Raw genomic sequence first — 72,089 nt, forward strand, 5'->3', positions numbered from 1 at the left:
TTGTTTTTGTAACTTCACTTTGGGAACAGCTGTAAAAATGGTTCATGGACTCATTTTTATAGCAAATTAAAATCCAACATAGTGGTCAAGTTGAATTTTATATTTTTATTTTGAAAATGGCACTTTTATAAATGGGCCTTTCTGCCAGTGTCTAGTGTCCCCTGACTGCTGATGCCTTCTCAATGGTGAGATGTTGATTTCTCCCAGACAGTGGACAAAGGGTTTGGGTAGGGGGAGGTGTTTCTTTCCTTCAACAGGATGCCCTGGGGCTGTGCTCAGCTCCTTTCTGAGCATCAAAAGATGAGTACCCTGTCACTGGCAGATGTAGCTTACAACTAGGCCTGCCTCTTTTTTGTCTTGCTAATCAGCTTGGCTCTAAACCCAGCGGTAGGGGGAAGGCGTCCCAGAACTGGTTTGGAATGACAGCAATGGTGTGCCTATCATTTTAGTCACACCTCAGTGTGGACAGAGAGCTCTGACAAGGATAACAAAGGTTCTGCCATGTTGGATTTTGTACAGAGGGGCACTGTGGGATAGTTTAAAGTTAAGCACATCGGAAGCACTGCAACAGTGGGTTGGGTAACCTCGGGGAACTTGTAAACTATTTGTTATGGACTGGCCAGGAGATTCCCCCTCCTAGCTGGCACTGGACATAGATTTGATAGCCACATTACCCTCCTCAGAACACTTCTGGACCTGTGGGGAATCAGAAGGATGGTCCTGCTGTCTGGAGGAGCTAAAGGAAGAATAAACATTCTTGCCTTGAACCCAGGACCCGAGAAGTGTCCCAAGGGTCAGTTGGCTGACCTCCTGTATGAGCTATAGGGACACAACATTCTACTAGAGGCCTCTTTCTCGCAACTGTCCAGCTGACTGGTGCCAACTGGACCTGTCCCGAAACCTGATGCTGGCATTGGAGCAGGTCATAACTCCCAGGTCCCCACCTCCACATTCCGGACCCTTGGCTGGTGTGAGAGTGTACTTTACCTGACCCTAAACTGCAAGATCTGAGATATTTTTGCCCAGAGAACTGATAGAGACCAGGATCGCCACCAAAGCAACAGCAGTTGAATTGCAGGTTGGTTGGCCTCAGCTTGCTGATGTGCCCAGCTAAAGGATATCTGACTTCCAGAACAATGTCTAAGTTTGAACGTAGAGGGCTTCATTGGGACCGATGCACATCAGCATCCGATCGATATCGAAGCCTTCTTGGAAACCGGCTTCAAACTTTGCCTGCTCAGAGCTTTCTGTTTTGTCAATTAGTGCACTGGGGCCCCACTTGTCAGCAACCTGCCATTGCCAGGCCCCACTTTAGATCCAGCCTGCAGCTTGCCATGCAAACGACTCATCGACCACCACTTTTCCTCAATAAACTTCAATAAGTCAGAAGGTAAACTTATCCCTGGGATGAAACTGGTTCCTTTATCCAACCCTCAATCCATTGCAGTTGGCCTTGATGTTTGAATTTGACCTGGTTTAGGGAGACCAGATAACCTTGGTTAGCGCTTTGTGCTTTTTTGCTTTTTGCTTTATTTTTAATTCACACTCTAAAGTCATATCGAGGGTTCTACTTATTAAATTTATATTTTTTTGGTTTCATTTTATTGATTAACATTCACTCCATTTTCCTGAATTGGGTTAAAGATATTTCTTGTGTTGTGTTTTCAATTCATTATTGTTTGAGTACTAAATAAACACATTACACATTGCCTTTAAGTTAAGCCTGACTGCTTTGTGCCAAGCTACCAGAGAGTTAAGCACACGTTTATTTAGTGACTTTGGTGGTTCACCCAAACAAGGATTGTGATTACTATTTCAGATGGGCTTTGACCACCTTCAGCTAATACTCAAATTTCTCACTCATGCCTAATCTTAGAAATTCTAATATGTAGTAAAAACAACACTCTCTATCACATCCTCTGTTGTCAAGGCCTGAAACTATGGAAACACTTACCTGAAAACATCCAACAGAGGGTCATTCTTTTTCTATTAGATTTACACAAAGATTTAAAGACACAGGACTTTAGTTTCCGTTTGATTGACAAGATGCTGCTTTAAAATGTGATGGATATACTGTCCTCTGTCATACTTGTGAAAGGACTTTTATGCTAATTTCTGATTCGCAAATAGGAGAGAAGGAGAAAGACACATCCTGTCCTATTTTCTATTAGGAAAGGAGTGTATCAGTAGTTTACAACGATAATTGCAATGACAAACCATATATGAGTTACCATCTCCCTAGCTAATTCAGTAGTTTGTGAACCAGCCTTCTAGTATGTTAGTACATTTTGAAGCAAGGACAATTATTTTTAGCTTTTGATAGATTTTTTAAAGGTATGGTAAATATAACTTCCCATTCGAAATCTGATATTACAATTTGGCTCAACGTTCTCTACCTAGCAAAAATAAGCCTGGCATTGGGACAAATATCTAGCTTAAATTATTGTGTAAATTTATGAAATACAGTCTGTAGAAGGAATGAGATTTACTTAAGTATGCACCATTACTTTTGATTTAATAGAATAACATGATGCAGAGGCTATGTTAAGGCAAGAATTATTTTTTAAAAAAATTGCAATGAAACAAAACCTTTGAATTGGCCAGTTTAACACAAAAGACCAAATTCTCGTACGTTATGGGGCTCATTACGATGTTGGACGGTAAGCCTCCTCCTGACAGTCGGAATCTCCTCAACCTTGTCAGAGCCCTTCCGGACGACTCGGTCAGTTTACATTCTGACCGTCCGATTACGATGTTCGCGGTTGGAATGTAAACCGCGTGGTCATTCCTAATCTGTTCCGAGCGACTTGCGGGGTATCCCTGTTGGTCAGAACCGCATTGTACACCCCTATGGACAGTGTTTCCGCCCTCTGGATTACGATGTCGATTTCCAACAGCCTTTCCATATTTGCCTGTCCGACACGAGAAGGCTGTTGGAAAGTGATTTTTTGGGGGCCCCTTTCAAGGCCCCCTAGGCCCTGCGGCCTATGGTTGATGTCCGAATGGGTACCTAATTTACACCCCTGTAAAACCCTGCACTGTCTGGCAGGCACCGCCGGGTGCCTGCGACAGGGTGTAGGGTTTTCCTCCAACACCCCACTTCCCCATAGGAGCCTGTGTTACGGCCAGTTGTCGGACAGTACACAAGCTTCCATAGAGAACAGTGCTCGACCGCATCGTAATCCGGCAGTCGGAACTACCGACTGCAAGTCGGTCGGTCCCAATTCCAAGTCAGTGTCGGGCAGAGGTTTTCCGACTGACATCGGAATGAGCCCCTAAGTATTTTACATGTACCATTTACCATTTTAGTTATGTCTTAGTTCTTTATTGTTTTTTCTAGATTGGGGTCAGATCGTGCCAGTGAAGGATTTTACTAAGACAAGATAGTGAAGCCCATAACTCATGGAGGTTCAAAGGAAGTTTTAATTTTTTTTTACTCCCAGTGGACATCCTGTTCCTCAGCCTCTTGGCCAACGTCTCCTTCCCTTTCTTTGGGGTTGCTTACATAAGAAAGTCCTCATTGGTTCTTGAGATCTGCAGGAAGCTGAAGAATTGCTCTTCGACGAAGCTCACCTTGGGTTCTTCTCACTGGCTACCTACCTGTGCAGTGCTAGGGGACTCTCATGGGAGATTAGTACATTATACAAATAGGCATGACATCCATTTAAAAGTACTTTGCAGATGTTGTTGATAGATCACTGTCTCAAATGTGATGGCAATGTTGCTTGTCACCTTGCAAGTGCATGTTGTTTTATGATTGTTGCATTATGTCAAATATATTTGTCATTGTGTTTTCGAGGGAGTGTTCTGTCCTCGGCAAATGCAATTCTTGTTTCTAAATATAATTTTCAATACCTAAAAAGAAATCCAAAGTTAGGCCCTCAAATCCCAGAGAGCAGGGAGCATGTGACATCGAATGAAGGACATCTTTATTTACTGAATAAACATGGTTAGAACACACTTGAAATATTAACCGCAATCATTGTCGGAGTGAACCACAAATGTCTAAAAATAAACTTGTGCTTTACCCTCTAGTAAGTTGGCAACAAGCAGCCAGAATAAACTTAGAGGCATTGTGTAAAGTGTTTTTGCAACACCCAAATAGTAATAGAATGAAAACATAACATTAGTAAAATCCAAAAAGATTTTTGAAAATTATTGAATATTTTTTTCAAACCAAATGACACCAAAACATTAAAAATCCAATTAGTTGAACTCAAAATATGATTTTTAAAAGTTTAACCCCTTTGCTGCTAGGCCTCCCCCCATGCAATATACCGTTATATCCGCTGGACCCTTTTGGTTGTGGAGATATATAAGACTTGTAGGTTCACCAAGAACCCGAGGAAACCAGAGCCAATAACTGAGCAGCGTTTTGCAATGGTTTTTTATTGAGAACCAGGTATATAGCAATTCGTTTGGGAAAATATAAATAGTGAAAAATTGGTATGAAAGACATCTGTATTTATGAAATGGGAACCAAATATAGAGTTTAGAAACAGTAGCTATTTGCACTTCTCTGAAATTGTGGGTACCCATACTAGCATGTGAATTATAGGACATTTTTCAAAGTGACTTCTTTTTTACACATTGTCTTACATTTGGAAGGCAGAAATGCATCGAAAGTCAATAGGTAATAACAGTCGCTCTACAATTCTGTTTTCCCCTAAGTCTCCCGATACAAATGGTACCTCACATGTGTGGGTAGGTCTACTGCCCGCGAAAGGAAACAGCCCAAAACGCCACGTGTTTTAGGAAAGCAATGGTCCTGCTGCTTTGGAGGCACTCAGCGCGTACACCGAAGCAACAGGACACACTCTGCTCTTCGTGTCCAGGTTTTCATTTATTTCCCTGTGATCAGACCATTAAGTAATCGGCTCAGCGTGACACGAAAGGAAGAGACTCTGCTGTTCAGCCCTTCAAATATTAGGCAACTAATTCCTGTAACTCTATTAACCTCACACCCGGCTCTACATGCCACCGGGAGAACACCCTTAGCTGTCCACTGTCTCGGCTCTCAGTTAACGCATTTCAATTACTAACAACCTCTGGCAGAACTAAGATGCATTAATCTCACCACTGCTCCTTAATTTGAATATTGCCTCTCGTGGTGGTTCTTCATTCCTCAGACACTGCGCCGGCCCTGTCCGGACCGAATTCAGTTTGGTCACCAATTGTATGTCCTGAAGATGATCTCGAGCAGTTGAGATCGAAACGCCGTTGACCCCCTACAACAGGAACTCCTTACACTCTGTGAACTCTTGAGGAGTTCCCATTATTGTTGTCAATGCAATGCTTTTTGTTTTAAGTCACCCTCACTTTTCACATCACGCTTGTTGTCACTTACCTGTGAGAGTATCTGAATACTATTATTATTTTAAAATAAAATAACAGTCATAAATTGACCTACATGTCCCTCTGTATGTTACTTATCGCTCCCTATAATATTAATTATCGTTACCAATTCTAACATAGTATCCCCCACGGGGTTACTTATTATTGGACATTTTTGCCACAGCAGAACCATTATTTTCCTAAAACATTATACCACCCCAGGTTCACATATTTGGGAACCCTTGTCTTTCCTTACTACAAAACCCAACGTGGACATACCACATTTTTACAGTGAAAACTGACCCTTTTTTTGCAAAGGGCCTAGCTGTAGATTTTGAACCCTAGCTTTGCCGGCACCTAAAGAAACCTAGCAAACCTATACCTTTTTTTAAAGTAGACACCCAGGGGAATCTAGGATGGGGTGTCTTGTCTGGCTCTCACCAAGTTCTGTTACCAAGAATCCCTTGCAAACCTCAAAGTATGTAAAACAAGTCACATTTTCCTCACATTTCTATGATGGAAAGTTCCGGAATCTGAGTGAATCCACAAAATTCCACACACCCCGCAATCTCCAACTTCTTCCAATAAAAATGGTACCTCACTTGTGTGGGTAGGCCAGAACCCACAACAGGAAAAGGCGCAAAACGCAACATGGAGACACCATATTTTTACTGTGAAAACTGCCTCTTTTTTAGCAAAGTGCCTAGCTGTAGATTTTGAACCCAAGCTCTGCCGGCTGCTAGGAAACCTAGCAAACCTAGCAAACCTATACATTTTTTAAAACTAGACACCCAAGGAAATCCAGGATGGGGTGACTTGTGCGCTCTCACCGGGTTCTCTTAACCAGAATCCCTTGCAAACCTCAAGCTTTGTATAAAAAACACATTTTCCTCACTTTTCTGTGATAGAAAGTTCTGGAATCTGCGTGGATCCACAAAATTCAACACACCCCGCATTTCCCAAAGTCTTCTGATAAAAATGATACCTCACTCCAGTGGGTGGGTCAAGTACCTGCGACTTTCAAGGGCCCAAAACATATTGTGGAGACATCAAAGTGACCAATCACAAAACAACCTGCTTTTGCAAGGGGGGGGGAACCTGGGTTTTTGGCACCGGGCTCAGCGGCCATCTAGGGAAACCTACCAACCCCACACATTACTGAAAACTAGACACTCTGGGGTGTCCAGGAAGGTATGGCTTGCATGGATCCCCCAATGGTTCCCTACCCAGAATCCCCTGCAAACCTCAAATTGTGCTTAAAGAAATCCAATTTTCCTCACTTTTCTGTGTGGGTCACTGGGCTGAGACAAATTTCCTACCTCCTACCATTCCCCCACATCTTCCTATAGAAATTGTACCTCACTTGTGTGGGTAGGCATAGTAGCTGCAACAGGAACTGGCCCAAATTGTACTGTGGTGACTTCAAAATTACCCATCATAAAACTACCTGGTTTTGCAGGGGGAGGGCACATTGTTTTTTGGCCCCGGGCTCGCGGCCATCTAAGTAAACCATCTCGGTAAACCTACCAAACCAACACATTTCCAAAAACTAGCCACTAGTCCAGTGAGGTATGGCTTGCGTGGATCTACCCAGAATCCCCTGCAAACCACAAATGTAGCTACATAATTGCTGCAAGAATCCAACCATTGGTGGATTAAAATTGATGTATTTTATCATCATCCTTGACAAGGTAACCACCTAGCCGTTCTGTCTGGCTATGAGAAATTCATTCCGCAGCGCCCATTCTTATTGTTGGCCTCCGATTATTCCCACAGGATCACAAATTGAAGTACTCTACTGGCTTTTGGTTGCAAGACAAACTGGTAGGTCCCACTGACCATCGGTATCCTTTTACATCATTTAACACACCGTATTCATGGTTCATTTTTTACCTCACAGGCTGTCCCCCCGTGTCCTGAAGAAGACCCGCTGTGACTCCTTCTTGAATCAGGTACTTCTCTGGGTCGAAACGTCAACGTGCCTGCACAATCTATTACCTACCATCTCCACTCCACGTGAAAAGCAGAGCAAACTATATATGGACTGAAGACTCATGTGTTTAGGGACTGATGTCTACAGAATGAACATGTTAGATACATCTTGTGCAGGACTGTAGATAGTTTATTCACCTAAAGCACTTTGTCACTTTTTTTGTTGACAGCCTGACTGTTACAACCAGATAAAATTGTAAAAAGAAAAAATGGATTAAGTTGCTAATACAATTCCTTTTAATTACATCAATCTAGGTGTGTTCTTCTTTCTTCATGCATAAAAGTTCCTGATAGATTAAAGTAATTTTTCTTCACCCGACAGAACCTACATTAGCATATATTTTATGCTATATATAGGCGACCCATTCTGTGGCTGCATGCATTAAGCACTCACTTTAGAACCACTGCAGGTCTGATTGGACTTCCAGGTTGTACGAGTATTTAAACATGCATCCACTGACCCGATGCTGCTTTGTCATTCAACTTGATTCCAGGGAGCCATAACACTGCCCTTCAGCAAAAACAGAAGGGTTTTCCTGTCCAGCACCGTTGTGTACAGCACCTGCTCTTCTTGTTGATGTCTCTTTTCGGCAACATTCACAAGCCACATTCTAATTGCCTCCCTCCTACCTTGGCAAACATGCTTGGAACACGTACCAGCAAAAAACCTTTGTCTCACAGTGAGTACATGCGAACAGAGCACTTGCATCAACATTTATAACACATGCTTAGGGCGCTTAACCGGGCATATGCACACACGTGCATGGAGCGCATATAAACTCCCTTATTTTTTTACATAAACAGCTCAGAAAGCACTGGTCTGTTCCATACCACGCTTGAAGCACATTACTTTTTGATTTACAAACACACACGAAGTGCACGACAGAAGGAGGACAGCATTCAGTGAAGCCTAAACTGAGTCATACCTTTTGGGTTTCTGGACTATGCAATGCCATATCATACCAAGGTTAATATTCTTATATTTCTATCTTACTGTGTGAACATGTGTGTGCATGGGCACAGTAAATAAACATATTTCCTTATAACAGAATCCTTCATCCTGGGTGCTTTCAAGACCCATTGCTTTCATTGCTTCAGCCTGCACCCTACTTCCCATTAGATGCACATAAACATGTCCCTCTTTTTAAGAAGCAATGAGGGACTAGGTGTGGGTGGGATTACACAAGATGACTATATGCTTCCAAAGTTTCTGACCCTGTTCTTCTATATTTAAGGTGCAGTCACATACTTCTTGAAGGATTCCCACTTATGAAATCTCCATGACCTTCCTCATGCCTCAGCCTTTTCCTTGTCCAGTTGATACACATATGCAAGTAAGTGGAAAGGGACAGTGGAGTTGGGTCCTATCATCTCTGCGAGACCACACCATGGGCTCAAGGGTCACAGTGGTCTGACAGTGGCCCAGCTCCAATTCACGCTGGCTAGTACGATCTACAGAACAGTGATGATGAAAACTATTATAGGGGGCTGATGTTACAGAGTCCCTTATAAATCAGCTCTATGCTGAGGGTTCACTATGCTAGAAGGACCGTAGATGGTCCAGATCAATTTACAAGGCTGGCAGATATGTCTGGCTAGGTGGCCCTCTCCTACACAAGAGAAATACCCATATGGGAAATTCCTATGTTTTGGGACAGAGACACTATAAGGGGCATGGCCAGAAGGAAAGTGGGAGTTTGTAAGATGGATGAGGCACAGGTATATCCATGCAACAGGCAGTGGAGAAATCCAACCTGGGATAAGGGCAGTACTTGCATCAATACGCCCTGTGTAACACAGCTCTGAGGGAATGGGAAAGGATCACCAGCACTCCACACTCATCAGACACACTAGATTTACTACTTCAGTGGCAGAGGGGTCATCACTCTAATAAATGTAGCCCTAAAAGCAGGTGTCAGGAAGACCCCTCTTGAGGCATGAACAAACTGGGAGGCTGATTGTGCACAGGAGTTTACAGACAAACAGAGGCAGGGCTTTAAGTGGGCTGGGTCCTGCTGGGGCTTAGCACTGGCAGTTTTTAAAAGGGGGAATCCAATACGGGACTCTATTGGGCTATGCATTTATGCCCTGGCACAGGCGGTCCAGGTTTAGGTCTTGCCTAGGCAGCGCATGCATGCTGTCTCTTTGAGACATGCTGTTTCTACGATATGGGCTTCAAGCACCAACCATCTTTTTCATTGGTTCCTCTTACTGTCCTTTATAAGTGCTGGCTATTGTTTGGTGAATACACTTAGTAGTCCCTCCTTTTGAAATGTTGTATCCCCATGAGAACTGCCCCTGTTACATGTGCTCTTACTCTTCAGGTTAGTTAAGACACTTTGAGAGCACTCTTTCTTTTGTTGGCCTGCCTCTGCTCATGTTAAGTATTCATGTTCTGTTCACTTTGTACGCCGGCCTGATGAAAAGTTTGCGGCCGCTTCATTTGACGTGCTTGTTTTTTTAGGCATGGGGATATGAAGTAATGTGTCCACAATCACAGGCTGTGAGTCGACGCCGGGACTCAAACTAGGTAATGCCAGACATTATTATCCATATTCATTGTTAATGTGTCATGCAAAATGGTTTACAGATTTCAGAATTAGCTGGCCACTATCTACGGTTTACTTTCCGCGAATATGCGATAGGGCAGTGTCTGTGCCGCTTCAGGCTGCCCTTTGTGTGAGCAGAGTTCAGGCTCACCTCTGCTGCTTCTGCTGGTTTTTGTTAGACATGGGTAGATGAAGTCATGTACCCACAATCACAGGCTAGTGTGCCAATGCCAGGACTCAAACTTGTTTCCCGATATATTTTTTTAGGCACGGGCAGATGAAGTCATGTGCCCACAATCCAAGGCTCATGAGTGGACGCCGGGATTTGAACTTGGGTCCCCAGTTACAAATTAGGCAGCCTTGGCCATAAGGATGAGTGTGGTAATGCCAGACATTATTATCCATATTCATTGTTCAAGTGATAAGTTAGAGTAATTGACTTGCCGCCATCTAAGGTTTACATTCAGTGAACGTGCAGCACGGCATTGCTTGCGCCACTGCAGACTGCCCGTTGTGTGCACAGAGCTCGGATTGAGATCTGCTGCTTTTGGTGCTCTCAAAACTGGTCCTAGAATGCTTGTTTCCAGTCCAGGGAGGACCTGGCCTGGCAGTTCTGGCTTGACTGTTCCCATAAGGCACAGGGTCAAGACTGATTTACATATGTCTGGGTTCAAACTGGAATGGCATCGTGAGTGTTGGACTTGGCCCTTTTTGCAGGGTCATCCCTGAACTTTTTGCCTTCCTCCTATATTTTTTCTGACCTGTTGTTGGCTGTTTTATGACTCTGGGCACTTTACCACTGCTGATCAGTGCTAAAGTGCATATGCTCTCCCTATTGTAAATTATTGTACGCATTAGTGATTCCATGATTGGTTTGTTTGGTTTACCTGTCAGACCCTAGTACAGTGCACCAGGAGTGCCCAGGGCTTGTAAATCCAAATACTGCTGGTGGGCTTGCAGCACTGGTTGTGCCACCCACAGAAGCAGCCTGTAAACATGTGTCTAAGGCCTGCCATTGCAGAGCCTGTGTGCAGTCTGGTACTGTCATGCTGACAGGGCAAGTGCACCCACTTGCCAGTCCCTAAACCTTCCCTATTCTTCATATCAGACACCCCTATGGTAGGCCCAAGGGCAGGGTGCATTGTAAGGATAAGGTAGGACATGCCCTGGTGTGTGTGGCATGTTCTAGTAGTGAATTACAGCCATTTTCGTTTTTCACTATTGCAAGGCTACCTGTTCTCCATAGGCCAGAATGGGCAGTTTGGTTATTACATTTTATAATCCTAACTGACTCAGAGAACATGGTAGAAATTTGAATTTAGTATGCCTGAACTCAGGATGATAAAATACATCTTTTAGTAAAGTTGGTTTTAACATTCTGTGTTTGAAAATGCCACTTTTAGAAAGTAGGCATTTTCTTGTCTAACCATTCAAACCTACCTCTGCTAGGTTGTGTATTCCTTGTCTGGAGTTTGAGTGACAGGGCTTGGGGATTCCAGGAGACAGGGTGAGTCCGCCCAGTGGTGAATAGAGAGATCTGCATCTAGATGGAAGGGAGGAGTTGCACCTGGGACCTGAATAGGACAGTGCCTGCCCCCAGAGTGCTGGCTCCACCCCCTGTGAAGCGGATGATATCTCTGCCCTGCACAGTGAATGAAGAGAAGGAATCCTGTCAACAAAGTGCTCCAGGGCTGTACTTGCCTTCCACAATGCTGGCTCCACCTCCTGTGGGGCGTCTAATATTTCTGCCCTGCACTGTGAAAGGAAAGGAGAAGTCTGGTAAACAGAGTGCTCAGGAACTGGTTTGGACTGGGCAAAGGCCCCTCTGCCTTCAGAGGACAAAGGATTTCTGGGTATACATATTTGGACCCTGATCCCAAGAATTTAGATCACTTTGGGAAAACAAGAAGAACCTCTGCTGAGGGAGGAACCAGAAGAAGCTGAGGAGGAAACTATCCCTGAACATGGGGGATTGGCCAGCAGTGGTTGCCTTACTGCCAAAGAGAGGAGAAAGGAACTTTGTGTGTACTTTTTCTCAACTTGTGAAGGATCTCCAAGGGCTTGGAATAGAGCTTGCCTCCTGCTGAAGTCTCAGGAACAACAGACTTCACCCCCCAGCTCCCCAGAGTTCTTTGGAAGTGCCTGCTGTTGTTGTTGGACCTTCTGAGGGACTGCGTGTCGCAAGGAGCTGGAAGCGTGACTCAAGAAGGAGAAGCGTGCCCCCATCAGAGCTGTTGTCGTCGCATCTCGTAAAGTGTGTCGCCGCTGCAGCATCGCATCGAGCAGAAGCGTCTCGCATCATCCAGGAAGTGTCTCGCAACGCCGAAGAACTGTGTCGCCATCGCAGCCATCGTAGCTGACGCATTACACCACATCAAGAGAAGAGTCTCGCATCGAGGAAGAAGCGTGTCGCCATCGTAGCCATCGCAGTTGTCGCATTGCACTGCATCAAGAAAAGCACCTCGCATCCACGGGGAAGCGTGCCGCCGTCGGAGCTGCTGTCGGAGCATCGCATAAAGGGGTGTCGCTGCTGCAACATCGCATTGAGCGGAAGCGTCTCGCAAACGTCGGAGAAGAGTGTCGCTGCCAAGGCCGCTGTCTTCGCATCGCGTAAAGGGTGACGCCGCTGCAGCTGAAGCATCGAGTCGAGTCTTCTCGCACCATCGGAGAAGCGTAACGCATCTGGAAGATCTTCACGTCTTTATTTCTTTGCCCCAAAAAACTTAATTGCATCAACATCGTTGCAACACTTTCATTGCCCTGCGTGTCGCATCTAAAAGGTACATTGACTTAAAGGTGCCGATCACGATCCGGTAAAAATTTTCCCCGTACGACTCGTATCCGGTCTTTTTACCGTACGAATCGTACAAGTGCCGTACAAACTGCCAATCACGATTCGCATGGTAAAAAGTCCATACGACCCGCATTGGGAATGATTCCCCACACGTCCTCGTGTCGGAAAATGTGTCCGACACGTCCTCGGACGATTTACCGTACAAATGTGAAAAGTGAAGTCCGACTGAGGAATCACGATCCATCCCGTGCGTCCGATGTTACAACCGTATGGAAAAAACACCGTCCGCACCGAACTCCCATACCAACCATGGAGACATGTGCCCGCATACGCGCCCAACACTCCCCCCAGCCCCCGTACGTCCAAGACGTACCCTCCGTGTATGTACACCCCCACCCGTGTATGTACACCCCTGTACGTTCGAGTCGTACCCCCACCCATGTACGTGTCGTACCACCGTGTATGTACACCCCTGTACGTTCGAGTCGTACCCCCACCCATGTACGTGTCGTACCACCGTGTATGTACACCCCTGTACGTTCGAGTCATACCCCCACCTGTGTACGTGTCGTACCACCGTGTATGTACACCCCTGTACGTTCGAGTCGTACCCCCACCCCTGTACGTGTCGTACCACCGTGTATGTACACCCCTGTACGTTCGAGTCGTACCCCCACCCCTGTACGTGTCGTACCACCGTGTATGTACACCCCTGTACGTTCGAGTCGTACCCCCACCCGTGTACATGTCGTACCACCGTGTATGTACACCCCTGTAAGTTCGAGTCATACCCCCACCCCTGTACATGTCGTACCACCGTGTATGTACACCCCTGTACGTTCGAGTCGTACCCCCACCCGTGTACGTGTCGTACCACCGTGTATGTACACCCCTGTACGTTCGAGTTGTACCCCCACCCGTGTACGTGACGTACCACCGTGTATGTACACCCCTGTACGTTCGAGTCGTACCCCCACCCCTGTACGTGTCGTACCACCGTGTATGTACACCCCTGTACGTTCGAGTCGTACCCCCACCCGTGTACGTGTCGTACCACCGTGTATGTACACCCCTGTACGTTTGAGTCGTACCCCCACCCCTGTACGTGTCGTACCCCCGTGTATGTACACCCGTGTACGTGTCATACCCCCCCGTGTATGTACACCCGTGTACGTCAGAGTCGCACCCCCACCACAACCTCCTAAGTACGGAGCGCACCCCAGGCCCCAACATCACAACCGCATGTACGAGTCGTACCAAGCCACACACAAGGACAGCACTGTACAACCAAATGGCCCATGTACACACCGTACACACACTAAAAACGCACGTACACAACCAGGACAAAACAAAACAACACAAGAATACACCATTCGAATGGCACAAAGCCACTAAACATGTCCAACAACCACTAAAACAACACATTCACTGACCTGCAACTGCCAAAAATAAACAGAGGCCCAAAACACCACCACTCCTTATAACACACCCACCCAAACTTCAAACACAGCCACACCCACCAATGGACCAATAAAAAGGGCCCACACACACAAACCATGAGCCTTTGCAACAGACTCACTGCTGCCAGACCCCACAGACAACCTACAGCACCATACTACAAGCTTCACCACACCTTACACTTGCACACCTTCACACAACCACCTTCACAAACACCCCCTCATCACATTCACACACACACACACCTGCACAACCACACCCACACACCCACAACCATCCACACACACCCCCCACCATCCACACCCACACCCCTCACCATGCCCACTAACAAGAATCCAAAGTTCAGTAACCGAGAGTTGGAGGTCCTTGTCGATGAAATCCTCAGAGTCGAGCCACACCTCTTTGGAACATTGGTCAGACAGACCAGCATTTCAGAAAAAACAGCCATGTGGCAGACCATCGTCGATGCTGTGAATGCTGTTGCGGACACCAGAAGGAACAAGCAGGAATGCCAAGCCAGGTGGTACGATCTGCAGAGGAGGGTCCGAGCCAAGATGACGGACGAACACAACCAGGCCAACGTCACTGGAGGAGGGCTGTCCCGCAGACCCCTACACTACCATCCCTGGGAGGAGAGGGTGATGGCCATACTGCCGGTGGAGGCAGTCGAAGGATTAGGAGGACTCCGAGACCCGGGTGAGTACACAAACAACGCACCTCACATGGGGGGAACGTCATCCACAACCAAACCCACAAACAGGCACGCAACCACCCCAAGCTATCGCATGACTCAACCACACTCCATGAACACGCACATGCCACTGGCGCCACCATTCCCCATGCACCCAGCTGGACAATGTCAAGTCACAGGCCACAGAAGACACCAACACATGACACGATAAGCCGGATGGCGGGAGGGTGGGCCCCAAAAATCACATAGTGCAACTCAGAAGCAGACAACAATGCCCTCTGCCCATATGGCCTAGGTCACAGCCAGACTAACACTGTGTCCCCACACAGGAAAGACTCGCCAGCAAATGGCGGACGCCTTGCATTAACACATGGGGGTGAAGGCACGTTTTTGCACATGACAGCAGCTAATGAACAGCCAACACTGTGAAAGAGTGGCAGCACACACCACCACAGCAGCAGCGCAGACACACACACTACACCCAATGGGTGCCTGGAGATCAGAAACAAACTCACAGCAACAAGCCAAGGGCCATTCAAAGATCTGCTAACAGTGTGTGCCCAGGAAGCTGGCCTTAGGTGACAGAGGGTGACACACAGAGGGAGGGACAGGGGGACACAGAGGGAGGGAGACACAGGGAGACGGACAGAGGGAGGAGGCTGACACACAGAGGGAGGGACAGGGGGACAGAGAGGGAGGGAGACACGGGGAGACGGACAGAGGGAGGAGGCTGACACACAGAGGGAGGGACAGGGGGACACAGAGGGAGGGAGACACAGGGAGACGGACAGAGGGAGGAGGCTGACACACAGAGGGAGGGACAGGGGGACACAGAGGGAGGGAGACACGGGAAGACGGACAGAGGGAGGAGGCTGACACACAGAGGGAGGGAAAGGGGGACAGAGAGGGAGGGAGAGGGGGACAGAGAGGGAGGGAGACACAGGGAGAGCAAATCAGCCTTGTGGTGTGTGGGAATGTCTGCTCGTCAGCAGGTGGACTGCGTGCATGTAGACAAGGGTGGCCAGTGCCAGAACCCCCCCTCTTCTCCATGGCAAAACACAGGGCCATGTCACAACCTGTGCACGAGCACAACGACAGCTACCTGCATTATATAAGTGTGTGGATCCACTCCATGTGCACATGTACAGTGCTACACGGAAGGCGCCAATGCATGGCTCGCCACACCTGCCCACTCCACTGCTGACTGCAGTCACACTTGACGCAGCAAGTAAGACTGTGCCACACATAGTTAAAGGCGCCAATGTGGTGCCCAAGGGACACACCCATGCACAAGTGCACTGTGAGTGGAATGCAAGACAGATCCTAATTCCAAGAGGAAATGTGCCAACTTTGAAACTGATGAAACATGGATGTTGCATGGACCAAAATTAACATTGTCTCTCTCACACACAGGTCAACCTCGTGGTTCACCCCCCAACACTGGGGGGGAAGACTCACAGGACCCGGCTCTGCGGGAGGCCGATCCCACCGGCAGCGACGACTCTCACCACTCTGTGGACGACCCCGACCAACCTGGCCCCTCTGGTGTCCAACGACCTGCAGCACCTGCGTCAGGTACAACGGGGCCAACCACCACACGGTGTCCCGGGCACCCAGGAGGAGGCAGGCGACAACGCCAATGCCACCCCTCAGGGGTCCCGGAGACCCGATGTGCCCACAAGGGCAGGCCAGGTGCAAGTGGGCAGGGGTGGTGGGAGTGGAGGACGGCGGAGGCGCCAGCCTGACCAGTTGGCTGGGGAACCGGTATATTCCCATGTCCGTAACATCCTGGACACATACCGGCAGGACACCAAGGGCATGGCCCAGGTTGTGTCCACCCTCAATGAGATGAAGGGGACCCTCGATGAGATAAAGACCCAGCAGGCCCAGCAACATGCCTGTCTACTGCAACACCAACGGAGGATGGAGGACAGACAGGCTGAGCTCGTGACGGTGTTCCAGGGGATTCACAATACACTCCGTCGGATGGCCGACAACATGGGCAACCCTCCCTGTGCCAGAAGGCGTAGAACATCACCACCCACAGGGAGGGATCAGGAGGAGGAGGAAACATCCGATGGAGCATCCTAAACATCGTCACGGCCTGCTTCTGAGGGCCCCCGCAGGAGGCCGGGTCGTCCACGGAAAGGACCGTGAGGGTCGGCGCTACATCACCATCTCCCAGGACACCTGGCCTGGCACCTGGCCCACTGGAGCAACAGCATCACAGCATCAAGAGACATTCTCTGCCACATGGCCTTGCTGGTCACTGTCTGACCAATGTTGACAGAGACTGTGGCATGGACTCTGAGGATTTCCAATGGCAAGGACACCAACTCCCCTACTGAACTTTGGATTCCAAACTCCCGGAAAGCCCCTCACGTCATACCCCCCCCCCCCCCACCCCCCCACAAAAATAAAAATTCACACCATGAAGAGAAGATGCCTGCTGGTTGCATTATTACCTTACATGTGTCTTGTAAAGTCTAAACATGCCTGAGTTCTCTTTTGACTTCAACCATCCACACCCTGGGGCCTGAGTCTGGCACAGGACACACGGGTCACAGTGTATTAGGCAAGACAGACATGGAGCACCATACACACCCGTGATGGGCCCAACCAGCTAAGGGGGTGGCCGCACAACCGTGCTGACAGACACATTGAGTACAGCAACAGTCATGAGCAGAGGTCAGGGATCCAGTCCAGTGTCCTGGGGGGCACCCAGGTATGTGTAGACAGGTGGCAGAACCATGTCCTGCAAGCTTGAGTCCGGTGGATGCAGAGAATGGGGGCATGGCCAACGTTGGATGCATGGGGATGGCACATGTCACAATACCCACACAGTCATGGACATCATGCACAATACACAGTCTCATCCCACACACACAGCTTGCATCTTGCTACTTGACACATAGACACATAGCCACTATCAGGGAAAACCATGCCAGACATGCTGGATGCACCGTGGCAACATACCAGCATTGACTGAGAAGAGGCACCTTGGAGGCATAGGGACACCTTTATTAGTCATGTTTTCGGGATTGCAGAGGCAACTTGAAGTACACATGAACACTTCATGTGGAGTAACATGTGGGTCCAACACTGGCACCCCCCTTCTGCAGCACAAATGCGTGATAGCCATGGAACGGGCACACAATTGTCGGCTAACAGCTAAACACCCACAGCTGCTCACGGAGAGACTGCCATACACCATTGATCCGCTGATGTAGAAGTCCCACACCATGTCAAGCCAATGCAAACCGTATGTGTCCAAGGGCAGTGTTACACACATTGATGCCATCATCACAATCCACTATTCCATCACTGATGACTGTCAACAAGTCAGACCATCTATTCAGGTGTACACAGCTGCATGTCGTGTCCCATGGTGATGCTACATGGCTGCAGAGGAACCAAACATCGACAGGGGCAGTGTGCATACATCGTGAACAACTGCCACACCCAATACACCCCTGATGCATCCCTTACCCTAAGGAGACTTCCAAACTTGTCCGTGTGTGTAACGCTGAGTCAGCACACGATGACGTGTCCATGAGGAATAGCAGTGCCACAACAATGCAAGCAGCAGACGGCATGCGCAAGTACCTGGGGAAGAGAGACACATAAGAAGTCAGCCACAAAAAGCACAGCCACTTGCATGTGCATGTACTCGACACATGTATGGATGACAACATGCTAGGTCACAATTATGACTGGGGAAATACAACCATCACTGCCACCATCACTCCAGTGACACACCCACACACACCTCTGACTCACGTGCCATACATGCAGGTGGAGACACATCACAACACATGCTACACGGGGAGCAATGTGTGCACACTCAGACACTGGTACTCACCACTAAGCAAAGAAGTCGCGTATGAGCCGAGTCCGGATGTCCTCTTGCGGCTCCACATCCTCCACTTCACTAGCCCCATTGCCAAGCCCTTCGACCTCCACGGGTGGATGGTCCTGTCCATCTTGATCCAGGATGAGTGGCACAGCTTTCTCAACTGCCATGTTGTGCAGCATGCAGCAGACCATGAAGATTTTGTAGACCTTCGCAGGGGCATATGGGAGCATGCCGCCGGTCTTGTGTAGGCACCTGAATCGGCTCTTCAGCAGGCCAAACGTCCTCTCTATCACTCGCCTTGTCCGGCCATGGGCGGTGTTGTAGCGGAGCTGGGCCGGCGTGATGGGGTTGCGGAGAGGTGTGATCAGCCATGGCATGTTGGGATAGCCAGCGTCCCCTACATGGGAAGCACATGGACATCGTTAGAACTGGAGAAGCGGTCATGCCGGTAGTCTACGCTAAATACAGGACAGACAGACTGTACCCACCAACAACACATGCTCGTTCGTTGCGCAGCTGCGTCATCATTTCAGGCACCCTGCTACGCCTCATGATGTAGTCATCGTGTGCTGATCCTGGAAAACGAGCACAGACATGTGAAATCACCATGTTGGACAGACACACCACAAGGGCATTGATGGAGTGGTAGTGCTTCCAATTGCGGTACGCTACCTCCTGTGCGTGTGGTGGTACCAAAGCAACATGTGTCCCATCTATGGACCCAATGACATGGGGCATCCCTCCCAGGGCATAGAATCCACGCTTGACCCCAGTCAACATTTCAGGGGTTGGGAACTTGATGAAGTCATCCAGGTGAATCAACATGGCCTCTAAGAAATCATGTAGCACACGGCAGAACATGCTCTGGGACATGCCACCAACATGAGCTATGGTATTTTGAAAGGTACCCGTGGCTAGAAAATGTAGGGCTGCCATTACCTTCAGCTTGGGTGTCAGTGCCGTAGGATACCTGTGCAGCGGTTGCAGGTGTGGTGCCAGTCTCGCCGTCAACTCCAGAATCAACCGTTGGGGGAAGCGGTAGCACCGGATACGCTCATTCTCCCGCATGGCAGCCAAGTCCGGAATTGCTCGGGGAAGAGGCGGCGCTCTGCAGTAATTTGGAAGTGACAAGGAAGAGTGAGTGCACCACAACAACAAAGAATTTGTACTGAGCACATGTTAATCTGTCTATACACATATGCTACATACGGAGTCAGGTATGTGCCACATGCCCTGGACACGTATGGCTGCCAGGTGACACTCCTACCAAGACCCAGCTACACACGGAGATTGAGAACCTCGACATGCCATGCCATGGGATTAGCTGTGTCCCAGTGCAAGTGAACAGCCAGACGCAACACAGGAGTGACATACACCCACACATCAGCAGAAGTAGGATGCCGATTGCAGAGACTGGTAGCGGAACACTAGAGCCACAGGTCACATGACATTACACTAGGACAGCCCACACACCTTGCCATGAAGGTGCACATGTCATGACTCACCACACATTCATTGAGAGGATGCAGACATGTCCTTGTTACGCTACTCCGTGTCACATGCATACATACACACCACACATCCGATACCACATGTGGCATGGTGTGCGGAACAGTGTGCAATGTCAATCTACACACAGACACATGTTGGTTGCTGCAACATCAACCTAATGGGAACCCCCCACACATACATGACATAGTCACATCATGCACCGTGGGTAGTGACAAGTCAGGTGTGGTAACCCCTGTACCGGGCATCAGGGGACACTTCCGTGTGTTGGTGTCCGTGCCATGCCAGTGTCGGTCATCCCAAGTGTGCAGTACGACATGCACACATGTCCAAGGAGTCAAGGGCATGCCTGGCACACATTGCACCGTCACACATTACATCTGTACACATCTCATCATACATCTGGTGCCTTCTCGACTCAGGAGTAATGTTCCACATCACAGCCTGTCAAACCTGTGCCCCACACATGTAGTACTGCACAGACAATGCATTGATGTCCATCCATGGACAAGTATGTCCGCCCTATTCCTTCCTGTGTGCTGCCTGTCACCACTGTGATGTGTGAAAACCGCTGTACTACTGCTAAGAGGGCCTGTGTACGTTCCCATATCACTATGGGAGTGCTGCCGTATGTGCACCCATAGTGATGGTGAGCGTACAGGCGTGTGTACGCTCACTATCACTATGGGTACGCATACGCGAGCACACCCATAGTGATACGGACCGTACACACGCCTGTACGTTCACTATCACTATGGGTGTCCTCGGGTATGCGTACTCGTACTGGTACGGCCCGTACACACGCCTGTACGTTCACTATCACTATGGGTGTCCTGGCGTATGCGTACTCGTAGTGATAGTGAGCGTACAGGCGCGTGTACGGGCCGTACCAGTACGAGTACGCATACGCGAGCACACCCATAGTCGTATGGGCCGTACACACGCCTGTACGCTCACTATCACTACGAGTACGCATACGCGAGGACACCCATAGTGATAGTGAACGTACGCACGCGTGTACGGGCTGTTGCTATGCATTTGGGGTGCCCTAGGGGCCCGGAACGCACCGTACCTATGGGTGAAGCTCAATTTTACATAGGGGACACATAAGGGACAAGTATTGAGGCCTACATGCATGCTGGTTGTCATGGAGCCCAAATTTCAAGTTTGAATTTGTTCTGGAAGGTGCACAGCAGAAGTCAGTTGGAATGAATCTACTTTGTTGCAATGTGTTTGTGGGGTTGACATCATGCTGAAGAAAAAAACACAATGAGAACCCACTGACTGTGCTAGGTTTGAAGGGATTGGAGGAAACATAGGATGCAAATGTGAGTGACCAATCACTCTGTACTCCTGTGCATGAAACAGGCCAGCAAGGCAGATATAAGGCAGCCAGGTCCCATGAGGGAGCACTTGCCTGCACATATTTCCTATCTAACACACTGCTGCTGCTCGTGATTCCCTGGAACCATGTCAAGGTCTGTGGAGAGGTCACAGCCATTCACCCTGGAGGAGAACCTGGCATTGCTGGATGTGATCCTCCCACAGTACCCCCTGCTGTATGGGCGACCAGGGTATCAGGTGAGTGCAGAGCTACTAGCACAGGCTGTGTCCCTTCTTTTGTGACAGTGACTTCTGCCATTGTGTCCAGGTGTGACACACATGCTATGTACTGTAGTGGGGATCCCAGGGGGGGGATGCCTGATGTCCCCCAGCAGTGCCCAGAGACAGGAGGGGTGGGTGCAGAGTCCTCCCAGCAGTGCCCAGCGACAGGAGGGGTGGGTGCCTATCACTCCCAGCAGTGCCCAGAGTCAGGAGGGGTGTGTGTAGAGTCCTCCCAGCAGTGCAGAGACATAGGAGGGGTGTGTGCAGAGTCCTCCCAGCAGTGCCCAGAGACAGGAGGGGTGTGTGTAGAGTCCTCCCAGCAGTGCCCAGCGACAGGAGGGGTGTGTGTAGAGTCCTCCCAGCAGTGCTCAGAGTCCGGAGGGGTGTGTGTAGAGTCCTCCCAGCAGTGCCCAGCGACAGGAGGGGTGTGTGTAGAGTCCTCCCAGCAGTGCCCAGACATAGGAGGGGTGTGTGCAGAGTCCTCCCAGCAGTGCCCAGAGACAGGAGGGGTGTGTGTAGAGTCCTCCCAGCAGTGCCCAGAGTCAGGAGGGGTGTGTGTAGAGTCCTCCCAGCAGTGCCCAGCGACAGGAGGGGTGGGTGCCTATCACTCCCAGCAGTGCCCAGAGACAGGAGGGGTGTGTGCAGAGTCCTCCCAGCAGTGCCCAGAGACAGGAGGGTTCTGTGTGTAGAGTCCTCCCAGCAGTGCCCAGAGTCAGGAGGGGTGTGTGTAGAGTCCTCCCAGCAGTGCCCAGACATAGGAGGGGTGTGTGCAGAGTCCTCCCAGCAGTGCCCAGAGACAGGAGGGGTGTGTGTAGAGTCCTCCCAGCAGTGCCCAGAGTCAGGAGGGGTGTGTGTAGAGTCCTCCCAGCAGTGCCCAGCGACAGGAGGGGTGTGTGTAGAGTCCTCCCAGCAGTGCCCAGAGTCAGGAGGGGTGTGTGTAGAGTCCTCCCAGCAGTGCCCAGCGACAGGAGGGGTGTGTGTAGAGTCCTCCCAGCAGTGCCCAGACATAGGAGGGGTGTGTGCAGAGTCCTCCCAGCAGTGCCCAGAGACAGGAGGGGTGGGTGCCTATCACTCCCAGCAGTGCCCAGAGACAGGAGGGGTGGGTGTTATGTTATGTTATGTTATAACATAACATAACATAACATTGTTGTAAACAGCAAATATGTTCTAATCTGTGTCTCTGTGACATGTGCCAGGTGTATTGATGTAGTGTCACTTGTTCATCCTCACAGGTAGACACCTCTGCCAAGGAGCAGATATGGCTGGACGCCGTCAGCGCCGTGAGGAGTGCGGATGGTCGGAGGCGGCACCTGTCCCAGGTGAGGAAACGCTGGCAGGATATCCGGTGCTGGACGCGAAGGATCGCACGGGTCCTGCTGGGGGACTCACCTGAGAGCCATAAGAACCGCGGGCGCCGCCGTCTCTCCCACATCCACAAGCGTGTGCTGGCGGTGGTCTTTCCAGACTTGGACAGGCGCCTACAGGAGATGCAGCAGCAGGAAGGGGGTAGGTACATGTGTGTTTGTTGTGTTTCACCAGCATTTCTACGTGCACTGTTCCATGGATACACTGCCAGGGTTTTATGGTGCTGTGCAGATCCTGTTACCCACAGTATTGCAGTGCTCTCCTGCCTCCCTTCCCCTCCTTGCAATGTGTTCCCTGGTCTGTGTGTAGTCACTCCGTCACAAGGTTATGTAGCCTGGCACCTTCTCCAAGTGTACTATGCCTGCAGCATCATGTGTGGAGGTGGTGTGTAACAGGTTTTGGGACCTTGCCTGTGCCCTGTCCAGTTCTGGTCTTGTGGGTTCCATGTCAGTTGGCACTAATGCTGAGTCCAGACATGGGAGTTAGTCTCTCAAGTGTGAGGCCTTACAGCACGCATGTCCTATGTGGTGGCCTGTGACATGATGTGCATGAGTGTGCGGTACGCATAGTGCGGGGATGGTAGCGTGTGTTGCAGTCATTCCCATTCAGGAGCATGGAGTTGTGTGGCCACCACTGTCCCCAGGGGCATGTTTTCCTAGGTATCATGTGTGTAATCCGAATATGTTGACAATCTCTGTGTCTACAGCATAGGTTGTGCTCTGTGCCATTGTCCCCTGGCCAAATGTATATTGAAGTGAAATGTAGTACAAGTGTCCACTGTACAGACTGACCTGATTTTCCTTGTTCATACTCACGGTGGACATTGCCTGTGTGTCTTGTTACAATCATCTGATGATGCCCATTTGTACATGATTATTTGGACAGGCGCACCTTGGGTATTTTGTGTGCAACCTTGATTTGTTGCATCCCATGTGTATTTCACCCAGACTAAGGGATGTAAGTGCTTCCTGTGTCTCAAAATAATAGTCTCATGTAGGGGGTGGGTGGTGCGGGCATGGCCTTCATGTCACAACCTGATATCTCCTTGCTAGGACTGGCCAGTGTGTGATGTTGGTCTGGACATGCACTCAAGGTGCAGTGGGCCAGTCATGGTGGGCAAGTTTTCAGTTTAACCTATGCTGCATGTGCCTCTTGTTCCTGGATATGGTCCCTGCTCATCCCTATTTCCTGCCACGCTGTGTGGTGCAGATGCAGTGCTGGATAGTCCCCAGGGCCGTGCTCCTCAGTCAAAATTCCATTCCATCTCATTTGCTATTGTGTCATGCTCTCCATAGTTTTTCGATGGCATGGTGGGTCAAAAAACTGTGTCTTGCATGCCCTACATATGTACCTTGTTTTGTAGATGTAACTCTTCTTTTGTTTCAGGCTATGCACTGTGACCTATGTAGATTGGACTCATGTGACATATGTATACAGGTGTATGATTAATTTCTGTTTCTTCACCCTGCCCACATCATCATCGGGGGACACGGAGGGAGACATGGGCACAGACGGAGCAGAGGGACCGAGCACCAGTGCCAGCGGTGACATCGGGGCTGGCACATCAAGTGGGACAGAGGCGGAGGAGAGTGAACCCGGGGACCTGTCGACTGGCACAACAGAGTATGAAGCTGACGGGTCCGAGGATGATCTCTCCGAGTGGGCGGCGGCTGCACCAGCAGCTGACAGCGGCACTACATCTCGCCCCGCCCCCTCCATTGCCATCAGCCGCCTCCCACTTGCTCGTGTCCCTTCCCAGCGTGCCCGGTCACCACATGTCTCCTTCCTGCCAGGCACCGCACCCCCTGCCCCTGTCTCCACTGCTGCCGCCAATGCCGAGTCTGTGGACATCCAGCGGCAGTTGCAGGTTGGTCAGGCTGCGATCCTTAATGTCCTCCATGGCCACAGCCAAGTGCTGCACAACATGGAGGCATACTTGGAGGGCATTCATTCATCGCAGGCTGACCAACGCAGCTTGCTGAGGTCGATAGACTCGACACTGACTGCAGCAGTGGGTCTCCTGCAGTGCTACGTCCCACCCCCTACCCCTGCCCTATCCACACTTCCCACTCCCATGCCTGTCCCACGTACACCCAGACGTCAGCATGCACCCACCACAACACACACAGGCACCACACCAGCAGGGAAGGTCCACCGCACACCTCCTGACACGCACACACAGGGTGAAGTAGGCACACCCACTGGGTCGGGGGGCAAACGTGTGAAACGCAGCCAGAGTGGGAGTCCGCATTCCACCCAATCCACTCCCTCCAAATCCCCTCCCCTCAGCTCTCCTGGCCACATCTCCCCCAAAGACTCCTTCATGGCCACTCTGTCCCTGAGCCCCACAGTGACACCACCACGCAAGCGGTCAAGGAAGTCCTCGGTCAGGGTGGTTGATTCCCCCCTGTCTACACCCTCCCCCAGTGGCGCTGTGACCCATCCCTCTGACCCCCCCCCCTCCTTGGGGCCTGTGGTTCCTTCGGGTGCAGGGGATTCCCTGGCGGACCTTGCTAAGGTGTGCAGCGAGATCCTGGCCTCCTCCTTTGGCCCTGCCCCACCCCCTGTGGTGGAGTCCTCCATCCCTGCACCCACCACGCCTACCCTTCACCCTCTTGTCCCTGCGGTGCCTGTTTCTTCCCCCCCACATGATGCCCTCACCCCTGTGGAAGACGATGGAATGTAACTGTGCAGGCAAGCTAGGGGACACGCATCCCACTGTGTCCCCCGTTCCAGCTGTGACTTCTGGACTGCCCAATGGGCTTTGTAAATATTGAACTTTCTACGAACATACAATTTTTGATATTGCTGATTAAAGCCATTTTTGTTTCCTTTGAACACTACTGCTTTTCTGATATTGCTGTTGGTGGGGCTGCTATATGATTTTGGGTGGTGATCATGTGTTGGTTGTGTGGGAAATGTAGTAGTGTGCTGGTCATAGGGGGGACCCTGGGATCTGTGTGCCATCACACGGTGTTAGCTAAGTTTCTGTGTTCATGTAAGCAGTTGCTGCATGGTGAAATTGTCCAAAGGTGTATTCCTTCCTCTGTGTACCCTGACATCTTCCCTGCAGGGTGTTCCCAATATTTAGCGCTGAGCTGTGTGTACATTAGCTGGGTGTGTGACGGACTCCTTCTACTTTGCACATGCATGCTGAGCGATGTCTCCACCTGCATCATTCGTGGCATTCTTGGTAGTCATTGTACTTGTGTATGTGGACTATTGACATGACTTCATGTGTACATGTTTTCTTTTCTGCGCTATGCATGCGTATACTTCCAGCCTCGCACACATGTGGTACATGTACTGCAGGGTCTTTGTGCACCTGACGGAAATTTGTGGGCATGGTATCTGTGGCTACTCCACCCTTTGCGTTCCATGGGCACTGCTGTGCGTGATAGGCACCCACCCCTCCTGTCTCTGGGCACTGCTGGGAGTGATAGGCACCCACCCCTCCTGTCTCTGGGCACTGCTGGGAGGACTCTGCACACACCCCTCCTGTCTCTGGGCACTGCTGGGAGGACTCTGCACCCACCCCTCCTGTCTCTGGGCACTGCTGGGAGTGATAGGCACCCACCCCTCCTGTGTCTGGGCACTGCTGGGAGGACTCTACACACACCCCTCCTGACTCTGGGCACTGCTGGGTGTGATAGGCACCCACCCCTCCTGCGTCTGGGCACTGCTGGGAGTGATAGGCACCCACCCCTCCTGTCTCTGGGCACTGCTGGGAGTGATAGGTACCCACCCCTCCTGTCTCTGGGCACTGCTGGGAGGACTCTGCACACACCCCTCCTGTCTCTGGGCACTGCTGGGAGGACTCTGCACCCACCCCTCCTGACTCTGGGCACTGCTGGGAGTGATAGGCACCCACCCCTCCTGACTCTGGGCACTGCTGGGAGTGATAGGCACCCACCCCTCCAGTCTCTGGGCACTGCTGGGAGTGATAGGCACCCACCCCTCCTGCGTCTGGGCACTGCTGGGAGTGATAGGCACCCACCCCTCCTGCGTCTGGGCACTGCTGGGAGTGATAGGCACCCACCCCTCCTGACTCTGGGCACTGCTGGGAGTGATAGGCACCCACCCCTCCTGTCTCTGGGCACTGCTGGGAGGACTCTGCACACACCCCTCCTGTCTCTGGGCACTGCTGGGAGGACTCTACACACACCCCTCCTGACTCTGGGCACTGCTGGGAGTGATAGGCACCCACCCCTCCTGTCTCTGGGCACTGCTGGGAGTGATAGGCACCCACCCCTCCTGCGTTTGGGCACTGCTGGGAGTGATAGGCACCCACCCCTCCTGTCTCTGGGCACTGCTGGGAGGACTCTGCACACACCCCTCCTGTCTCTGGGCACTGCTGGGAGGACTCTGCACCCACCCCTCCTGTCTCTGGGCACTGCTGGGAGTGATAGGCACCCACCCCTCCTGTGTCTGGGCACTGCTGGGAGGACTCTGCACACACCCCTCCTGACTCTGGGCACTGCTGGGAGTGATAGGCACCCACCCCTCCTGACTCTGGGCACTGCTGGGAGTGATAGGCACCCACCCCTCCTGTCTCTGGGCACTGCTGGGAGTGATAGGCACCCACCCCTCCTGCGTCTGGGCACTGCTGGGAGTGATAGGCACCCACCCCTCCTGCGTCTGGGCACTGCTGGGAGTAATAGGCACCCACCCCTCCTGACTCTGGGCACTGCTGGGAGTGATAGGCACCCACCCCTCCTGTCTCTGGGCACTGCTGGGAGTGATAGGCACCCACCCCTCCTGTCTCTGGGCACTGCTGGGAGGACTCTGCACACACCCCTCCTGTCTCTGGGCACTGCTGGGAGGACTCTGCACACACCCCTCCTGACTCTGGGCACTGCTGGGAGTGATAGGCACCCACCCCTCCTGTCTCTGGGCACTGCTGGGAGTGATAGGCACCCACCCCTCCTGTCTCTGGGCACTGCTGGGAGGACTCTGCACACACCCCTCCTATTTAACAATATGTACGCTTTGTCCATACACGTGTGTGGGTTCGCTCCATGGGGGTACGGGTCGTACTTACACTGTTGGGGTAGGGGTACGCTCCAGACGTCCGCGGCTGAGGGTACGGGTCGTACTTACACTGTTGGGGTGGGGGGGTACGCTCCATGCATACGCGGGTGAGGGTACGGGTCGTAATTACACTGTTGCCATGGGGGTATGCTCCTTGCATATGCGGGTGAGGGTACGGGTCGTACATACACTGTTGGGGTGGGGGGTATGCTCCTTGCATACGCGGGTGGGGGTACGTGTCGTACTTACACTGTTGGCATGGGGGTACGCTCCTTGCATACGCGGGTGGGGGTACGGGTCGTACTTACACTGTTGGGGTGGGGGGTACACTCCATGCATACGCGGGTGAGGGTACGGGTCGTACATACACGGTTGGGGTGGGGGGTACGCTCCTTGCATACGCGGGTGGGGGTACGTGTCGTACTTACACTGTTGGCATGGGGGGTACGCTCCTTGCATACGCGGGTGAGGGTACGGGTCGTACACACACGGTTGGGGTGGGGGGTACGCTCCTTGCATATGCGGGTGGGGGTACGTGTCGTACTTACACTGTTGGCATGGGGGGTACGCTCCTTGCCTACGCGGGTGAGGGTACGGGTCGTACATACACGGTTGGGGTGGGGGGTACGCTCCTTGCATACACGGGTGGGGGTACGTGTCGTACTTACACTGTTGGGGTGGGGGGTATGCTCCATGCATACGCGGGTGAGGGTACGGGTCGTACATGCACGGTTGGGGTGGGGGGTACGCTCCTTGCATACACGGGTGGGGGTACGTTTCGTACTTACACTGTTGGCATGGGGGGTATGCTCCTTGCATACGCGGGTGAGGGTACGGGTCGTACATACACGGTTGGGGTGGGGGGTACGCTCCTTGCATACGCGGGTGGGGGTATGTGTCGTACTTACACTGTTGGCATGGGGGGTACGCTCCTTGCATACGCGGGTGGGGGTACGGGTCATACTTACACTGTTGGGGTTGGGGGTACGCTCCATGCATACGGGGTGGGGGTACGGTCCGTACATATCCGTCCCCACGCTATGTGATGCTTGTGCGGGCCGTACCCAGGCCTTTGCCACGTGGGTACGAGCCGTCCCGCCATTGTTGGGGTGACGTAGGTGTGGGCGTGGTACGACTCGTACCCACGCTCTTAAGGCGTGGGTACGGGACGTACCTGTCTGGTTGTGTTGCCGGTTCGCGTCGTCAAGAACTTCCGTTGTGGCGGTCGCTGGCTTAGCTGGACACGCCCCCACCCCCTCGTAGTGACCAGGGCCTGAGGGTCAGGTATGTCCAGGGCATGTGTGCTGTGTGACTATGGTGGTGGTTTTGTGGCCTGCCCTGGACCTGCCACCCCCCCCCCCCTTTCCCCCCTCCCTTTGTTGTTCTGACCTTCTGCGGCGTCTGCGTCGTAACCTGTAGAGGAGGTCGACTGCTATGAGGGCCGGGATGACACGTAGGTTCGGGTCCATGTCTGTCCGTCGCGTACGGGTACTCCTTGTTCGCGTCGTCCTGTCTGTCCGTCGCGTACTGGTACTCCTTGTTCGCGTCGTCCTGATTTCCCGGCAGTTTATGGCAGCCGGAAAATATTCACCGTGCGGGATGACGTCGGTGCGAATCGTAATTCTTGGTTCGTGAATGGCAGGCTGCGTGCGTCCCGACGTCAGGTCGGTGCTTTCCCGGATCGCATTTGTATGTTTATTTTAGTCGGTCGGGGTTTTGTACGATTCGTACGGAAATGGTGTTTCCGTGCGAATCGTAATTCCATGTTGGTATATTTTGACGACCGGGTACGCGTCGGATGGAGAATATGCTCCGTCCGACGGTTCGTACCCGGTTTTTACAGGATCATGATTGGCACCAAAGTGTCGCATTTAAGAACTAAAGAGAACTAAGCAAAATCCTACCATCTAAAGTAACAGTATTGTGTGTTTTTGTCGTTTAATGGTCTTGTGGTAAATCTATATAAAGAATACTTATTTTTGATATAAAACCTGTGTGGTGTCCATTTGTAGTGTTGACACTTGGTTACTGTATGTGTTCACAAATGCTTTACACACTGCCTCTGAGATAAGCCTGTCTGCTCGTGCCAAGCTACCAAGGGGGTGAGCAGGGATTATTTTAGGAGTGTACCCCCTTACCCTGACTAGAGGAGAGGGTCCCTATTTGTCACAAGTGCATACCTGTGCCAACTAGAGACCCCCAAGTCTAACAGTGAGCAAAACATTGATGGATTTAGGCCCAGATCTCTGTACTGGGGTGAATGTATGACATTGTTCTGCATTCTGTCCTTCAATTATCCTTTTTGCATTAATCACCCAGAGTGGGACGGGTATGCCCAGACGTGGGTCCCGTGCGCTCCATGCCACTGGAGTAAAGCTATTCTGGCAGTTGAGGGGTGAAACCTCGAAACCGGTCTTAGGATGCTTATTTCCAGTCGAGGGAGGACCTGGCCTGGCAGTTCGGGCTGGACTTTTCCCGTGAGGCACAGGAACAAGACTGATTTTCATATGTTTGGGGTCAAACCGGAATGGCAAGGTGAGCAAAAAAGACAATGGATTTAGGCCCAAATCTCTGTGCTGGGGTCAATGTATGACATTGTTCTGCATTCTGTCCATCAATTGTTCTTTTTGCTTTTGTCACCTCGAGTGGGACGGGTATGCCCAGATGTGGGTCCCATGCTTTCCATGTCACTGGAGTCAAGCTATCCTGGCTGATGAGGGTTGAAACTTCGAAACCGGTCCTAGGATGCTTGCCTCCAGTCCAGGGAGGACCTGGCTTGGCAGTTCGGCTGGACTGTTCCCATGTGGCTCAAGGTCAAGACTGATTTGCATTTGTCTGGGTTCAAACTGGAAGGTATGGTGAGCAAAAAAACGATGGATTTAGGCCCAGATCTCTGTACTCGGGTGAATGTATGACATTGTCCTGCGTTCTGTCCATCAATTGTTCATTTTGCATTTGGTGATTTTTTTAGGCACAGGAGAAGACATCATGTGCCCACAATCACAGGCTTGGTTCCACAGTTACAAAGTCTGCAACCTCGGCTGTAAGGATAAGGGGTAAGCATGGTAAGTGTTTTCTTTTACTGAAAATTGTTGCAGTGTGTTTCCACTGTTCTTAATAACACAACGTATACCATTGGGTCATGGTGATCCACTTTTGTCTTCAGAAATAAAATTTACATAGAGATGAAATCACTCTATACCAGGGATACTCAAAGTACTGCCGCCGCTAGCATTCAGGAAGAAGGCCCGGGGCAGCGACGGAGAGAGCGTTGCCTCACGCCCTGAGTTGCTACCAGGAGCGGCGGCGCTGTCCCGATTTAATTACGGGTACTTACCTTCTTGACCGGTAGGATTCCAAAAACTTTTGAAATTGATCCTGCGGTACAAGGTTGGTTGTATCGTTCTGTCATCACTGAGACACTAGTTTACGTGAGTGCCTTTTGCACTCCTTTGCAGTTGCAGTAGTTTTTGTAGTGGTCCTGATGAAAGCCTTGATCCTATCTTGTTGATCATTTTTGGCTGAAACATGTAGACCGTTTCTTGGTTGATTGTAAGCGCGTTCGCCAATTTGGTCAGACCGCGCTACTACTCTGCTTTTAATATTGGCACAGGGATATTCCTAATTAAAGTTTTTTATGTTCCCGTAGTCAATTTTAAATCACTTAGTTTCACACTGCACTTTAGGTTTTCACCTGACTTAGGCCAGCCTCATCGATCTTTAGGAGATCCCGCTCCATTAGCGTAGATTAAAACATCTACGAGCTCCTCCCTTAGTTGTAGATTGGGAGTAGTAGCTCCTCAGCCAAACCAGGTTTGGTTGAGAGGAGATCCCATATGATGAAGCATGCCACCACGGTGGGTGATGGGATTATGTCCTCTCTTTGAGGACTTCTTGACTTGGCTTTAGTTTAGTTTCATTCAGGCTCTGCGAGCTTCACTGCAGTTTTTGTTTGTTTAGTCTTTCGGTTGTTTTTCTGTAGCTCCATACCCCTGGACTTTTGCGTTTATACATACTCAAAGTACTGCCTTGGGCCCACATGAGGCCCTCCTGATTTTTAATTGCGGCTCCCTCAGCCAACACAGTTCTGCTGTTCACTTGACAGAGCAGGAACATTCAGAAAGTTGTGAAACTAATAGGTATATTTTGTGTACACGTTAACTAACATAACCTTGAAGACTAAAAGAAAGTGTCTTGGACAACTTATCTTTAGGAACACCTTTAGCTTTAAAGACATCTTGAATTAAACATGTAAAAACATAACACGCTCTCTACAGACTTCAACAAAGTGTATTCTATCAACACGCATGAGCATTTTACTTTAGTAGATCAGATTATATCACTGCATTGAGAGGTATTTATTACCAGGGATAGTTTTCAAACATGATCCTGGAAACATTCCTGCTGCCCCCATTCTAAAAACAATGGTATTAGTGAACCAAGAGGCAAGTCATTTGTCAGGAGCACCTTATGTGTGCCCTTGGTTGTTATATAATTGGAACAACATTATAATGTATTAAATAAAACACAAGAGAAGATTCTGTACAGCACACTTACCAAACTTGTATATTTTAAGGGGCTCTCATATGTGGTAATTAAGAAATAGGAAGCAAAGTGAAACTAACCAATTGCCTAGTATCACACAATTGTTTCAAGTGGGGAAGCCAGAACCGATATCTGGTTTCACATTTTGCAATTCAGCCACCAGATGAGTATCCCTTTCCCTCTCACATTTTACATTAGAAGTTAAAGCTTTGTCTTTAATTCTTGGTATATCAGAAAAGACAGGTGGTGGCAGACAGAAGTAATGTGAAGGATCGGTTTGTTCTCCACACCATGCATGTGCTTCATGTACCCCTATGCCCACCTTTCATCACTACGACCCTCCCAGCGCTGGCATCAGTGCAGTCCTCCAGCATGCCACAAGCAGTACTATGCAGCCCCCGGGAAATGTTTGCAAGTACCCATGCCCTATACCGTGTGCGCCACCCACCAGCATATTCGTGTTTCATGCATTCAACCTAGTACTGCTAGAAAAGGCTGCATTTCTGACGCTTTTAGGTGATGTTTTGCATTCTTCCTGCTTAGGTTCCCTGAGAGTCATGCACGGTGAAGAGTTGCTGCTCTCCTCCCAAATGTTGTTTACAAGCCCAGAGTCCACATTTCTGGAATTTCTCAGTTACCAAAGAGAAACGGTAGGGCCAGTGGGGAGCATTATCCCAGCGTTGTATTGACATGAAAGGCAACAGCTTTAATTTATTTGCTTTGTTTGGGATTGTCAAATACTATTCAGGTGTAGTTTGTCTGCTTCTGGGCCCACTTTTCAGTAACCTGATCCGGTTGCCTCAAATATCTTGATGGCTCAACAGTTTGTGATTGCAAATCTTTTACACAATAAATTATATTGGGGCAAAGGATGGAACTAAACTGTAAGCATCTGGCATTTTTCTATGCGCATTATGCTTAATTACATTTATTTCCGTCCCGTCCTGCAGTATGCGATGTTGCCGCTTCCTTATATACTCCTGATTCCATCATAATTGTTCACAGATTCAATCAATTTATAAACAGAAACTTACAAATACAAAACCGATATATAACTGTTATTTCACCCACTGAAGACATCTGTGTGCCTTAGCCTTCTTGCATGAGCTGCGCATATGTGTGCGCATGCGCAGTTTGTGCAAGATGTCCAGCGAGAACGAGGAGGGTCGCCCAGGAACTCCGCAATACAGGTAAGCGACTTTATTTCTTTTAAATGAAGTTGTTATTATTATTTTATTAGAGGTGTGAAGGCGGGGTGCCAATTTAGCGGGGGGCTGGCTAACTCCGCTCCACTGAGGAGTCTGAGTTTTTTTCCTACTCCGCGTTCTGAGTGAAGCGCGGAGTAGGGAAATCTCCACACATTCCACTAGCAGGGCCAAGGTCTCCACACACACCTAGTCATGGGTATCCACTTTTGTCTTCAGAAATTAAATTGCACGTAGAAATGAAATCACTCTATACCAGGGATGCAGCCCCCTGATGAACAGCAACATAGGGCTGCTGTTCACTTGATAGAGCAGAAACTTTCAGAAAGCTGTGAAATAGGCATACATTGTGTACACATTAACTAAAGTAACCATAAAGACGAAAAGAAAGTGTCTTTAGGAACACCATTAGCTTTAAAGACATCTTGTACTTAACATGTAAACACATCACAAACTCTCTGAAGATTTCAAAAAAGTGTTTTTTATTAACACATATGAGCATTTTACGATAGTAGATCAGATTATATTGTAGTATGGCTTATAGGTCGATTGTCGACATTTGCTAAGTTAGCATGAGCTTCGCTGCCATGAGGCTGTTGGTGCGCATGACACTGCATGCATATATTTCGCAAGACCCTGTTTTTGCCCCTTTCACATGAGAACTGTCTACCTTGCACGTTCTCTGCTGTGCTCTGAGGTTTAGTCTGCACATGCTGTTCAAGGTTAAATAACAATGCCCCTTGGGGCGTGGCTTGCGTGCCGCTGCGAGATGGCGGATCGCGCTTGAGCTCCGTAAAGAGCGAGGGCCGACGGTGACATTGCTGCCGCTGAGGAATGCCCCGCTCAGCGCAGAGGATGACATCTTGCCTGGGAATCTGCCGTGTACGCTACGAGGGAGTTTTCTGCTGGTGGAGAGTGGCCAGAGTCCATATATCGGCATTTTGAGGTGGCGCTTCATGTTTTCACGAGCGGCCGCCATTTTGTTTCTTCTGTGAGGGAGTTTTACTCTCGCCTCTACACGACGACGCTACTGGACTATCCTGTCAGGAATGGAGGCATACAGGAGCTGGTGACGTTTTTTCACTTTTCTTGAGTCTATTTTGTTTTTTTCTGCCGCCTATTGCAGTGCTGCCCACTGTGTGACTTTTTTTGAGGTTTCTGCTACTATATTATTCGTCAGACGCACTGCCACTTCCTTATGTGAGGCTTCTTTGCTCTTGGCTTGATCTTGGTTGTTTTCGGTGTCGGTGTGTGCCTACTTGCGCCTGCAGCACATGATTTTTTTTGTGAGGTGGTTTTTTCTGACTGGGATCGCCTGCCATATTCTCTGTTCGGCTCTTTTTGATGCAAGTGCATTATTCCTTCCTGCTCATTTTTCCTTTCGCACAGTGAGTGTTTTACAGCCCCTGGCATTTCTTGCTCTCACTCTATCTGAGGAGGTGTATTTTGTTCCTGTTGAGGTGGTTTGCCCTATGGCTGAGAATATGGCCCCTTCACCGAATGCTAAAGACGTTAAGGACTCTAAAGCATCTCTTAAGAGGTCCAAACAGGTATCCCCAACACCTGAGTCTGCTCCTAAAGACACTAATTCGACTCTTGAGTCCATCCTGACGCGCCTTAATGAGGTCTATGAAATTGCGCAGTCTACTAAGACTAATACAGATTTACTGCAGGTGGAGGTGTTAGCCATCAGGAATGATTTCAAGGCCCTTTCCCTTCGTGTTTCAGGTACAGAAGCACGGATTAGTGGCGCAGAGGATACCATGCAAAAGCACTCTAGGTCTCTCACGCAGATAGAGCGTTCCATGGCAGCATTGAGGAAAGACCTCACTGAACAAGAGGATCGTAATCGTAGATCCAATCTGCGTATTTTTGGTCTTCCAGAGGATGTTGAGAAAGATGCATCTTCCATGATTGAGTTTCTTTATCAATGGATTCCATCTACACTACAAATTTCTTTCCATAAAGATTTTGAACTGGAACGGGCACACCGTGTCCCCTCCTTTCGCCCCAAGTCTGCTACGCAACCAAGAGCGATAATTTTTAAACCGCTGCGTCATCAACATGCAGAGCAGATTTTGGCTCATATGCGGAAGGTTAGAGCTGTCTCTTGGAATGGCCATCGTATCTCAATTTCTCAAGACTTTGCCAGGGACACGGTGATAAGAAGAAAGGGCTTCCTTAATCTCCGGAAGCGTCTGTCTGAGATGAATATTCCGTTCTCTTTTGCTGGTCCCTCAAAATTCCGCATTACTTTCAAAGGTCGTGTCAGAATTTTTGACGAACCTGCGGATTTGGCCTCGTTTTTGGATAATCAAATGGAGTTGCAGATGGATCTTCAAACGGGGGCTTCACATGTTCCTGGTTCTTCTGGCACCTGATGCGGCTATACATAATGCATTGTTTTTTGTCTTTGTCAGATCTATTAAGTCTAGCTGCTTTTAGGTCTGCGCAGTGGTCTTTATGTCCATTGGTTTTGACGTAGTTTTGTCGTCTCTTGGTGCTCCCCTATTATCGTTATGGTGTATTGGTCTTTAGTGTTGTTAGTTTTATTGTATAAACCTTTTAATTTTTTGTGGTAGTATATCTTGTTGGCTGGACTTCACTCCTGTTCGCGTGTCGTCCTGTCACTCCTTGCCTCCCCAGTTTGTCTCTCGACGTATTAGGTCATGGTCCTTTCCTTTCCCGTGGCATGTCTTCGGTATGTGCGTCGATTTTTGTGGTAAATTTGGTTTATCTTATCCTTTTGTGGTCGGTCTTTTTGCTTCATGTTTGTTTCTTGTTATTTCGTATTTTATGGAGTAGGTCATTGTTTTTTCCTTTGCGTTATCAACGTGTTGTTGTATGGTTTGTCTAGGTGTTTTAATCATATATGTTTACTAGATGTTTATTTATGGCTATATTTAGAGTCAATATGTGATGTTCATATAGTTGCTAGTTATACCTACTTTATTGATTTTTTCATTGAGTGATTTGATTACATTGTGTTATTAATTGTCTTTTTCGAGTAGGTTAGTTTTTTATAGATGTTTTGTACTTGATAGATTTATGCCTCTCTTACCTACATGTTCACTTACTTAGGCAAGCACATTTATTCTGCCAGTTTGTGTGCATATGGCTTTATTTACTCATGGCCACTTATCTATAAGTTTGTATATAGATTTTACATATTTATATATAGTATTAGGTCTCTTATTTAGCTGCCATAGGGATTCATTGACTGTTATATTGATAGGATGCTATATACCATTTTTGTATTATGTGTCACTTATTTTTCCCATATTGTATCATATAGTTTGCTTCAGATTGTATTTCTTCTTTTCTCTTCATTATGTTCCTTTTTCTCTTGATGGAGTCCGCTTTGGTCTGGTTCTACCTATAGTAATGTTATCTTTTAGTTCACTTTCCACCATCTCTTATTGCCTGAACGTGCTTTCTCTTTCTCTCTTTCCTGCTCTTACCGTTCTCTATGATTCATTTTAGTGGTTATTTATATATTAATTTGGTCAAACGTGTTGCCTTTATAGTCTCTCATTTTGATTTGTTTTCTAAAAAGTTATAATTAATTCCAGTTCTTAGCTTTTAGATAGTTTTTCTTTTAAAATGTATAATCAGCTATGCACTGTTCTGGGGCTTTTTATGCTGTTGTTGTTATTCCTCCTGTTGGCCCCTCGCTCTTTTCCCCATGTCCCCCCTTGTATGAATTTGGTCTCTTTCAGACCTGCCGGATGGGCCCTTCTCTCTCTCTTTCTGTGTATTCTCTTGCTTTCTTTTTCCTCTTCTTTCCTTTTTTCTCTTCGGATTTCCTCTTTGGTCTCACCCTGTTTTGTGTTGGCTGCTGATGTCTGCTGGTTAGCTCTCCTGGTGTTTGCGCTTCATTTGTCACATATGGAATATCTTTTTTTCCTGATAATGGTTCTATGTCTGGACTAAATATACTTTCCCTTAATGTTAAAGGGTTAAATCATCCAGTCAAAAGGTCAAAGATTTTGGACTACTGTAAATCTCTCTCTTCGGATCTCGTCCTTTTTCAGGAGACAAAGCTCTCTGCCAAGGAGGCGTTGTTTCTGAAGAAAGAGTGGGTCTTTGATGTTGCTTGTTCGGATGCTTGTGGTAAAAGGAATGGGGTAATTACCTTAGTTTCTAAACACTCTGGGTTATCTATCGTTTCCTCTGAACAGGATACAGAGGGTCGTTGGTTACTATCTAAGGTGTCCAATGGTAATGCTGACTTATTTGTCATGAATATTTATGCCCCCAACAAGGATGACCCGTCCTTTTGGAATGCGATCACCAAAAAGCTCGAGGATACCCCTCACTCTGGTAATCTTATTGTAGGTGGTGACTTTAACTTGCCAATGGACCCTATCTTGGATAGGAATTCTGCCTTTAACTTTCGTCCCCCTAAAGCACACAAACAAATGATTAATATGTGCTCTCTTACCCATCTTCAGGATGTCTGGCGTCTTCATAATCCCACTGGTAGTGACTTCTCCTTTTTTTCTTCCCCTCATTCATCCTTTTCACGCATTGATTATCTTTTGGTTCACTCTTCTCTGGTTCAATCTTCTTCTTCTCCGCTTATTCACCCTATTTTAGTTTCTGATCACGCCGCAGTGACATTTACTCTTACGTCCTTTGTCCCTAGGGCACGAGCTCGTTCGTGGAGACTCAACACAGAAATTTTACATGATGAGTCCTTGGTGCGAGAGTTTTCCAATGACATTGAGACTTTTTTATTGAGAATGTTGGGTCAGTCAGTTCCCCTGTTGTTCTCTGGGACTCTTTTAAATGTACTTTCCGTGGTCAGGTTATTAAATGTATGTCAAGGAGAAACGCAGCCATTAAAAAGGAACTCACGGACTTAGCAGATGAGATCAAACGTCAGGAATCCCTTTTTCGACATTCTCAGGACAAGACCTGCCTCCAATCTATTAAGAATTTAAAGTATTCGTACAATACTATAGTCACTAAGAGAGCTCATATTGGCCTGCAGGCTCAGAAATCTAAGAGACTGCTTTTAAAAAATCGTGCGGGTAAGATTCTTGCAGCCACTTTAAAGTTCCAGGAATCTTCTTGTAACACTTTCCAAATTTCTTCTATTACTGACCAGCTTGGTAAGAAAAAATTTCAAACTGCAGAAATCCTTGAGGTTTTCCGCGATTTTTATAATAATTTATATACCCCGTCGGCTCAAGCTTCTTTTGAACAATGTCAGGAGTTCTTGAAGTCGGTTCCTTTGAAAGTTGTTTCGGAGGAAGACAATCAATCATTAAATTGCCCGATTACTTCTGATGAAATCATTTCAGCGATTAAAGCTACTCGGTCTGGTAAAGCTCCTGGTCCTGATGGATATCCTATTGCGTTTTATAAAACCTTTATTCCCGTGCTTGTCCCGAAACTCCAATCCGTTTTTGATGCTTTTATTAAGGAAGGTTCTGTGTCTGGTTCCGCGGCTGATGCTACTATTGTAGTTATCCCCAAAGAAGGGAAGGATCACGCAGATCCCAAAAATTTTCCTCCCATTTCCCTTCTTAACATGGAAGCCAAGATCTTTGCTAAAATTTTAGCTAAACGCTTAGAGTCCTTTATTCCTCAATTGGTTCATCCCTCCCAAACAGGTTTCGTAAAGGGGCGTCTTGCACGGGATAATATTCGTACTTTTTGTCATATTCTTGGTGCCGCTAAACGATCTAATCTTCCAGGGGCAGCCTTGGCCCTTGACCCTGAAAAGGCCTTTGATAAGGTCTCTTGGCCTTTTTTAAGAGCTGTTCTATGTGCACATAATCTTGGTGATTCCTTTATTTGTATGGTTATGTCTCTTTACTCCCGACCTAGGGCTAATATACGGGTGAATGGTGCTACGTCTTCCTTTTTTAACCTTTGTCAGTGCACTAGACAAGGGTGTCCTTTGTCCCCTCTCTTATTTTTGTTGTCCATTGATCCTCTCCTCAGAATGATTGACTCGCATCCAGATATTAAGGGGTTCTCTTTTGGGTCTCATCAGATAAAAACAGCTGCATATGCAGATGATGTTCTCATTTTTTCTGATGATATTGCATTGGCCATCCCTGCTATTTCGGATACGATTGCTCTTTTTTCAAAAGTTTCAGGATACACTCTGAACAAAGATAAGACAGAGATGTTTCCTTTAAATGCTTACTGCTTCTCATCTCATATGGGTTCGGCGGGCTTTAAATGGCAATCTAAACAGCTAAAATATCTGGGTATCTATTTCTGTTCCACCCTATATGCTACGGCTACTTATAATGAATCCCAAACTATTCTTAAGGTGAGACGTCTTTTAGAAAATTGGTCTCCAAAGCATATTTCTTGGTGGGGTCGTATGCAGACTCTAAAAATGATGATCACTCCTATTATTAATTTTGTTTCCTCTATGCTTCCAGTAAGGCTTTCTGATTCCTTCTTTCATGAACTTGATTTGCTTACTTCTAAATTTTTATGGAATGATAGAAGGGCTAGGATTGCTTATAAATTTTTACGGAAATCTTATGATATGGGTGGCTGTAATTTTCCTGATTGGGGGAAGTATCAAACTGCTTTTCTGGTGTCCCAGGGTGCCCTTTGGTTTTCTTCTCCATCTATTCATGCTCCAGCATGTTTGACAATAGAACAGGAACTGGCCTCCCTACTGCCGACTGCATCTTTTTTAACCACAAACACCCTTTCTATTCCATTCTCTCGCTCTATTATCTTAGACACTATTGCTGCGGTTCGTAAGGTTGATAAGAGGGTAGCCATTCCATTACATAAAACTAGATGGTCGTCTATGTGGCGCAATTCTAAAATCAAAATTAATATTGACCCTGAGTTGATGTCTTACTGGGCTGGGAAAGGTGTCTCACTTGTTAAACATCTCTATGATTCCAACAATGATCCTTTCCCTTTCTCATCCCTTGCTCAACAATTATCTTTATCTAATTTAGATTTTTATACTTTTCTTAAGATTAAGGTTGCACTTGCTAAAGTACACCTTCATCCTTCTTCCCCTATGATTACGCTTTTTCAGCGTTGGTTCAGGACTGGTCATGTTGCGTCTCGGATTTACAAATTTTTATCGTCCTCTACACTCCCTTCCCAAACTGTCACACAGCAAAAATGGTTACATCATTTTGATCATAGTGTTACTGCTCATATCTCTTCTGATACCTGGCAAGATATTGGTAAATTTTCTCTTCGTAACAAAATTGCCCCCTCTCTAACGCAATCTAAGTTTTTCTCTATTAATCTTCTTCACTGGACTCCCATTCGTCTGTATTCACTCAATCTCAAAGAAGACAATTTGTGCTGGAGTTGTGGGCTTTTACCAGGCGATTTTCAACATATGTTCCTTGATTGCTCCCTTCTCCAACCCTTTTGGGATTTAGTTCACAAACACCTCATGCTCATCTTTAACATCAAATTCCAACTGTCTTTTCCATTAATTCTTTTGGGTCCGTTGGCGGCCCCAGTCCCTCTCCCTTTAGATCCCATGGAGTTACAGTTGTTGGACCTCTTATTAACTATTGCAGTCAAAGTAATTCTCATGGAGTGGAAATCCTTTTCGCCCGTCTCTTACCATACTTGGTGGGCTTGGGTTTCCTTTCTACGAAGTGCTCATACGTCAGTGGACCATGCTCATCTTTCTCCTTCTATTTCCTCTGGTGTTTGGAAAGCCTTAGATTCATACATGGAGTTGGCCTCTGAAGGGTTGGTGGAGCAATATCCTTTTGATTTGTCTGGTTAGTGTTGTCTTGTGTGTTGGGTGATTCCTCTGGAAATCCTCTCCTCTTCCTTTTCTCCTCTCTGTCTCTCTTTTTCTTTCCTCCTCTCTTTCCTACTCTTTCCGTCTTTTCTTTCTTCCTTTCTTCTCTTTCCTCTTCTCCCTAATTTGCCATCTGTGGGTGATACTTTTGATATATATCTTTGCCAGATATCATTTTGGGTCTTCCCTCCTTATGTAATTTATTTATCTGATGTCTGCAGATTAATGAATGACAATGATTTGTTCTCCTATTAATTAATTTTATTTTAATGTATTTATTACCTTATTGTCCGATATCAATTGTATCACTTTGGCTTGTATCTTATGTTTCATATTTGCGCTTTTAAAATAATAAAATTCTTTTGAAATGAAAAACAACAATGCCCCTTGTTATTCCATTCTGGTCAGTCCCTTGCACCTAGACATAACATGCTACACACAGCTGCACTATTGGAAATCGTGTGCTTTAATATTGCAAGCGCAACAAGTATTGAGGCCCTTGAAGAGACACCTTTCCTAAGGGAAGAGCTGTGCTTGTCCTGAGATGTGAACATTGCATCTATGCCTTGAGGTATGGGGTTCCGCTGACAAAGCCCAGAGGTCTTCTTTTTTATACTAAACTATCTCTTACCACGGGGAGAGTGGTTAGGATGTTCAGTCCTTTTCCACTGTTTTTTATAACATGATATCCCCATTTGTATTCTATGGTATTGAAACAATGCTGACTATATTGTGTTTATGCATTTTGCTGCTAATATTGGCTTGTGTACTGCACCATAGAGCGCGTTAGTTGAAATAAACATTTTAAACTATACCGCGTCTCAGATTACTCGCATTGTGGACAAGTACGAGTGAGTGAGCAAAAGAGTGTCTGGCTCCCGCGATTCCCAAGATAGAGTGACGTGTTCTGGGTTGTCTAATCATTGGTAGCTTCGCTGTAGATGGAGAACGAAGGAGACACTATAGTTAGTCGGTTTCTGATTTTGGGTACTAATGTGGTAGGTTGGTACACCCCTATTAACTGAGGTCCTATTTTCCTGTGCATAGTTCTGTATATGTGCAGAATCCCACAACAATATCACTGCATTGAGAGGTATTTATTAGCAGTCATAGTTTTCAAACATGATCTTGGAAACATTCCTGCTGGAACCATTTTGAAAATAATGGCTGGCATTAGTGAACCCAGTGGCAAGTCATTTGTCAGGAGCACTTTGTGTGTGGCCTTGGCTGTTATATAACTGGAACAACATTATAGTTTATTACATAAAACACAAGAGAAGGTTTTGCACAGTACACATCCCAAACTCGTATATTTTAAGGGGCTCTCATGTGTGGAAATGAAGAAATAGGAGTCAAGCTGAAATTAACCATTTGCTTAGGATCACACAATTTTGTCAAGTGGGGAAGCCAGGACGGATACCAGGTTTTCTGGTTTCATATTTTGCAATTTAGCCACCAGATGAGTATCTGTTTCCCTCTCACATTTTACTGTGGAAGTTAATGCTTTGACTTTCATTCTTTGTGCATGAGAAAAGAGAGTTGGTGGCAGACAGAAGTCACGTGAAGGCTCGGTTTGTTGTCCACTCCATGCATCTGCTGCGCGTCCTCCTAAGCCCACCTTTCATCACTAAGACCCTCCCAGTGCTGGCATCAATCAGTGCAGCCGTCAAGCATGCCATGAGCAGTACTATGCAGCCCCCGGGGAAATGTTTGCGAGTACCCATGCTCTCTACGGTGTGCCCCACCCGCCAGCACATTCATGTTTTATGCATGCAGCCTACTGCTGCTAGCAAAGGCTGTGTCACCAAAACATTTAGGCTCTGTTTTGCATTCTTCCTGCTTACGTTCCCTGAGAGTCGTGCACAGTCAAGATTTACTGCTCTCTTCCCAAATGTTGTTTACAAGCCCAGAGTTCACATTTTTGGAATTCCTCACTTCCTAGAGATAAAAGGAAGGGACAGTGGGGTGCATTATCCCTGCATTGCATTGACATGAAAGGCAACAGTTTTAACTTATTTTCTTTGTTTTGGATTTTTCAATAATGTGTGGAGTGTAGTTTGTCTGCTTCTGAGTGTACTTTTCAGTAACTGGTCCGGCTGCCTCAAAAATCTTGATTGCTCAACAGTTTGTAATTGCAAATCTTTTACATAATAAATTATATGGGGGCAATGGATGGAGCTAAACTGTAAGCATCTGGCATTTTTCTAGCATTGCTAATTATGCTTTAATTACATTTTTTTCCATCCCCTCCTGCAATATGTGATGCTGCCACTGCTGCCTTCATACACTCCTGATTCCATCATCATTGTCCATACATTCAATCAATATATATACAGCTAATTACAAATATAAAACCGATATGTAACTATTGTTTCACCCACTGAAGAGATAAGTTTGCATTGGCCACAGCCCCTCATCCTTCCGAAGTTGATACATTATGTGACATTAGGGGGACTTTTACGATATCAGTCAGAAAGCCTCCAACCAGTAGTTGGAGGCTTTCAGACCGACATCGCGGTTTTCAATTTCGACTGCCAAATTACAACCTAGGCGGTCGGAATTGAAACTGGCTGGTTATTCTGGCTGGATTTTGACAGGATCGAGACTGCACTGTAATCACAATAGGGCGGCGTTTCTGCCGTTGGGATTACAATGTCGGTTTCCAACAGCCTTTCCGTGCCGGCCTTTCCGACACAGAAATGCTGCCAGAAAGTGACTTTGTGGGCCCCTAGCAGGATCCCCTTGCCTCTGATTGTGGGCCTGGGGGGCACCTATAGTGCCCCCCTGTAAATCTCTGCACCATGTGGCAGGCACCTTGAGAAGCATGGATTTACACAAACTCCCATTGCTGTATGGGATCTTTTGCTTAAGCCAGTTTAGGGCCATCGCCCAAGCTCCCATAGAGAAACGGGAGTATGAGTCCACACAGTGTGCGGTCGCATCGTAATCATGCGGTCGGAACAGCCGATCGGAGGTAGGTTGGTCCTGAATCTGCGACTGTGTCGGTCGGAGGCAACTCTGACAGACATCAAAATCAGGCCCTAAATTGTGCCCAAAATGTAATACTAACATTTGGTTGCACTTTTGGTGAACACTTTTACTGTCTCCATTAGCGCCTATTTTTACTCACTATGTAGACCATGTGTGCCTTCTGTGTTGCTCCCCTACTGGGAATGGTCTGGTCGGCGTGTGAGCTGTTTTTTGACTGTTTGTGGGCCTGTTTTCTGATCTGTTGGGCCTATGTTTACTGGTGATTTCAATGATATTCTCACAAACAATGTCCGCATCAAGCTCAAAATCCATGCAGTCTTTCACATCTTAGAAAACACTTATAAAGAGTATGTTTGCAAGTTCAAAACTGCTCTAATTCATAAATATGAACTACGTTTTAGCAATCTAATGCACTAAATGGGGCTCTTCTGTTTTGGTATCTGGGCTCATTTCCTGTCCCAGTCTGGCCCTGCATCTCTACACCAGCTGTGCGTCAAATATCTCCACATACATCCTGCTTTCCAACCTCCCTAGGCCCAAGCAGGTTTTGGTACTTTGTTTCACAAACAGTAGCTGATCTTTTTAAATGTTTCTGTTCTCTTCACAGTGTTCACCACGTTCACCCTTTCTAATTACAACTTACCAGCTCCAGTATTACATTTGGCACACTATAAAATGATAACAATTTTACTTTGATTCTCCTCACTTATTTTTAAGTAAGCATGAGCTAGTGCATATGCTATTGCTTGCGGGAAATATTTTGTTGAGGAATGTGCTTCGATGTCAACTCTTGCCGAGGTTTGTCCTGCAAAGTCATGCAGCGGGTTGTACATTCGAGATCTGAGCTTTAGTAAGAATGTTAGCTAACTAGCCTCTCATTTCTGTGCTAGCACCATTATTGTACTTATTTACTAACTGACAATAAGCTCTGAAACACACTAGCGAGCATCAAAAAGGTCTTAAATATGAAATTATGAAAACACTTCATTTTGTGAAATTATTTAAACACATGCAAAACAATAATTCCAAATGTTTGTTCAAAGTTTAAATAAATAATATCTTATACATAAGGTAACAACAATGCTTATAATACTTATTTTTATAACTTTTCAATATGACCCACAGCAGCCACACTGCTCTGCAACATAACTTAAAGACATTGGCAAAGCCAACAGCTCCAGCTAAACACTTATCTGATCCCAAAAGAGAGCCCTATTGGCCATGCCAGTGCTTGTTTGCAGAATGTGTTGACATGCACATTGATGTGCGCGCGCTCGTTTTTTGCTCACATCTCAATAGTGGAGAAGTTACAGTGTGACCTCATGCCTGTTGAGCATTGTAGCAAGAGGGGAAATACTTCAAAGAGAGACCTTTTCTCTCCGGAATTCCCTTCTCTTTCTGCAACACAGAAGGCGCACCATCGTCGTCATGCCAGACATTGGATTGGGGACATTGTCAGAACCACCAATGACGGACCAGCACAAACTTGCTTTAAAAACTCAGAGGACCAGGGGCAGTCAGCCACTGGTGCTACCCTGCTCTGACCTTTCAAAGCAAGCTATTAGCGTGGAGCTTGCACTGTAATTCAGCCACAAGCCAATCGTTTCTCACCTCCTCTTCTAAAGGGGCCTGCAAAGGAATTAGTCTGTGTGAACCTGCCCCAGCCCTAACAGCACCAGGAAGTTTAAAGCACTTGAAATCCACATGAACAACAAAGTGGATGCCGTGTTTTCTGAAGGTACGTTAATTGCAGGGGAGACAATTGGTTTCGTTATTTCTTAACTCCAGGGCAAGAGAACAAGCTCCAGGGCTGGTTTGACTGGCAAAGCAACAAGACAGCAGTAGTTAATGTTTACCGAACGATGCTTCCTGTGAGTGACTACAAGCCTCTGTATGAAGACGTTGTAGTGGCGAAAGCCATCTGCAAAATTAACTAGATGCCCCTTTCACTTGTCTTATGTTTTTGTTTGACTCCATTTAGTAATCCATGTCAGATCTCTCCAACAGCTTGTGAAGGCTTTCTCGTCAAACTGTAATATGTCAACAGCTGCAAGTAACATTTAAGGTCGGCCCACTTTACTTCTGAGATGTTGCTATTTTGGCAGGTCCTGTGTGGACTGTGAGATGATGGAAAGGAGGGAGGCACCGGGGAGTATAGGGTGGGCATCGATGCTTGATGTCTCTGCCAGTGACTTCTGTGCACATCACTAGTTCTTATTATGGGCAGGGGGAGCTGCAGGCAGGTAGCACGATGTCTGAATATGAACAGAGAATTTATTGCAGTAGAGGACGCTGCACAGATGATTTGTTGAGAGACAGAGACGATGGAATCCTCACCCATGATATATAGACTGAGCTTACAGCTCAGGTAGTGTTTTACAGGCCACACAGCCATTTTTCAGTAGGGTGACTCAGGTATTCATCCTTCCCAGGTTACTAAATTGAGTACAGTTATATTGGTTTGACATGGTGATCTGATAACAAGTACTATATAAAATGAAAACAAGTTTGGTAAAAAAAATGCTGCTGCCTTAGTTAAAGACAACTCAACTCACAACAGACTTCTTATTCTTTTACTGTTTGCAATGAGTGGTCAATAAAGAGCATTTAAAAATCAAATTAAAGTTAATTTGAACTTCATTCAGGTGGCAGGTTCAACAATGCACCCAAGAATGTTTCCAGCACTGCTGATTTACAGCTCCTCAGGGTCGATCAATGGTGCACCGTACCTACTCTCCTCAAGCCGTGACTCCAGCAAAGTCTGCCCGAAGATCAGCTCCATCTTGCAGCAAGGCCCATCTCCACCTGACTAGCAATCCTCCAAACTAGGAATGATGCAGGAGAAAGCCTCAGTTATCTTTACTCATAGAATTATATCTGATTGGCCAGCATGTCCTGTAACAATAATGTGATGCTCTCAGCTTCATGAGACTTTTGGGGGGAGGCTAGACAATAGGACTGTGGATGAGCCAATCTCATCTCATGGATCTGTTTAAACTCATAAACAAACAAAACTGCTGTGTGGCAGGTCCCCGCAACATTGAATGATGACCTACTAAGATGTACGCAGGCTGACCTGGGCAACTACATAGTTTTTGTACATTTTGGCAAAATTAGTATATTGTGTTTAAAAAGGAAAGATGTGTTTTAAATTCTTACTTCTTATTTCAGGGCAAGCAGAAGGGCTTGCACTCCTTTAAGGTCTCGACTAAGACAGCACACACACTCTTGTTACCTTGCAGAGGGTTTAAAGACAACTTTGTGTTTTATCCCTTCCCTCGAGCACAGACACATTACTTGGAAGTACTCATTTTATCCATTCTCCTCATTGCTGCAGACCAAATTCCTAACTACAGCTGTGCATTAATGTGACCTCTGTCTTTGAAGTGCAGCAAATGAAACAAGATGAATAAAGAATTTAAAGGCATTTTAATTTATTGTTTGGACTTTCACGACTCGCCAGAAATCAGTTACCATCCACAGTTTGGGTAACACGTATGTAGGCAGCTCTTAGATACAAATGCAGTTACAAAACTATACATGTCTATGTGTTTTGGGTGCCATTGTGTGACATGTCTGTTTAGATGTGCAAGTGCCATCTAAGGACTTTTGGAGCCCTGGCCAAGCCATATTTTGGGGCCTTTAGATCAGGAAAATGTTGCAACCGATTTCAACTGTCTCAAGCCCTCATGATGCCACACAACATTGGATTACATTTAGATTTTGGAAATGTAGTCCCTCAAAAACAACAAAAAGCTAAAGTTGTCTGGCGTTCTTCAGCCCAAAATGTACAAAAAAAACTTCAACATGCCCTTTCCTTTTGTGCATGGACCTCAATATTTTTGCATCTTGCAACACCAGTGTACTAATTCAAATTCAATTGTCTGATCAGACTGCTTTTCCTTAAACCAATAAATTGATTGTTCATACCTCAAATATCAAACGATCAAACTGATCGATAGCAACATTTAAAAAGTCGTGTGCAAATAATTAACTCAGTTCCTAAAGTGACAACACTTAACTGCACTGTGGTATTTGACACCAGAATACCCAGTTGGCAACGATGATCACACGACTGGTAGACCGGTAAAAAATAAATAGTTCTGAGATGTTTTCCATTTGATTTTTACCCTCAGAGTTAAAGACAAGTGATGCAATACATTTTTTCAAAAAGCTGAATAGTTTTCTTCTGAAATGTTTTGAGCTCATATGCACTGTTTAGTCCCTGGAGCTTAATTACAGATATTTTGGCGAGAAGTTTGTGCTTTGTGTTAAAATTGTACAAGTACTTCCAAATCTACACTCTTCAAACTGAACAATTAAAATCATTTTGTGAGTCTGCTAATGTAAATAATGGCAAAACTAGCTGGCTTTCCCTACTTCCTGCAATTGACAGGGTGAGAAAAACTGTTGAAAGAATTTTGTAAGAAACTCCACTGCACAACGAGAAATCCTTTCAGGAGCACCACAAAATGAAGCGCGGCATCTGGCTCTCTGATGGTACTTTGACAATGTTTAATTGAGCACTGGATGAATCAATTTTTGTTGCAGATAAGAAACTAAATACTCTTGTTGCGTAACGGAAGGCCTTTTCACCCAGAAACCAAACCAGCAGAGGAAGAAGATTTTCTTTTCTTTTTCACTCCAGCCTTAAAGAAGGAAGTTCTAAATTTTACATTGCTACTAGTGTTTATCTACTTCGGCTCTGAAGCGCAAGTCTCTACAGTCTTCAATGTTTGACCCCCTACCATCACTGAAGTGACAGCATATTAAAGTGGAGGCTTATCCAGCTCAACCAACTAGCGATGAGGCTAGTAAAACTCTGCAAGAGTCTGCCAAGGACTGTTCACCTGTACAAGGACTTCAACGTGTGCCAGACAAAAACTGTCAAACTGCCTGACTTCTTTACCACTAAACACTGGTATTACTTTCAAGAGGAATATAAATGGTTGCATCTGACTTCAGGCTATACTGGTCTGCCCGCAAACAGGCTAAGGATCTCAATACACGTCTGGCGGTCCACAGACTGCCAGATTTGTGGGGGAGCAGCGATGGTAGTCTTCCAACCGCCCTATTACAACCAGGGTGGTTGGGCTGCCCTAGGACCACCGCGGGCAGTCGTCCGGCGGTCTTGAGGCCCCAATATGCTTGGCAGGAGCACTGTGGCCCTGCCAAACATATTACAACTTTCCTTACTGCCACACTTTTTATGTGGGTGCGACCACCATGAAAAGCGTGACAGTGAAGAAACAAAGGGGACCCTACAGTGTCCCCTTGTGCCTCTGCACCCTGGGGTGCATGCAGGGGGGTAAATGTTGTGCTCCCCTTTGAGCATGAACCTCAGTACCTGCATGGCATGGACTGCAGCTTCCATGCCATGCAGGTATTGATTTTGATATTCCCATTGCGGTGCAGTCGCCACACCGAAGAGCCACCCAACAGACAGGAGAAAACTCATAATCTAGCGAGAGGTTGAGCCACAGGTTTGGAGATGTGGGAGTGGGGCGGTCCTGCTCCCGCACTCCTAAAAACATAATGAGGCCCTAAATCAACATGCCTTTAGGTGCACAACAACATCCAAGGCATGTGCATAAGTCTAGAGTTGGCTGATGGCAAGGTTGGTCCTTCCAGTGACAGCAAGGCTTTCAGGCAGAAAGAGCTCAGGAAGAAGTTGTGAAACATAGGGTGAGCACTCCTCACTTGGCAGCTGAAGACATTCTTAAAGCTGAGCAGAACAATACATTGTTGGTGACAGTGCAAGAATGTAATGCAAAATATATGGAGAGCACATGCAGGGTATTGACGCTGCCTACTACTTGGCACAAATAAGATCACCCTTTCAAAGACCAATTTGATTTAATTCTCCTCCATACACAGTATGGCATGGAAATGGGCTGTGTGTTGAACAGCAATTTGACAGCAACTGAAATATTCAAGCACATTGCACTGGAAATGCAACACAAGTTGGTCTCTTATATCAGACAACACAAACCAAAAATCACAGTATTCATTAATGAGAGTACACTTATTAGCAATACTTTAATCATGAACCATTGTGGCATTTTTGGAAATGAGAGTGCCCCAGTGACCATCTGTTTTGGTTTTCCGGAGGCAGGAGAAACAAATGCCCTTACCGTAAATATAGCATTCCTAAGCTATTTTAAACAAGTTGGACACACAAAAAGTCTGTTACATGATATTTTGTTTGTGGTATATCCTGATGGAGCAGCAGCAATGTTTGGCAAAAAAGGAGGAGAAGCGGTATTGCTGAAATCAGAATTTCCAAATCTTGTACTGACATGGCTCTGTCTGGCTAAAAGACTAGAACTTCTTGTGGCACATACAGTTGATGAGGTTTTGGGGGTCAATCACTTCAAGATTTTCATGGACTCATTGTATGCCAAATATAGCATGTCACCAGAAAACCAGAGAGAGCTAAATCTGGCCACCAGTGAGCTATGTGTACAGCTTCAGAAGATTGGGAAAATGCTTGATCCTAGATGGGTACCATCCAGTTCCAGATCTGTGAAAACTGCTTCTCTGCCTTAAACATTCTGAGGATGCTTCTAAAGAAACATCCAGAACCATAAGAGACCAGAGTAAGTATGAAGGTCTTTTGAAGAATCTTACAGCCTGTTCTTTTATCATAGATTTCGGGGAAATGTGCGATGCACTCCAGGAATGCAAACACTTATCACTCCCCCTACAGGGGAAGGACATTACAATTGTTAATGCCCAAAGACTTTAAGACAGTCGAATACCTATATTTAGAGCAATGAAGGACTCAGCAGGTGAGTTTGCTTTTGAGAGCAGATGGCAAGGGCAAATTCAAGAATATTCCTCTTTTCCAGGGAAGAGAAAACTATGTTGCTCTTAATCAAAATCAGATTTACCAAAGTCTGTCTGTAATTATCAAATTATGTGCTCCAAATTCTGAGAAAGAACTTACAGCCTGCTTCAGTGTGCTAGATGCAGGCAAATAGCCTGCTGGTGATTAATGTATTCTCTAAGGTAAAACAGAAATCCAGAAGCTGTGTTTAGAGTTTCAGCTATCAACAAGAGAGACTTTTCAAGCTTTTGGACTTTTCAACGATTTTTGTGGAAAGAAATCCCTGGAGCATTACAAAAATAGTTGCTTGCAAGGAAGCTCTGCAAGCAACTAATGCAGACTGCGAGAGAGGTTTCAGCACAATGAACTTATTTGCTTCTCCAACAAGGACCTCTCTGCTTGTAGACACCGTTTCTTCATGCTTATGGTTAAAACTCAATGGTCCTCCATTTGAAACATTTTACGAAAAGCTTTATGTAAAGAGTTGTCTGGCAAAAGGCAGAAGGTCTGCTGATGAAAATTGTTGTGAGAAACCCCACCAAAATAGACACACTAAATGTCTTCAAGAGTTTTGGGAAATCCTGCAATTGGTTTCTTAGTACTGTAAATAATTTTTACATTTTTTCTAAAGTGTTTGGTATTTTTATTATTTTGGTTAATAAATACGCCTTTTTAATATTTTATTAACCTTTGCTGAATGCAACTTTATGATTTTCTTAAGCACACAATGCTAGTTTTCATGATTCAGGCCACACCCCTAATTGAACTGGCCACACCCTTAACACAGTTAGCCACACCCCTTTTAGAGACCCCCCAGAGACCAACACCAAAATGCATGTACTATACTGCAGATCAGAAATCAAACATGCCATAGACATCACGGAAAATATCCTCCACCACAAATTAGACATTCTATTCCTGACAAAAACCTGGCTAAATCAAGGGTCCATGCCCATGCTTGACATACTCGCTCATCCAATCAACACCATCCAACACCTTGACCAACAACAGGGAGGAGGGATTGCAATCATTCATATGAATTCACTAATAATCAAAACCTTCCCTGTAGACAGTCTCACATTATATAAATACATGTGCCCAGAAATCTCCACAACAAAGAAATCACAAGCCAAAGTACTCCTCTTTTCCACCCTCCTGGAGACAATCAGCTGTTCATTGAACATATAATGGAAACAATTTCAGGACACTCCATGCTACACTCCAACACTATTTTTATTGGAGACTTCAACCTACACTGTAACTATGAGGACAATAAGCAGGTATCTAACCTGAAACAATTCCTCGCTGACCAGAAATTAACCCAATCATGCACAAGCCCAACACATAACAAGGGTTCAACACTTGACGTAATGATATCCAGAGAAGGAGTGCTGACAATCGACTCAATCACACCCAGTGACTGGTCTGATCATCACTTCATCCTGTTCCACCCAAATACGCACACACAGACAACTAAAGGGCAAGAAACCAAACAGAAATGCTGGGTTGGAGACACCAAAAACATGGACAGGGTGCAATTGACTGCACTTTGCAAGGAAAACCTCACTCCTCCAACTATAATCCAGAATGTTCTTGAATTAACCGAGCACTACAACTAAACAATATCAAACGTAATGGAGGCAGTAGCACCACTGAGACTCAAAAGACAATAAAAATCAAATCCTCCCAACCTTGCTACAGTCAAAACCTAAATGAGAAAAGGAGGAATCTTAGACACGCCAAGCGAAAGTGGAGACAGGAGCCCTCGATATTGCTTCTAATCAAACTACATGAACAAAGGAACAGATACAAAAAAAAAAACATTTGGAAAGCACAAGCATTCTACTTCAGATCCCAGCTTGAACAATGAAAGAATCACCCAAGACGGCTGTTTGAAATTGTCAACCAACAAACTGGGGCAAACATTGTAACCAAGATCACCAATAACTCAGTGGGAAATGCAAAGATTTCTCTTCATTTCTTCATGAACAAATACTTTGAAAAAGAAATTGCAACCAACAAAGAAAGACTGAGATCCGCCATAGACAACGATCACAACTCTAATGGTAAATCTATATCTCCAGTAGAGGATCATAAGATGAACCACACATCCATGATCAAAAATCAAGCATTCCGGAGTGAGTTCAAAACACTATCTGAGGAGCAGGTACGCCAGTGGCGTATTAGAGCTTTTGCCTCCCGGGGCGATCCCTGAGTTTGCCTCCCAATGACGGCCGGTGCAGGTAAGACTGGGGGGGGGGGGGGGAGTCAACAGATGATGATGAGGAAAAAGAAAATGGAAAAAAAAGAAACCCACTTATCTTGCGCTCGCCGAAATTGCTCACCTCACCCACTGCCCCCAAAAATGTGCAGCCCGGGGGGACCCCCCCTAGCTGCACCACTCAGGTCCTCAAGACCTTACTATCAATGAAACTGACTTCAAACTTCAAAAACCCTATCCCCTCCACAACGCTAAAGGAACTCGGTCACATATTCTCACCTATACAGACAAAGATTGTAAATTCATCACTAAAACAAGGCTTCATCCCTGACTTATTCAATCTACTCAACAAACTTCAATCAGAATTCAGACCATGTCACAGCATCCAATCAGCCATCGTTCACATCATGGACAACACCCTTAAGATGCTGGACAACAACAATTCCTGCCTACTCATCCTCTGAGACCTCTCATCAGCGTTTGACATGGTCAATCACAACAATCTATTAATATATCTAGAAAACAGAATGGACTGTTGGGGAAAGTGTTAACCTGGTTTGTGTCCTTCTTGCAGAACCAAAAACAACAGTTGATGGACAGAATGCAGAACAATGTCATACATTTACCCCAGTACAGAGATCTGGGCCTAAATCCATAGTTTTTTACGCACCATGCCATTCCAGTTGGAACCCAGCCATACGTGGGTCCCGTGCTCACTACACCACTGGATTCAAGCTAGCCTTGCTGAAGAAGGGTGATACCCTGAAACCGGTCCCGGGATACTTGTTTGCGATCCAGGGAGGACCTGGCTTGGCAGTTCGGGCTGGACTGTGCCCACAAGGAACAGGGTCAAGACTGATTTGCATATGGCTGGGTCCAAACTGGGGTGGTGTAGCGAGCAAAAGAATGATGGATTAAACCCAGATCTTTGTGACTGGGGGTGAATGTTTGCATTGTCCAGCATTCTGTCCATCAATTGTTTCTTTTGCATATGTCTTCCTGCTCACAATGAATCAAACTAGGCAATTCATACCTCACCAGTGAGATACAGAGTCCCACAAGGGTCAACCATTTTCCCCACACTCTTTAACCTATATATGCAGGGCTGGACTGGCCTTAGCGGGCATTGGGCGTTTTCCCGGGAGGCTGGAAGAGTGGGGTCTGGTTTTGAAGTTGTAGGGACCATTTTTTGTTACTGTGGGGCGGTTTTGCAGCAGTGCTGCAATATCCCCCCAGTAACAAAAGTTGCAGTGCTTCACACTTGCCCCCCCAACTCCACCACCGAGGGAGGGGGGGGGGGTCTGGTCCTACAAAATTGCCAGGGCTGCTTGGGTTTCCAGTCCGGCCCTGCATATATGGAGTCACTAACAGAAATCCTCGAAACAATCAAATGTTGCATACCACATGCATGCAGAAGACACACAACTTTACTTAAATATATCCTCCCTAGAAGATGTCATCCAACTAAATAACACTCTAGTCAAAACTCAGTCCTAGCTATCATAAAACAACCTCAAGCTGAACTCTCTGAAAGCAGAATTCCTATTTTTCTCCCCTCATAACAGCTACTCACGCATGCCCTCAAATGCAAACTTATCATTATTTATACCACTAAATCCCTCAGAATAACCCCGGACAAAAATCTGTACATGTTAGCACATATCAGTGCAACCACGCTCAGCGCATCATTCTAACTCAAACTATTGAAGAAAGTGAAACCATTCTTGCCTCCCTCAGACTTCAAACAAGCAGTACAGTCATTAGTGGTCTCCAGACTAAAATACAGATCTGCAACCCTTTCAGGTCTCACTAAAGCGAGTACAGCTCCACTCAAAGTGACACTCATTGCAGCAGTGAGACTGGTAACAGGCACTAGACACTGACTACATTACCCCATTACTTAGGCATCTAAACTGGCTCCCTCTCGAGGCCAAAGCTCAACTGAAAATTGCATGCCTCACACACAAAGCCGTACATTTTAACAAAACAAGGTACCTGCCAGAAAAGATTTGAATCTCAAGAGGCAGCCTCCCATAGAAGTGCAAATTCGCTCAGTCTTGAACCTCCCTAGATTTAGAAAACAAAAAACCTACAAATGCTTCTTTTCAGGAGCTGCTACAAGGGGTTGGAACTCCTTTCCAGCCAAGGTGCGATCAAACCCATTGACCCACTTTTTCAAAAGAGAGGTGAAAAAGATCCTAATGAATACATTCCTCTCTTAATGAATAGATTCCTCTCATACCTTCTCGGTTAGCCTAGCTTCTGATCTCATTGGACACTACAATGACATTATTATCTATACAGGACAAGAGTACATCCTTCCCAGGAGAACTCCACTCAATCTTTGCTTCCTGTGAACCTGGATCTCAATCAGACTCTGAACAGATCAGAAAACCACCCTAAAGATTCTATCCTATGGCCTTATAAGTGAATGAAGGAAGTTTAATACTATCTCTGTGACAACATACCATATCTTAATTGAGTTTGTTTCTTTTGATGTATCTGTTTTTGTTTTCAACTATATGTACGAGGCTCTGATACACTTGGGTCATGTCCGTGCTTTATAAAACAGTTTAAATAAAACAAATAAATAAATACTTAAAGCCCAGGACAATGGGATGCAGTTCTTGATTGCTTCACACAATCACCAGCCACGCAGATTCCTAATGAAGCAATTTAATTTTGTGTCTCCCCTGCAATACTGCACAAGATAGACCCCACTAAGTTCCAAGTGTCACCAGACGGGGTCACATGCTTCCATTTAACATGGGAATGACTCCCAGTACACGTTTACGGGATGCAAGTAGCTGCCAGTTACAGAGCAGAATTCCGACTGGAATCAATGGTACTCAATATATAAACCCTAGAAGGATGAAAGTCAGAGTGGACCTGCTACAATTCGAACCTGTGACATGAGGTTAAACACAAGTTTCTGGTAAGGATGCCTTTCTGAATTGAGCCACCTAACATGGGCATAATGTAGAATAGAAAACTATATTCAAAATACCATCAATATTTTCTTTATTCGATAAATAAAATCACCATGAAAGAGTACAAATCTACATGATAAAATCGAGTTAATAAAAAGACAATAAAAAACAAACAAACAATACAATTGCTTTATAAAAAAAAGGGAACAGAAAAAACAAATATTCACGTTTCGATTCCCTCGATACCCAGGCAGCCCGTAAAAAAGATAAAACAGTGAAAAACTTCCTGGACTGTGAGCAACGTCTGTAAATACAAAAAGGCGGGCCTAACTTGTTTATAGTACAATGTTTTAAGCAAAGGAATTAAAAAATGCTTTCTCAGCAAAATATAATCAGAGCAAAACATTTTAAAGTGAAACAAATCCTGTGGAGACACATTGTTGCAGCTACATGGTTCACTTCCCTTCAGCCGGACCCACGCACGCGGGGAAGCCAAAAAATGATGCAATTGATTAAACCGGAACCTGCCCAACAAAAACCTATCATGCTGTGAGCGAACCAGGCCCAGGTATGACTCCAACCCCTGAACAGTTATTAGGGGCATATGGCCCCTAACTGGTGGCTTCTGGAGATCTACGCTTTCTCTCTCCAGCGGGAGGGATCCAGAAACAATCCTTTAACACTCCCCAACTTGAGAGTGGAGAGATCAGTTGAATGAAAAAAAAATACAGCCTACCTAAAGAAACAAGCATTTGCAATGCAATAGGTCTCGCATTTATGCAAGTTTAATCTATTGGCATTGTAAATGAAAATGCCTTTTTTTTAAACATAAATAAAAGGCGTAATTTACAATGCCAATAGCTTAAACTCGCATAAATGCAAGACCTATTGCACTGCAAATGCTTGTTTTAAAAAGCCTCATTATTTGAAAATTACATCCTCCCACTTGCAAACAGGAACTTAGTTTCCATATATTTAGCCCCCCCCCTTTCAAAGAACTTGTTTGCTCGCACAAGGCAAAATGCCAAATCGGTGGTGGAATGTAACAAACACGTAAAACATATGTAACATACATGCATCTTCTGTTCATGTGAGTTAGGGCCTACATCATCTTCATTGGCTTTTGGCTAGCTGTGCGCTATAGAAATACTACATACATACATACATACACACATACAGACGTACATACAAACATACCTACAGACATACATACAGACATACCTACATACATACAAACATACATACGAACATACATACACACATACATACAGACAGACATACCTACATACATACATACCTACCTACATACATACATACACACACATATACAGACATACATGCATACAGACATACCTGCATACATACATACACACAGACATACCTACATACATACATACAGACAGACAGACATGCAGACATACCTATATACATATATACATGCACACATACATACATAGACATAGACATAGACATGCTTTTAAAAATCGATCTTTTCTCCTTGTGTAACACAGCTAGCGTCGCTGTATCACGTGACACGAGGCCACGCCCCCTTCGCTAGCCACGCCCACTCCAGGAAGCTCTTAAGCGCTGTGCCTGCCAGAAGCCAGTGCTGACCAGCTAGAGCCCTGAGGCGGAAGCCGGGGCTACTAGACTGCAACGAAATCTCTATTGTGTTTTAAAATTGCTTACTTGCACAATCTCAAACTGCTTTTAAAAATCGATCTTTTCTCCTTGTGTAACACAGCTAGCGTCGCTGTATCACGTGACACGAGGCCACGCCCCCTTCGCTAGCCACGCCCACTCCAGGAAGCTCTTAAGCGCTGTGCCTGCCAGAAGCCAGTGCTGACCAGCTAGAGCCCTGAGGCGGAAGCCGGGGCTACTAGACTGCAACGAAATCTCTATTGTGTTTTAAAATTGCTTACTTGCACAATCTCAAACTGCTTTTAAAAATCGATCTTTTCTCCTTGTGTAACACAGCTAGCGTCGCTGTATCACGTGACACGAGGCCACGCCCCCTTCGCTAGCCACGCCCACTCCAGGAAGCTCTTAAGCGCTGTGCCTGCCAGAAGCCAGTGCTGACCAGCTAGAGCCCTGAGGCGGAAGCCGGGGCTACTAGACTGCAACGAAATCTCTATTGTGTTTTAAAATTGCTTACTTGCACAATCTCAAACTGCTTTTAAAAATCGATCTTTTCTCCTTGTGTAACACAGCTAGCGTCGCTGTATCACGTGACACGAGGCCACGCCCCCTTCGCTAGCCACGCCCACTCCAGGAAGCTCTTAAGCGCTGTGCCTGCCAGAAGCCAGTGCTGACCAGCTAGAGCCCTGAGGCGGAAGCCGGGGCTACTAGACTGCAACGAAATCTCTATTGTGTTTTAAAATTGCTTACTTGCACAATCTCAAACTGCTTTTAAAAATCGATCTTTTCTCCTTGTGTAACACAGCTAGCGTCGCTGTATCACGTGACACGAGGCCACGCCCCCTTCGCTAGCCACGCCCACTCCAGGAAGCTCTTAAGCGCTGTGCCTGCCAGAAGCCAGTGCTGACCAGCTAGAGCCCTGAGGCGGAAGCCGGGGCTACTAGACTGCAACGAAATCTCTATTGTGTTTTAAAATTGCTTACTTGCACAATCTCAAACTGCTTTTAAAAATCGATCTTTTCTCCTTGTGTAACACAGCTAGCGTCGCTGTATCACGTGACACGAGGCCACGCCCCCTTCGCTAGCCACGCCCACTCCAGGAAGCTCTTAAGCGCTGTGCCTGCCAGAAGCCAGTGCTGACCAGCTAGAGCCCTGAGGCGGAAGCCGGGGCTACTAGACTGCAACGAAATCTCTATTGTGTTTTAAAATTGCTTACTTGCACAATCTCAAACTGCTTTTAAAAATCGATCTTTTCTCCTTGTGTAACACAGCTAGCGTCGCTGTATCACGTGACACGAGGCCACGCCCCCTTCGCTAGCCACGCCCACTCCAGGAAGCTCTTAAGCGCTGTGCCTGCCAGAAGCCAGTGCTGACCAGCTAGAGCCCTGAGGCGGAAGCCGGGGCTACTAGACTGCAACGAAATCTCTATTGTGTTTTAAAATTGCTTACTTGCACAATCTCAAACTGCTTTTAAAAATCGATCTTTTCTCCTTGTGTAACACAGCTAGCGTCGCTGTATCACGTGACACGAGGCCACGCCCCCTTCGCTAGCCACGCCCACTCCAGGAAGCTCTTAAGCGCTGTGCCTGCCAGAAGCCAGTGCTGACCAGCTAGAGCCCTGAGGCGGAAGCCGGGGCTACTAGACTGCAACGAAATCTCTATTGTGTTTTAAAATTGCTTACTTGCACAATCTCAAACTGCTTTTAAAAATCGATCTTTTCTCCTTGTGTAACACAGCTAGCGTCGCTGTATCACGTGACACGAGGCCACGCCCCCTTCGCTAGCCACGCCCACTCCAGGAAGCTCTTAAGCGCTGTGCCTGCCAGAAGCCAGTGCTGACCAGCTAGAGCCCTGAGGCGGAAGCCGGGGCTACTAGATTGCAACGAAATCTCTATTGTGTTTTAAAATTGCTTACTTGCACAATCTCAAACTGCTTTTAAAAATCGATCTTTTCTCCTTGTGTAACACAGCTAGCGTCGCTGTATCACGTGACACGAGGCCACGCCCCCTTCGCTAGCCACGCCCACTCCTCTCTCCTCCCATAACTATGCTCACTATCCGACAGCGCAGCGGTCGAGCGCAGCGGGCACACCCTCAGCACGCCGAAGACACGCCAAAGACTAGCCCGTCTGTGCCCGTCCGTGCCAGGACGAGGCACGAGGCCGAGGCTCTCCCCCCAACTGCACCACCCAGATTGGTAAGAACGTCCTCCGCTCTGAGAGCACTGCGCCCTACCCCTAAACCGAACTGCTCTCTACCCAACCTACACATAGTCGGAACCCATGTTTGCTCGGAGTGTAAACTATCCACTGACGTCCATAAACCTTACTCCGACCCACCTAGGAGAAGCAGGAAATGTAAAATCCTACGTTATAATGTACAGCCAACATACGTATTTTACAGTACTAACTGCAGATCACTGCCCAAGCACAAGCATGAAATTTTTAATCTCCTCACTGAAGAAAGCCCCAGTGCTATCTTCCTAACCGAGACCTGGCTACATGACAGCGCTGGCCCAGATGTTGCTATTGCCCTCCCTGACAATTACGCCATTGTCAGACTCGACAGGGAAAAACAGGTTGGGGGTGGGATTGCCATCATTTTCAACAGAGAATACAAATGCACCCTGGAATCCGTTCTAATTCCAGATTGTGAAGCGGGTCTTTTTAAAATAACCTTAAACCCCAATTTCACTATGTCAGGCCTTCTAATCTATCGTCCACCAGGTAACCCCTCTCAATGGGTATCAAACTTCGCTAATCATATTACCCCCTATTATATGTCATCTAGCAATTTCTCTCTGCTAGGTGATCTTAACCTACACCTGGAAGATCCCACCATCCCATCATGCTATAATTTTCTGGAAGATCTAGCTGTAATGAACTTATCTATTATCAACTCCGGCCCTACCCATATTGCTGGCCACCTGTTGGACCCCATAATAACGAACGTCAGTGAACTCACGTACATTGCCACCGTTCCTTCTGGATGGTCCGACCATCACCTCATCAACTTTAGCATCTCTTTTCCACCCCCCCCTAGAGTAAAACAAAATACTATTGCTACTAATAGAAGGAACTGGAAGTCAGTCGACATAGGTGCCTTAAATGCGGCACTCAAACAAAACCCTCCTAGCTTAAATCCCAACATGGACCACGCAGCAATTGAGACGCAAAATTGGCTTACAAATGCTGCCAACAGCTGTCTGCCTTCTATTCACACCAAAAGGAGTAGGCATCGTCCCCCGGCTCCATGGTTTAACGACAGCCTCAAAACTGAAAAGTCAAGATGCAAAGTATTAGAAAGAAAATGGCGTAAAAAGTACGACCCTTATGCAAAAAAATGCTACCATGAAGCCAGAAACAAATATCATACGGCGTGCACAAAGGCAAGAGCTGCCTTCGTCTCAAAAACAATCATCGAAGCAACTAATATGCCCAAAACCCTCTTCTCTACAGTTAAGGAATTGGCAGGCGCAAATACTGCAGCCGCTGCACCCCCTTTAAGCACTCAGCAATGTCAGGCATTAGCTTGCTTTTTTACTGAGAAAATTGACAAAATTATCTCAGACATCAACACCAAAATATCTAACGCTGACCCACCCCTTCCATCTAACCCCTGCCTACCTCACCCCACTGCTGCTGACAAAAACCTGCTGGAATCCTGGCCGAATCTCTCACTGGAGAATCTCAAAGGAATCCTTAAATCTGTCAAGTCTGGCTCCCCTAGGGACCCCATCCCTATTAAAATTATAACACAATTGGATGACCAGTCCCTGAATATCATTGCCAACATTTTAAATTTGTCCTTCGACCTCGCCACTGTCCCGGCCTTATGGAAGCACGCTATGGTGACACCCCTCTTGAAAAAGCCTAATGCAAACCCAGAAATACTGGCCAATTATAGGCCTATATCTCTGCTCCCTGCTCTCTCTAAGTGCCTCGAGAGACACGTACATTCCACGCTAGCCACTTTTGCAGAAGAAAACTGTTTACTCCACCCTTCGCAATCTGGTTTCAGGGCTGGTTTCTCGACGGAGACCGCCCTGTTAGGTGTCACCGAAAATATCCGACAACTCCTTGACCAAGGCCAAACGGTAGCACTTGTGCTATTGGATCTAAGTGCGGCGTTCGATACCATCTCCCACGAAACGCTCCTTAGAGAACTACACACAAATGGCATAAGAGGAAAGGCTCTGGAATGGATTAAATCCTTTCTGGCTAACAGAACCTTTCAGATCGCATCAGCACAGGCCGAGTCAGACTCTCTACCTGCAGCTCATGGAGTGCCACAGGGGTCTATCCTGAGCCCTCTGTTTTTTAATATTTATCTAAAACCATTAGTAGAACTTGTTGAGAAGCTAGGGCTAACGCTCATGAACTACGCCGATGACACCCAAATCATTTTTTCCCTGTCTAACTCTTGTCCCCACTCCCCGTCGCTACTCAAGGAAGGACTACTAAAAATACTGAACTGGATGACAGCAAACCAGTTAAAACTGAACGGGGACAAGACGGAAATTCTGATTTTGGGAAAAGACAACGAACTCTGGAACCCCGCGCATTGGCCAGAACAGATGGGCACCCTTCCTACCCCGGTGCCCCATGCTCGTAATCTGGGCTTTCTACTAGACAATGCCTTATCCATGGATAAGCAGGCCAGCAAAGTTACCGGATTGTGCCTCACCATAATCAGATGGCTGAGGAAAATCCTGTGGATGTTGCCTTCGTCAACACAGAAGACCGTAGTCAATGCCCTTATCACATCCAGGCTTGACTACGGCAACATCCTTTACTTAGGCGCAAATAAATCAGTCATTGGACGCCTGCAAGTGGCACAAAATGCCGCAGTCAGACTCCTATGCAAGATTCCCAGGAACGCTGGAGTCTCGAACCACCGCCGGGACCTCCATTGGCTCAGGATTGAGAACAGAGTTCGTTTCAAGGCTTTGAACTATATGTTCAAAATAAAAACTGGTGGAGCCCCAAAATACCTCCAATCCCTTGCCTGCCTCTACACACCAAAGAGAAACCTCCGGTCCCAGACAGCAGCACGGTTCTGTATACCTAGGTTCAAACGTGCAAGATCAGGGGGCAGATCCTTTGCCTATCTTGGACCGACCCTATGGAACTCTCTTCCTCCAAACATTCGGAAGGAAGATAACCACCTTAGCTTCAGAAAGCTTGTAAAGACCTGGCTATATGAACAGTAACCACTCAAAATCCCCCCTCCGTCTTTTGCCTTTTCTTTTCTAGCTGTGTCCAGGCGCCGGGAAACCCTTCTTGGGTAGCTGTCGCGCCCTACAAATTGACAAAATAAATAAATAAATAAATACAGACATACCTACATACAGACATACCTGCATACTCATGCAAAAACCAGTAGATAGGGTTGTCCAGTAGAGATAGAGTTGGTTTTGGTAGCTGGGTGGTCAGGGTTCCTATTGTAAACAGCGGCCTGAAGATTGAAGGCTTGAATTTTGTAACTCAGTCAACCTTTCATTCTTTTAGGGAATCAAAATGAGCACCTCTGAGGGCTGCGAGTGGCGCAGTAATCCCGATGTTACTGTTCATGAGAGATACCGTCTGCATTGAGATTGCCACTCATGGGGAGATATCCCGACTTGAAGTTGAGAGGTTTATCTGCGCAAAGAATCGAAAACGTCCGTGTGAAAAAACAGCTGAGAAACATACGGGAATTGGGCGGGCTAGTTTCGTAATATTCTGAATTCTTAAAACAAAGTAATAATTATACCTAAGGTTTTGGTCCTTCCAGGCGCTAGAATGTACACTAAATTCTCGTATCACCAGTAAGCCGTCTCGAGTTGGAATACGCCTTTTAACATTGCTATTAAACTGCAAGAGTCTGCTAACAAGAGGTAGTAATGACTAGTAAAGCAAAGCCGGCACGATACGGACATCCATGCCTTACTGCCCAGTGAAGACACGGACAATGTCCTCTTCTTTTCTGTGCTGGCAGCTGCCCCCAACCCCCCAACCCTCTTTCTATTATTTCCTCTCTTTCTGTCTTGCTCCTCACTTACTGAAAACAGTGACTTGAAGAAACGGTTCACAACCTCTCTTTCCTTCTTTCATTTAGTTGCTTCCCTGTGAAATGGATCCAAAAACGGACAAGCTGTCTCGTGGAGCTGACGGGGGAGGGAAAGTGAAAGGCTGAAAACATGCGATGCGCTTGTGAGGGGGCGGTGGGAGCCAGAGACGAGACACCATGCGGGCGCGCCGTTGGGAGCGTGTGAAACAGAGGAGACACCATGCGCGTGCACATCGGATGTCCGTTCGCGCACATGGTTTGTCTCCCTTCGCTAGGAAAAGCCACAACAATAGAGTCTCGCCAAGCGAAGCAGCTGCACTGCGTTCGCTAGGCGAGACCTAAAAAAGGATTCCTTAACATGGGCTAATCGTGGAATGCTCAATGCCCGGTCCAAGGACAAACAGTACTCAAGAATCAACCAACTTGATTTCAGCACCTCCCTGCTCCAGACCTTTATCCACCACAAACGGGCTTGGGGCAATTAGGTCCAAGATGTAATCTAGCCCCAGTTCTGCTTGCACAGAAAAAGCCGGGGTGGGCGGGGGGACCTGGACCAACTTGCACACATTTTTTTCATAATCGGAATCTGGTCCACTTTTGTGTATCCCCAGACCTCACTTCCATATCGCAGCTGTGCAATACACTTAGATTGATAAACTTTTAAAAGTCCCCTTGGTGAACTGGAGCCAAATCTCTGTGCAAAACTAAAAACAGCCCTCATGGTTTTAACAGACTCTGATCTTTTAGCCTCCACCAGGGGTTTCCGGTAGTTTTTAGCATCAAATAAAACTCCCATATAGGGGAAGGCATTAACTTTGGACAGGGTAACATTTGATACCTTAAAGGTCTTGCTGCTAGTAGATTTGGGGCCCACTACCATTACATAAGATTCCAGAAAATTCCCCTGTACAAGTGATTGTAACCGCCAAAAGTTTGCTAACCCCCTGAGTCATAACTTCATATGCCTCCAATGCCTCCCCCTGCATCATTAACCAAGCATGTATTAAAATCATGGAGACAAGAACAGAAAAGAGATTTTTGTAGGCGCTGCGGGTCCACCTGTGCCCATTTAAGCCTTCTCAATTTATCCATAGCGGACAAGCTTGGGGGACCACGCTTGTCTGTAATCTTGGACCAACGGCAATGTCCAGAGTTAGGGATAAAGGATTGTGGTTACTGAAAGGACTAAAAAAGATATTAAAATGAGAAATGATGGGGTATAATGGTGCACAAACCATGATAAAATTAATAAGTGTGCCTCTACCCCTCCCTTTACAAGTTGGGCAAATAGGAGGTTTCAATGAATTCACCAGTTTCTCCGTGGTGAGAGACAAGTTGTGAGTATATAGAAGCTCATTTACCTCCTTCCCTCCTTTGAGTGAGAAAAATGCAGAACTTCATTCAACCAGCACCTGCCATTAGAGGCACCACCCTCTGGAGCAAGATTACACAAGTGACAGTTAAAATCCTCAACCAAGACAAATAGTGGGGGGCCATCTCTCATTCCTAAGATAGAACTTAAAGCGCTATCCAGAAAAGGCTTGTTATTATAAAAATGTATTAAAACCATTGGGGAATGACCAGGAAATGTAAGTCATACACTCTGCAGTGTGTGAGCTTGCCACTTGAGGTCTGAGGCAAACCCACTCAACTCAATTTTAACAAACATAATTAAGCCCCCCTTAGCCCTACCGGCTTTGGAAGGCACTGCCTGTACAAAATAAGTGGTGAATCCCTCCAGACAAAAACTATTATCAATTGCCCTCATTTCTTGGAGACAAATTATGTGAAAGGGTTGGACATAAGAAACCCAAGTAGGGTCCCTGAACTTGGAAGCATGACCTGCGACATTCCGGGACAGCACTTCGAGACCCATAAGTTTCTGGTAGGGAGATATCTGGGGGGCGACCAAGAATATTTGAGACTGAGAAGGTTCAATTGGAGCCCGGGTTCTATTAGACTGTGTAGATTCTATATGAACCAGTCAGTCACAGGTCTCCAAACCCCTCAGGGAGAGAAATCTATTGGCAGTTGATATTGGGGTGGATGGGTTGGCCTAGTAGCAAGGGGATTGTTGACTAGACAGGGCCTTCTACCAGAGGAGTAAGTAGAACAAATAGTAGAGAAATATCACACCAGTCTGTAGAAAAAACCCAGGGGCAAGGCAACTATCCCTGATGGGCCTCTTGTCATATAGGGGTGATGGCAAGTAATTAGCTAGCTAACCAGGGATTATTAACATTACCCACCACAAAGTCACCTGGCCATGGTTTCCTACCCTTGCCTATCCATCCTGTTCTTCGTACCATAGTAATAGCATCTGCAAGGCCCCTCCTTGAAGTAAGATGAGAACTAATCCAATGCATCGCCTTATTTTTAAGTTCTTGGCACAATTCATCGTTGGAACTAGAACAAGGAGGGACATTCCCTAGGAACATTACATACGGTATTGATGCTGGGGGGAGATTTATCACCCCTTCCAGGCTTATGGGAGTCGTCGAGCGTGGGGCCACCTCTAATTTATCCCAAGGTCGTGGGAGGGAGTCAGTGCTATAAGAGATCTGAATTGCTACCACGGGCCCATGCTTTTGAACCTAGTTGGGGGGACCCCGACACTACACCCCCAAATTCGATGGTTACAGCTGCAATAACCATCTCAAGGGTGGATTCCCCTGCCCCCTAAGACCCAGCCCTCCCTTTGCTCATCACAGAAAATAGTTCAGAGACCTATGTGAGACAGTCTGAGTAAAATTGGGTCCAACTTATTGTTCAGTAATGTCTCAAAGTCCCCAATTGTGACATTCCTACAAAGGGAGACTCTATCCTCTCTGATAGAAGTGGAAGTAGAAGGAGCCACCAGAGGAAAAACTACAGAGGGCTGGATAGATAAGCGGGCCTTCCTTTTGCGTTTCCGCCTTGGACTGATGGCTGAAGAAGAAGGTGAAGGGAAAGGACTGTCTGCTCCCGGAATTGCCCTCACAAGATTTTCCACTCGTTCACCCACAGGGTCCATATTCTGGGAGGGCTCCGTCAAACTTCTACAAGTAGGTGGACATGGGGCTGAGCATGAAAAGTGTCCCTATCTATTGAGAGCCTCCTCTCAATGAGTTCTATTTCTTTGGACACGCGCCCCGCCGCCTGATGCAAGAAGCCCTCTATGGTCGACACACAGGGGGTGCGGGACAAGGTTTTGGTGGGGGCGCCTTTCTTTCTGGCCATGGTTGCCACATGTTTCAACACCATTTGCGACCATTTCACTACTTCATCCGATTGGTAACAACAAAAATAGGCAACAGTCATGAATACTGGGTTGAGACTCTCAGAGAGACGGAGAACAGAAATAACTTGGTCATGCCCTTCTTTTTGATGAAACAAATATCCGTGCCACAGGGCTAATGACCTAAGGACAGTTTCAGTGGGGACAAGCCAAAGGGGATGGTCCCGCCTGCCTCTTCCTGCCGCTGACGGGCGTAGACGTGCCTGCTCTTAGCCCGTTCTTTGCCCGGGCACATGCCCTGCCCCCTTCCACACAGAGGGAGCCCTAGCCAGCAATTAAGGCACCTTCAGGCACAGAAATGACAGCAGCACAATGCGGCAGCAGCCGCAAGCGTTGTTAGGGCCTGGAGTCTCTGTTCCAACACCGTGGATTAATCCGGGCGTCCAAAAACTAGAAATCAAAGTGACTGAAGCTCTTCCAGATGCTTTAACATACCTCCAAACTAAACAGGGGCACCCTTCCGATTTCCTTTCCCCCCAGAAATATAGCAAGAGCCTCTTGTTCTGAACAACCATATGCTGAAAGCAAGATACCTTAAAAAAGAGGAAGCCATATTTTCAATGTTCGATTTCTTTTGTTTCCAATCTTCTCCCGTCGTTTTTTTATTATCTCAAAACATACACGTACATTACTGAAAAGCAGAACATACAGAACCTCTTTCTTCTCTTCACTAAGACCATATCTACAACCACGGGCCAATCCTAATGACCAGTGTTTTAGGGGTCTCTTTCTCGCATTCCATTAAAAACCGCTCAATAATGGCTCTAAAGCTGCACCTGCGAAATTTCCGAATATGTAGAATACCCCCAGAAAATAAATAAAGCCCTGGCTTTAGCTGGCCCTTTGCCCTAAAAAAGCAGCGCACAGTTCACCCTTTTGAATATCTGAAAACTGGGCAGAAAACATATTTGACTCAGGAGTGAGAAACAGTCTAAATCTCACACTACACTGAGAAATTCCAACCAGTAAAGTTCCAACCAATTTCCTTTGGCTGCATCGCTCTACAAATATAACAAATATAACAATATTTTATTGTTAGCAACCCTCAGGTACGCTCTGCATTGACCTTGGAAAGATGAAAAGACAAACACACCCGCCAAGATCCAGAAAAAGAAACAAACAGCAATCTAATGAGTAAATGCAGTCATAGTGTCTTAACCTCTAACAGTAGAGAAGGTTGCTAACAAGTCCAAACAAGCGTTTCCAATGCAATCGGTCTCACCTTTGGGACCTTATATGTATTTAGCTATGCAGCAAATTAACCTGGGTGCTGAAACATCGGCTGTTCTTTAAAATGAAGGAAACATAAGCACCAAACTGCATGACACACCAGGTATGGGAACACATGGAGAGAAATATTGCCTTTCAGCGGGAAATTGTATAGTCCAAAACTCTGTTTTTAATATAAAATCAGGGCCTTCGTGGTCATAGCACTGAAAATACAAGATTTGAAAAAAATATTTTTGTCTACGGGTCATCATGGAAGACAATTTCTATGGACTGGAATCTAGAGAATGCTAAAGTGATTCTGGTATTTTACTGTCCTCTGCTGGTTATATTCTATTAAGACAGTTAAATAGAGGCAGTTGAACAGAAAAAAGTCCCTAAGCGGAAGCATACAAGTTCTGGGGATGATCTCAAGAGGCCACAAAGTACATATACATATAAGTATATACTAAAGTATATACAAGAGGTCTTTAATGCTCGACCTAAAAAATGAACTAAAGGCCTTAGATGAGCATACCCACCTTCCAATGTCGACCTACTAAGCAAAACGACTAAGATTTCTCCATAGCACCCTTGTTTAACCTCTGAATACAATCCTCCTGAGAAAAGGGAGAGTAAGATGACTTCTTTTTTTTAAAATTTTTTTATTGTTTATCCATGAACATATAACACAAAACAAAAAGAGAAAAGAAAAGGAAATACAAAATCACAGCCAGATACAAATGAAATGATGGACTTAGAGATTTCTGGCAGAAACGTACACGTCAAAGCCATTTTTTGATAAAGTTTCAAGTTGATAGTCCAAATCTTTTTTTCCCAGGTCGTTTAAGCCTGTACAATGCTGTTTCTAACTGATATATAGCCAAAATCCTGGTTCTCCATTCCCAAAAAGTCGGGGGGTCAGAGTCAATCCATTTAGATGTAATACAAATTCTGACAATAGACATGCAAATAAACAGAAAACGAGATTCTGGAGCACACCCCTCACCAATACCACTGGTTGATGAAACCCCAAACAATATAACTTCGGCAGTCAATTTACATTTTATACCCAAAGAGGAGTTGAGAAAGTGTTGAACCTCAGATAGAAAAACAGCCAACTGGGGACAAGCAAAAAACATATGTACAGAATCAGCAGCATATAACTTACATCTAGGACATTTGTCCCCCCTTCCCGTCTTCCATTTGGCAATTTTTGATGGTGTATAGTATAAGTTAAAGACAGACATATAGAATTGGCTTTTCAAACTCTCCGCCAATAGCACTGAATTAGCCATTTCCAACATCAAGTGTATATCTACTGAGAAGCCAATTCTACGATTCCAATTTGCCTGTTGAATATCTAAGTCGTCTATTTGAACAGATATTAAACATCTATAGATCTGGCCTATTTTACCCTTCGCTTTAATCAATTTTAAGAAGTCGTTGCACCCTTCCTGAATACGCCCTTTCGATCGAGCTTGGTCCAAAAAACTATGTATCTGCAAAAATTTGAAAAAATCACCCCTGGGCAAGTGGAATTTATCCTGAAGCTGTGTAAAGGACAATCGTTGTCCAGATTCCTATAAATGCCCGATAATCCGAATCTCCAATAAACCCCACCTACGAGAGACCGTGTCTTGAAAAATACTGGGAAGTACCCCTATGGAATCAAAAGGGGTAAAGGGTACTATTTTTGGGATCTTATAGATGATACGGATTTTTTTCCAAATCGAGAAAGCAGCCTCCAAAACCTTGAACCGAGTCCTTTTATAGTAACTCGGTTCAAAAATCCTTATTAAAAGGTTTCGGGTATTATTACCCAGAATCATCCTATAGATTGAGGGGGTAAGAGCAAGATCAAGCAATTCTTCTTCCCCAACTATTAAATCCCCAAAATACTGCAGAAGAGAAGACCAATAATAAAACCTAAAATTCGGTACATCCCAGCCAACGCATGCTCTAGGTAAATTGAGCCACTTGATTGCCCTCCTAGTTCTCCTATATCCCCACATAAAACGTGCACACATTCTTTCAATCTTGCTGAAAAATACATTAGTAAATACCAGAGGAATGGGACGAAAGAGATACAGAAATTTGGGGAGTATAACAATTTTCAATACATTCGATCGGCCATATAATGACAAATGTAATCTATTAAATTTTTGAAGGAGCTTATTCGAGGAATCCATAATCGGGTCTGTGTTAGCCTCTGGGATCTTCTTGGCATCGGATGAAATGCGAATACCCAAATACATTGCCTCAGAAACAGTCTCAACATGTTGAGGAAGGCCCACCTCAAAGTGGAGAACTTGCGTCTTGCCCAGATTGAGTTTGTACCCTGACACCACATCAAATGCATTAGTAATGATTTCGATTCTATTCAAGGCGATTTTAATGTCAGAAGATATTATTGCTAAATCATCCGCAAATGCCAGAACCCTGGGGGCCTCTATCGGAGAGGCTACCGGGGATATCAAGGAGTCAGTCTCAAATTTAGAAATCAAAGGTTCCAGATACAGGGCAAATAAAAGGGGTGAGCAGGGGCACCCCTGACGGGTCCCCCTACTCACCACAAATTCCTCGGACTCTCCTCCCAGTGTCCTGATAGTGGCAGTAGCGTTCTTATATAGAGCCTGTATCGCTTCGATAAAGGTCAGCGGAAAGCCCTTCCATACAAGTACAGCCCATAGGAAATCCCCCGACACCCTATCAAAGGCCTTTTCGGCGCCTAGTAAGGCCAGTCCCATTGGAGATTTCGTCACTTGAGCCCAGTCAAATAATGCTATAACCCGTCTTATATGGTCAGTAGTACTTCGTCCCCCAATAAAACCGTGCTGCCTAAGAGAAACCAATGGGACGATAACCTTCCCCAAACGATTGGCAAGAATTTTAGAAAAAATCTTACTGTCAGTATTTATTAGAGAAATGGGACGATAAGATGAAAGTTCCATGGCGTCCTTACCTTTTTTCTTAAAGACTACAATTGTGGTCCTAGACCATGATCTTGGTGGCACACCATCGAATGCGCCCTGAACTATGGAGTGCAATTCCGTTTTTAGAGTGTTACGAAATGTTATATAAAATTCGAGGGGGATTTTATCTGGGCCCATTGCCTTTCCACGGGAAAGAGATAGGAGCGCCAGTTCCACTTCTTCCCAGGTAATTGAAGACCCTATATAATCCTTGTTGCTTTGGAATAGCACCGGCCCCTCGATCCCCGCTAAATAGCCTTCGGCTGCTACGG

Source organism: Triturus cristatus, chromosome 5_1 (genome assembly GCF_964204655.1).
Source record: "Triturus cristatus chromosome 5_1, aTriCri1.1, whole genome shotgun sequence".
NCBI lineage: Eukaryota > Metazoa > Chordata > Amphibia > Caudata > Salamandridae > Triturus > Triturus cristatus.